Source organism: Hylobates moloch, unplaced genomic scaffold (assembly GCF_009828535.3).
Source record: "Hylobates moloch isolate HMO894 unplaced genomic scaffold, HMol_V3 SCAFFOLD_13, whole genome shotgun sequence".
Lineage (NCBI taxonomy): Eukaryota > Metazoa > Chordata > Mammalia > Primates > Hylobatidae > Hylobates > Hylobates moloch.
In genome coordinates, this window is record NW_026652288.1 from 64,381,799 (window position 1) to 64,453,887 (window position 72,089).

The following is a 72,089-nucleotide window of genomic DNA, read 5'->3' on the forward strand; positions in this document are numbered from 1 at the left end:
ATGAGTACACTGACTTGCCCTAGCACAGTGTGAGCATTGCTGATCCTATTCTCCCCTATCAGTCAGGTCATGAATGTTTAGGAAATGATCTCTCAGATAGGCCTTCAGTCATGCCACCATCCTCCTTTGGCTGCCTATTAATGGGTCATGGCCTTATTCATCAGCTCCTCGGATGTAAAATGGTCTCAGTCAAGGGAACAGAGAAAGCCCAGACTCTAACATACAGAAAGGCTTAACATACAGTAGTACTATGGGAAAGAGACTTTAAAAAAAAAGGCATAAGAATTTAACTGAATCCTTCATTCTTTTTTTTTCTTTTTTTATTATTATTATACTTTAAGTTTTAGGGTACATGTGCACAATGTGCAGATTTGTTACATATGTATCCATGTGCCATGTTGGTGTGCTGCACCCATTAACTCGTCATTTAGCATTAGGTATATCTCCTAATGCTGTCCCTTCCCCCTCCCCTGACCCCACAACACTCCCTGAAGTATGATCTTCATTCTTGTTCTCTCACTACCTTGACTGTTACAGAAATCAAAGCATGTGATTTATCAAAAATGAAATAGAACCACAATAATATAATTATAATTTTTTAAAAGATTAAAGAAAAACCCTTTTTAAAGGAATAACTTAATTCACTACTTTGACTACATAGAAATTTAATGCATGACTTTCTTGAAACACTCTCCTCTCATAACACCCCTGGCCCATTTTCTCTTGTTTTGACACCATGTGAGGGTTATATACACTGCATAGCTCTTAATGCTCTGATTTGTGTCCTGGTCTTAATTTACAAAAGGTGACTGAGTGACAATTCTGAGAGGACAATGCCATTGAGAGAAAAGTTTACTGCTACTCATGATGGCGCCCCTGGAAGCAGAAGACACAGCATGCTACAGAGGGCCATGTGGGAAAGCACCGGAGTAGCTCCAGGCCGGGCTTCCCAGTCTCTCTGCACTCTGGAAGGAGTTTGCCTGGGTTGGGGTTATCACTTGGTAGATTCCAAACCTTCATTTTGTCAGTTTACTTAAAGGTGACTGGGTTTTAAGGGGCTGATTGATTGTAAATAACTTGGAGAATAAATCAATATTCATTAATAAAGTTAAATAATTCATGTAAAATTAAAGTATAATAGGCATAATTTATATTATTGTTTTTTTTTCAATTTAGGGGCATTCCCTCCTTGTTTATAGATTCACTCAGAAAATTGTATTATGGAATACAGTTTACTTCATAAGTATAGAGTTTGAGCAAAAGGGTAGATATTCTTTTTTGTAAATTAATTTTAATTTGTACTTTAAGTTCTAGGGTACATGTGCAGGATGTGCAGGTTTGTTACATAGGTAAATGTGTGCCATGGTGGTTTGCTGCACCTATCAACCCATCATCTAGGTATTAAGCCCAGCATGCATTAGCTATCTTTCCCAATGCTCTCCCTCCCCCTCACCCCACCCCCCGACAGGCCCCAGTATGTGTTGTTCCCCTCCCTGTGCCCATGTGTTTTCATTGTTCAGCTCCCACTTGTAAGTGAGAGCATGCGGTGTTTGTTTTTCTACTCCTGCGTTAGTTTGCTGAGGATAATGGCTTCCAGTTCCATCCATGTCCCTGCAGAGGACATGATCTCATACGCAAAAGGGAAGATACTCTTAAAGCATGTTTCTTTTCTTTTTTCTTTGACATTTTAAAAATTAACATGATTTCTGTCTAAATACTGGATACTCATTATTAGAATAAGAGGACCTTCCAACAGCTGTGCAGGGGACATTCCATTGACACATTCTTAGTCTTTGACTCTCTTCTGTTAAGAATTCATACAGATTACTACCCTTCCATTCAAATCCATTTACTAAATCATACTTTGCCCACCTGATAAGTCAAAGTTTGGAACTGTGTTCTTAAATGAATGAATGAATTAATTAAACATTATTCTTGGTGAAATTTGGGCAATATCTTTTGCAGTTTATTAAAGAATGTTCTAGTTTTATCAGCACCTTTGAACGTCTCAGACTTGAATGTTTCTATGGAAGGGGTTAGTTAAACCCATATTTCAAAGTTCTTAATAGTTTTAATATCAAACAATGAGGTATTATTGCTAATGTTGTCTGATGTTATAATAGCATTATTACTATATTATTATTATTTTTTTTTTTTTGAGACAGAGTCTTGCTCTGTTGCCAGGCTGGAGTGCAGTGGTGTGATCTTAGTTCACTGCAGCCTCTGCCTCCTGGGTTCAAGTGATTCTCTTGCCTCAGCCTCCCGAGTAGCTGGGACTACAGCCATGCGCCACCATGCCTGGCTAAATTTTGTATTTTTAGTAGAGACGACGTTTCACCATGTTGGCCGGGATGATCTCCATCTCTTGACCTCGTGATCCACCTGCCTCAGCCTCCCAAAGTGCTGGGGTTACACCTGGCCACTATATTACTTTTTTAAAGTTTTCTTATGCTGGAGATACATATTGGAGTTAAATGATATAACGTCAGGAATTTACTTGATTATACTCCAGGTTTTCATGTACCGCCTACACAGCTAAGAAGCTAGAAAGTAAAAACATGAACTCTTTTGTTTAACCAAGCTCTGATTTCAAGTATTCTTACTTACCGTCTAAAGCAAAGGCTGTTAGCCAACCCACAAGACATTTCTAACCCAGTCTCCCTTGTTCCTTTCATGATAGAGGCTACAAAAGTTCTTTTCCAGTCTCCTTTGCAGTTAGGAGTAGCCAGATAATAATGGTTTTGACCAATAAGACAAAGGCAGAAATTGGCTGGTGTCTTCTCAGATGTGACTGATGCTCCCCCTTTTTCCATCTTCTCTGCCTTCAATGTGGATGTAATATGTGGAGCTGCAGCAACCATTTTGCAACCATGAGGCAGCAATTATGAGGAAAAGGCCAAGAGAATTAAAGACACTGGCCCTCATGTCATCAAATTGCTAAGCCAGGCTGGGTGCAGTGGCTCATGCCTGTAACCCCAGCACTTTGGGAGGCCAAGGTGGGTGGATCACTTGAGGCTAGGAGTTCAAGACCAGCCTGGCCAACAAGGTGAAACCCTGTCTCTACTAAAAATACAAAAATTAGCCAGGTGTGGTGGTGCAGGCCTATAGTTCCAGCTACTGGGGAAGCTAAGGCAGGAGAATTGCTTGAACCAGGGAGGTGGAGGTTACAGTGAGGCAAGATCGTGCCAATGCACTCCAGCCTGGGCAACAGAGTGAGATTCTGTCTTAAAAAATTGCTAAACCAATCCTAGCAGCCACTTATCTCCAAACTTTTTTTTTATTATATAAGACAAATAGCACTGATAATTCTCTCTTAGGTGGGTTTTCTGTTGCTTATAGAACACATCCTAACTGGTTAGTACTGCCAGATATGAGCTCAGAGCTTGAGTCCCCAGCTTTTTTTTTTCTTTTTTTGTTCTGGAAAACTGAAAATTATATATTCTGTAATCTATCATCTTCCAATCCTAAGGCATAATATAATATATAGATTTACATTTCAAAGATTGATTTAAATGGTTACCCATGCTATAAGAATTTCATTTTTTAAAGTTTTACAAATGTTGCAGTCTACGGTAAAGTCTTGGGTTGCATAAATTTAGTACTTTTTATAACTGAGCAAGACTTTGCTGTTGCACTCTTTGTCTCTCCTACCTACCCCCACTGCATTTGTTAAAAGCCTTATTACATTACTCATAGGCACAATACAGACACCACTTCAGGGTCAATTTATGAAAATAAGAAGCAGCTCTTACACAAAATTTACTAAGAAAACTTTTATTTCAAACCAGTTTTCCTGGTACATTGTCATGAAAGTCTTTAGCTGGTTCCTCCCAGACTCCTTGGTCCCTGGAGTTTTCCTTCTTTGGCAGCTTTACCTTGGTTTATAAGCTTGTCAATACTCATATCATATCAAATATTTATGCTGTAGAAAAGGAAGTTTCAAAAATAGGTGATATTATGTAATAGCATGCAGTTCTAAGTTAAAATACAAAGCTAAAATGATTACATACATTTAAGGAATAAATACAAAATTTATATTAGTCTTAGGAACATCCTTAAAATAACTACCATTGCTTTTGCCACAAAAAGTTTACTAAGTTAATAGCAACATCAGTATCACCCTTCTGTGGGAACAGATGACCTGTAAATCCAATCAAATTTGACTTTATATTCTTTGAAATGCAAAATCTACTTTCCCAAAGAAAGAATGATAGCAACGGGGGATTTATTTCATGGACAGCACACCAAAGTCTCTTTTACTAAGAATGTGCACAAACACTGATAGGAATAAGGGCAATGATTATTAGAATTGTATCAATAATGATATTATTGACATTAATAGGATGTTGTAGGTAAAAATTATATTGGTGGCTAATCAGTTTTTGGTTTTGTTGACAAACGTAGTCCTGATATTGAGAGAAGATTCTAAGAAACTGTTCATGCAGACTCTCCTTTCTCTGCTTCAGAGGTTCTGCTCCATCAGCCCTGCAAGGAGCCCCACAGAGAAAATATTCACACAACTTGAGAGCTGCATGGTATATTTTAAATAGTGTATGATATATATGTGTTCAATAGTTTTCCTAATTTTGAAAGTAATTTAAACTTTACAGAAACCTTGGAAGAAACATATTATTAGTGAGATGTATTATTTCTTAATAAATATCTTCTTATTTTCTTAATAAATCTCACTAATAATTTCACCACCTAGAGAGAGTCATCAGTAACATCTCATAAATTTCTATTCAGTCTTCATATATATATTTCAGATACTATTTTGTAGACTGCTTTTTTTGCCACCCAGTATGGTATTATAAGCATTTACTCATTAAAAATTTTAAGACATGATTTTTAAAGTTGGATATTTTAGATGACATGTTGCAGTTTTTTACACACATTACAGTATATCATTTGCTTGTTTTCAGTTTTCCATTAGCATAAAATAATGTGGTGATACATATTTTTCTGCCTTGTTGATAATTTTCTGAGATCAAATGCCAGGTGGAAATACTGAGTCAAAATATGAGGATCATGATTTAGGTTCCTGCAAGATCTGCAGAACCAATTTACACATCCACCAAAGTATATGCAATGCACCCTATCTCACCACACTGTTATTGATGCTATCATTAAAAATAGATAAATATTTGCCAAAATATACTCAAAAAGGTATTTTATTGTTGCTTAAATGTGATTTTGAAGTGATTTGATTATTGGCAAGTGTGGATATTTTTATAGGTTCAAAAGATATTTGTTTTTGATCTTCTATGAATTGTCTGTTTATACCTTATATGTATATCTTATGTGAATCTGGATATTACATTTAACTCTAGAGTATATTTTATCAGATCATGAAAAGTTATCTGAGTTTTACAAAGAAAATAAAACTAGAGTATCTCGGTCATCTCAAAATAGTAATCTTTGAATGAATGAATGGCACATCACATTATGTGAATGTACGATGCATTAAATATCCTTACATAAACACTGCATTTGTTTAAATATCACTTTTAATTAACTTAGCCAATGGATCTTACCTTTTCTTTCAAGTACAGTGTAAGTGCTTTCCATTCCAGCACCAATGTGCTCAAAAACATGGCAATGAAATAACCAGGTTCCAACACTTCTTGGATACATTTTTACAGTTCGATAGACCCCAGGAGGAAGGTCATAAACATCAGATCGATACACTCCCCAATCCTTAACAAGGAGATTAAACACCATTACATGGCTTATAAAAGATATCACCACTTGCTATAATTCCCAAATTCTAATACCTAATTAGGTGACAATTAGAAAGCATTAGGTGCTGGGCTGGGCACGGTGGCTTATGTCTGTAATCCGCTACTTGGGAGGTTGGGGCGGCTGGGGAGGATGACTTGAGCTCAGGAGTTCAAGACCAACCTGAGCAACATAGCAAGCTCCTCATCTCTAAAAATATATATATATATATTTTAAAGATGTACACTGGTTCAGTCTGGAAAGGTGGGACAACTGGAGGAGGTGAGGCTTCCAGATCATAGGTAGATTCAAAGATTTCCTGATTGGCAATTGATTGAAAGAGTTTATCTAAAGACCTATAATCAACAGAAGGGAATGTCTGGGTTAAGATAAGGGGTTGTGGAGACCAAGGTTTGTATAGTGCAGATGAAGCCTCCGGGTAGCAGGCTTCAGAGAGAATACATTGTAAATGTTTCTTATCAGATTTAAAAAGTGTCAGGCTGGGCATGGTGGCTCACACCTGTAATCCTAGCACTTTGGGAGGCTGAGGTGGGCAGATTATGAGGTCAGGAGATTAAGACCATCTTGGCTAACACGGTGAAACCCCGTCTCTACTAAAAATACAAAAAATTACCCAGGTATGGTGGCAGGCACCTGTAGTCCCAGCTACATGGGAGGCTGAGGCAGGAGAATGGCATGAACCCTGGAGGCGGAGCTTGCAGTGAGCTGAGATCGTGCCACTGCACTCCAGCCTGGGTGACAGAGCGAGGCTCTGTCTCAAAAAAAGAAAAAAAAAGTGCCAGACTCTTTTAAGTTCATTCTCTCCTGGATCAGGAAAAAGACCTGGAAAGGGAAGATTCTCTACAGAATGTAGATTTTCCCCATAAGGGTTAGATTTGCAGGGCCATTTCAAAAAATGTCAAAGAAATATATTTTGGGGTAAAATACTTTGATTTCCTTTAGGGCCTGCTATCTGTCATGTTGGTATCTTATTACTACAAAGAGCCTGTTCTATCAGTCTTAAGGTCTTCATTTTAATGTTAATGCTGGTCAGCTGTGCCTGAATTTCAAAGGGTGGAGAATATAATGAGGCATATCCAACCCTCACTTCCCATCATGGCCTGAATTAGTTTTTCAGGTTAACTTAGGAATGCACTTGGTCTAGAGGGGACTTAGAATTTTATTCAATTTTTCAATTGTTTGGGGGACTTAGAATTTTATTTTTGGTTTACAATGAGGATTGGTAACCAGAAAGACCAGGGCAGGATTAGCGGATTGGGACTTTCAGCCCCATCCCCTAACCTCTGGGGAGGAAAGAGAGGCTGAAGGCTAAGTTGATCACCAATGGCCAATCATCTAATCAATCATGCCTATGTAATGAAGCCTCCATAAAAACCCAAATGGACAGGATTCAGAGAGGCTCCAGATAGCCAAACATGGTTCCTGGAGGGTAGCTCACCTGGAGAGGGGATGGAAGCTCCATGTGATTCTCCTGTACCTTACCCTAGCATCTCTTCTTCTGATATTCATTAGTACACTTTCTAATATCCTTTTTGATAAACCAGTGAATGTAGGCAAGTGTTTCCCTTCATTCTATAAGTCATTCTAGGGAATTAATTGAATTCAAGGAGGGGGTCATAGGAATCCCAATTTATAGCCTGCTGCAGATTAGCATATGAAAACAACTTGGAGTTTGTGATTGGCATTGGAAGTGGGGGGAAGCCTTGTAGAACTGAGCTCTCAACCTGTGGGGTCTGACACTGTATCCAGGTAGATAGTGTTGAAATTGAATTGGAGGACAACTAGCTGGTGTCCAATGAAGAATTGATTGATTGGTTGCGGATGGAGGGAAATCTCCACACATTTATTTGTGACCAGAGGTCAAAGAAGTCTTCTGTGTAACTGATTGTGAGTGAGAGAACAGGAAAATCACTTTGATATTGTTTCTATTCCTATATTCTCAATCACCTTAATCAAGTTCTCAAACTTAGCCTCAGCAATATGAGGACCTATTGCCATCACGTACCTCTTGATGCAATGTGTGGGGAGCATTCAACATCACCTTTGTGGTGTTCTTGGCAAATTTGTTAAACATGGATCCAATCATGAGGAAACTATCAGGCCAATGCAGAATATGGAACATTCTATGAAACAACTGGCCTGGACCCTTCAAAAATGAAATGTTATGAGGGAGGAATTTTTTTTAAAGGCAAGGGGATCTCTTCAGATTTTAGGAAAGCTATGGCAATGGCAACCAAATGCTATGTATGCATCTTGATCAGATCCTAGATTAAAAAAAACAGCTATAGGGAGCATTTTAGGACAACTTGGGATATTTGAATGGATTGCACATTAGACTATATTATTGAATTAATGTTAATTTGGGGGTGTGATAATTTTATTGTAGTTGGGGTGGAGACTGTCCTTATTCTTAGGGATGATTCAGTATTTAGGGGTAAAGAGTCATAATGTTTGCAATGCACTTTGAATTGCATTCAGAAAAAAACGTAGAAGAGAAAGCTAATGTGGCAAAATGCATATGAGCATTCAGAGTATTTTTCTTTATGTTACTGAGGGCGTGAAAAAAGTTTTTTTAAGTTAGGATAGAAAGTACAAACCTAGAAATGACTATAAATGTCTTAGTTATCTATTAACTAACAATAGATTAGAGTGAGAAATGCACTTCATTCTTTGGTCAGCACTCATCAAATGTTCATGGGATATAAAGAGCTAAATTATAATTATTTACTTGAACCTGATATATTATAGATGATATGGATCAAATTTCTGACTTGGTCATTTTCTTTCCAGCCGTGTTATCTTGCCATGCTACCCGATAACTGGTTTACAAGACATCACAGGATATGGACCCACTGAAGGCTCTTACCTTGTATTCAAAGCTATGGCCATGAAAGTGAACTGTGTGCAGGTCAGCTTCATTCCCTATGCCAATCAGATACCAATTCACTACATCCCCAACATGAAATGTTAGACCTTGGTTATTTCCAAACAGTCTTCCGTTAATTGCTGTGGGAGGCAGGGAAAGGCACAGTTTATTATATTCAAAAAGGTTTTAAAATAATGTGGGCTTTTAAAAAATAACCACTTTAAAAAATTATTATCATCCTTATAGAAAATATCATGGATGTTTTAAGAAGCAGTGGGGATTTTAAAGCCAGACTGAGGAAGTTGTTAAATGTGACCAAGCCATCCATTCAAGGATGTGTCTAATTCTAAAGAGTTTTTCTTGCCCAAGGAAATGAGGCACTTTGTGTTAACACAATCAGGTTAGATTTGACTATTTCACAACTAAGCATACTTATATTGGTGAATTGTGTATTTAAAATTATCACAAGAGACTTAGAATATTAGGAATGGCCAGGCATGGTGGCTCATGATTGTAATCTTAGCACATTGGGAGGCTGAGGCGGGAGGATCACTTGAATTCAGGAGTTCGAGAACAGCCTGGGAAACATAGTGAGACCCTGTCTCCATAAAAGAAAAAGAAGAATATTAGGAGTGTGCATTCTTATTTAACTGCCCTAAGTCAAACCTTTGTGATCTGCCACTTGTATGTCTGGAATGGCCATTTGTGAGGTTCAGGCCCCCTCTTGTCCTCTACAGGTGTGGTCTCCAAAGGGTAATGTAAATAAAATATGAAGATTTTATATATATATATATATATACACACACACACACACACACACACATATCCTCTTCTTACTTTGCTGTTTTGTGTGCATCTTTAAAATGTATAAAGTGCATTGGTACAGTGGTGCAAGTATATAATCTGTAACTATATATCTATGGAGGCTGAGCTCTAATGCTTTCAGCTGATGGAGGGATGTAATAGAAGAAACTAGAAGACACTGCTCTAGACTAGTGCTTCTCACACTTTAATGTGAATATGGCCTGGGGATTTTGTTAAAATTCAGATTCTGACTTAGGTCTTTGAAGTCTGAAATTCTGCGTTTCTAACAAGCTCCCAAGTGATGCTGATGTTGCTGGTCCTTGGGCCACACTTGGAGTACAAGTGCCCATATGAGTGCCAGAGTTATTCCTAAAATCTATCTCACCACGCCCTAGCTCAGTGTACTTGGTGCTTTAGTACAGTGATTCTCTACAGAAGGTGATTTTTTTCCCTAGAGGACATTTGGCAATGCCTAGAAATATTTTTGGTTGTCATAACTTGTGGGGAGATGCTACCGGCATCTAGTAGGTGGAGGATATAGATGCTGATAAACATCTACAGTGCACTGGATAGCTCCATACAACAAAGAGTTATCTAACCTAAAAGGTCAGGAAGTTAAGAAACCCTGGTTTAGATCAAGTCTAAATTCTTAACAAGGTGTTTGAGGTCTTCCACAATTCTGTTGGCTCTTTCTTCCCAAGTGCTATGTGACTTAGATCACATTCTTCCATCTACTTGGAATGCCATTTCCCTCCTTTTCTAACTGGACAGACTCCTATGCAACCTTAAAAAATCAACTTGAATGTCTCTTCCCTATCATGAAGCCTTTCCAAATCTTGCAAATAAGAATTTAAAGCACTGCACTGTGTTTAAATTTCCGTGACAGCATCCCACCCCGCGTCATCCTGCTTGGATTGTAGCAATGCGCAAGTCTGGCGTCCCTTAGACTGTAAACAACATGAGGGCAGATGACCCATATTATGGGCCTTTGCATCTCTTTAGGGCCTCGCAAGGTGCTTTGTGCCCTCTATGACACTTATTAAAAAGACTATTGGTAAAATGGATGTCACCCTTGAATTAACTTTAAATTTACATATATTTCTAAAAAAGAAAAAAAACAACCTTAGAAGTGGGAGATTATTATATTTGAATTTGCCTTAGTTAAGGCTCTTTTACCCAGTCATATCTCTGACCCCCCTCAGCTGAGTGGCTTAAGATGAGAAGTTTCCCTGGCTAAGAAAGTAAGTGAGATTGTTCATGTGCTTTCTATTGGAATAATTGTCTTGTTACTGTGATTCCAGAGGTGGGGAGGTCATCTAGATGTACCTAGATGCATCTAGTCACAGTCAACCTATAAAATAATATTGGTTGATAAGCATGAAGTTTTCAAAAGTTCTGCCTGTGAAGGTAATGTGATGGGGAAAGGTGGGTGGGGCCATGTTCACTTTGGTTTGCCCCAAGCCCCACCTCTCTCTGGGTTCATCCAGGCAAAATACTTAGAAAATTATGGTAGTAAGGCCCTCCTGAAATGACAGCTGATGTTCCTGTTTTTACATTGTCTGCATAGCTCTAGAAAGCATGAGCATTTGCTGTGCTTGCTAAGTCAGTAGTCTGTGGCATATGGTCAAGGTCCAGCACACTGCCTCTGTTACCATAGCCCATGAGCTAAGAATGGTTTTAAAATTTCTAAACAGTTGAAAAAAAAGTTAAATAGTATTATTTCTTGACATGTTATATGAGATACAAATTTCAGCATCCATAAATGAAGTTTTTGGCTCTCAGCCACTTTCATTTGTTTTCCTATTGTCTATGACCACTTTCATTCTACAGTGGCAGAGTAGAGTATGGCTTATGACAGAGACCACGTGGCCTGCAAGCCTAACTTCTCTACTATTTGGCCCTTTGCAGAAAAAATTTGCTGACCCCTGGTCTACATGATCTATACCAGTTCTATGTAGTTGAATTCTATAAACTGTGTGGAGCGAGGCCCTTTCATCTGTTTCATTTGTGCAGAGCAACCTGTGGGTTACCATTGGTGAGTCAGTGAGAGAATGTTACCATGCATTTGGTTGCTGAGTTGAAAATTATCATCTTCCTTGTCCACTTGGTTTGGTTTTGAAGCATAGGTGTTGACATTGTCTTCAAAGTACCAGGATTCGTTCTCATCGAATATCATGAAGAGGAGAACACGGTGAACTATGTTGGGGTTGATGTCTTTGCGGCATACAATCAGAGGGCCTACCAGTCCACTGTAAAGATCCTGAGGAGGCAAAGCAAGATCATTCACTGTGGCCACAACTAACATTTTCCCCCGCAAAATAAAAGAGGTAGAATCAAGTTTTAGTTTTTAATGAGGTCAGATCCTGAGTTTTTAATTATCAGGATTCTGAGAGTGAGGAACAAAATGTTTGACATGCTCAATGCTTGACTGAAGAAAAATTGTAACCTCATTCATTAGAGTTGAAGTTTAAAGAGAACACCAAACCTCTGAAAGGGATTTTAGATACATTTTTCAGTGGATTTAGCTCTATTTTTGACATTTTAATAAAAAAATAATTTTGGTTTCAATTAAAATTCCTGGAATTGAAGTTGGTTGGCAGGAAGTCTAAAGGAGTTAGTCCCTTCACCTTTGTGCTTTTGCCCCTGCAGCAGCTTTTAGTTGAGAGTCTTGGTTTGTTTGTCTTCATTTTGTTTTTGAATTAAATCTCTGTGTAGATTCTTGCTCCAGGCAGAGTGGGCCAAGATAAGAGTTCAAATAGAATATTTGCACTGTTGTTTTTTTTTAGTGCAAATAAACTTGAACCCTATCGTTGAGGGTTTTAAATATAAGCACACACACATACAATCCCCTACATACACACACACACTCTCTCACACACACACACAATATGTATATATATATATACTTCTTATTAATCACAGAATTATATCATTCTTTATTTATTATTACTATTGTTACTATTATTATTATTTAGAGACTGAGTCTTGCTGTGTCACCTAGGCAATGGAGTGACCATAGCTCAGCATAATCTTGAACTCCTGGACTCAAGTGATCCTCCTACCTCAGCCTCCCATAGCTAGGACTACAGGCATGTGCCACTGTGCCTGGCTAATCCTAAAATTTTTTGTATAGACATCAGCCACCACATCCAACTGAATTTTAAAATTATTTAGTGTATGTTGTTTTCTGTAATTCGAATACTATTCAGTGGAACAAAGTGTAGTCTATTATTGTATAATTAGATATATTTTTCAATTCACAGTGAGACTATGTAAAGAATTATAAACCTAAGTAATCATAATGTAATAATTTATTTTGCTCTTGAAAAATGCAGACCAATGTAGGAATAAAAGCTGAACAGTAGTTAAGTTACTTAATAGAAAGTTTACATAGAACTAAGATTTTTAAGAGCAATGATAAATACCTTCTTCCTTCCATTATAATTTCTAGGAGGAGATAGGATGAGAACTGTTATTTGATTTAAAGTTTACCTTAGCTGCAGATACAGTTGAATAGTAAAACCAAGGTATGCATTCAAAGTCCAGTGAGGTAGGACCAGTTCTATCAGGTATCTGCCAAGTATATATTTGAATCTCTCCTGAAATAAACAAATGAAGTGTATTTAAATAGAGCTTTTAAAATCAGACTTCTTTATGGAGAACCAGACAACGAGCAAACACTAAAGCTATAAAAATAGTAGGCAGCATAGTCCTAGCTTTCACTTCTGGTTTCACTTCTTGCTTTGTGATCTTAGTCAATGTGGCAATTACTCAATGTGACAAAGCCTTGAATCCCTGCTCTGAACCTTCCAATGTGTGGATCACATGTACCTCTTCCCTGCTCTCAAGGCTGTGCATATTAGTCCCATTGGATCTTAATTCTATATTCTATATTGCAGTGAAGTTCTTTTGCTCCCTCCCCACCATAATCTTGTATCTCCCACTTCCAAAGCTCCATGGGAGTTATAGTCCTATGACATTAACCAACCCCACCCCCAGCTCCCAAATCTGTAACAATCTACCTAGCACTAACCCTTGCCTTCCAGTACCTCACACAATGCCTGGCATACAGCAGGTAGAGTACTCAGAAGTGTTTGCGGAATGCATGTAGTAGATCCTTTCCTAACTAATCAGAGCAGAGGACTGACTTGCAAACTCCCTTGATATGAGACTCAACAGACCATAGGACTGTTTTTAAAAACAAAAAGAAATATTTTGCCTACCATCAAAGTCTATTGTCAGTCCCTCTGCTTTACAAATCTTTTCTTTCTGAATTTGGCTTTCATTGATACTCTTAATTTCCAAAACTACTTGTTTTGGTGAGCAACTGTAGTGGACATTCTGATGCCACCCCTAGATCCCCAATCAAGAATGAAGAATATTTCACTCCAGCAGGTGTCAGCCTCCTTTAGAGAGAGCCTTGGCTGAAGAAAGCCACCTTGCTCAAGATTGCATCTAATGACTGCTGCAGGGACATAACAGCCCAGCTCTCTCACTCCAGCTTAGGACAGCTGAAGGTCACCCTATCTTCAGAACTGGGTTGGTTGTGACTTCTGTTGAGGCTGCATCTCTGCTCAACTTCACTCCCTGTCCAATCCTACTCATTTCTCATTCTTTCCATATTAGTTGATTCCAAAAGCACTATCTACACACAAATCCTCATATCAGAGTCTGCTCACTGGGCATTTTTAATTAAAATATATTAATGTTCTTCTGAGTTAATTATGTTGAATGGCATGCTGTGTAGCAGTGATTCCATTCCATGGAAATGTTATTACATGGGGTCCATCATTTCCTCTTATTGGCTCAATCCTCCTCTACTTTCTCACATATTGCATTTTGTACTCAACTCCTACTTTAGCACTTTAGTTGCAGAGATTGAATATAGTATAAGAATACCTGGCAGCTGGACAGGTACAGAAGTGGGAGGGAGGGTGGACCTAGAGGAGAAATTCATACACTGGGGAGGTGGACCTTGAAGACCAAACCTTCACTTCACAGTTTTACTCATGGTGCCCCAACCTGGAAGTAAACTTGACTTGCAGAAGGAACTCCCCCGCCAAATGCTTTCTTCAGGCCCATCTTACTAGTCCACTAGTCTCTCTCATCTGGAACTGCACCCATATATTTAAAAGAACATTAGCCTCATAGTCCTGCATAAAAGCTTTGGGGAGTTTTTTTCTCCCAAAGTAGTTACCTGGCTGAGTTGGAACAACAGTGGAATTATTTGTTTTCACTCCATGAGCATGAATAGAATATGGTCTTGAGGCTTTATTTTTAAAGATAATTTGAATTTTTTGACCAGGGTTGAGCAATATTAATGGACCTAGGGAATATAAAAAGAAATATGTCTGAGTAATTGTTATTTATTTTACATTATGAGTCATCAGTCTTCTTAAGTATTTACACAGTGACTTATTCTTATCCTTTTACTTAACATGCAGCCAAATGAAATAAAAACTTATAACAAGTAGATCATTGCTGATTTATGAAACATGATTTTTGCCTGAAATTTTTAAATCATTCAGAATTTTATAAGGTTTTTTTTTTTTGCCAGAAAACTTATTTTAATGAACATCGGTTTATGCCTAGGAAAACATACAATTTAAAAATGAAACCCTTTCTTTTCTTTCCTGACCAATCTCACCTTTCAAGCCTTTTATTCTCTTGCTCCTTAATCTATTGGAGGATTGCAAGGAGCTGCGAGGCCTGTTTATTGACCCAAAGTGATTTTCTCTCTTATAGACTAAAAATCTTCATTTTACTTTCTCTCCCTTTCATCCTAAGCCAAAAACTACAGGTATAAAATTCATTTTAAATCTTCTTTCTATTTGGAAGCAGATTGAATCAGTGGCTCTGAAAAATTCTGAAACACAGGTGGTTTTGAGATGAGATAAGCAGCAAGAACTTTCTGCAAACTTGTGCTACAGTTACTAAAATTAGAGCCCTGAAGATGCCTGCTGGAGGCTAAATGCTAGCTAAAGACAGGGTCTCTTTGCTCCATGTGACCTTTTCACCTCCCCAAAAAATATGCATGTTTTTTTCTTTTTAATAAAGTGTTTTCCTTTTTGCATAAATAATAATGGAAGCTTGAGGGTCAGATTACATTATTTATCTTCATGCATTCAGCCAGAATCCTAGAAAAAACAAACATCCTGTGGTTACTAAAGATAGGGGCCCACTCAAAAGCAGCAGCAACAGGATAGCACAGGCTTCCCTCCAGGGCTCACAAAGAGACAAGCTCTAGAGGCTGACAGAGAGCAAAGAAGAGCAAAAATTCCTCTCCATCAGCATGTAAATCCATCTCCTCAGGATCCCACATCATAAAATAACCTCTAATATACACATAGATATTAAGACTGAAACAGGAGTTGGGCATGTGGAAATGTCGCATGTGGGCACCTGGGGTGACTCAGAGGTTTCCTACTTGATCTATCAAGGGTGGAAGAAAGAGTTGTAATTTTCCTCACTCAGACAGAAGACACTTAAATTTACATAAAGAAGTTCCTTTCTTCACATATACTAGGGTCCCCTGGGCTTTGTTTTAATTGTATTGAAATGATCCCTACATGCTACTTCTAAACTCCTTTCTAGAATTTTTTAATTCTGAGAGCAAGAATCCAGGTCATCTGAAACTGAGCACATTACTTTTCTACATTCTCCTTATTTTTTAGGAAACAACACTTGAATCATTTTTTTTCCCTAATGAAAACGCCTATCAGCAAACAAATCCGAATTACAGGTACTTTCCTCTGTCGAAGTAGAGGTTGACAATGGCCTCCATGTGTACAACAATCTCTAATGGCTGAGGACAAGAAAAACTCGAAAACCAATCTTATGGCATATCAATACCTAGTATATCGAGATGTTTTTCATCTTCATTCCTTTTTGTTTGATTTGTGAACGTGTTATCATCATATTGACGATATAAGACTTTCTTGTATTTGGACCCAAGAAGTGTTCCACTTCTATCCACATACATGCTCGTTTGGCTTTAAGAAAATAGAAACAGAAACCAAAAAAACCCACAAAGTTAGTTAATTTAACCATTAATTTAGACAAATAACTCATATGGAAGAACTTCTTATATCTAGAAGCTGTTTTACCTAAAAATGTAAGTCATCTTTTTAAAAAAATATATATTAATTCTAGCAAGATAGTTAGATATTCATTCTACATTTTAAAGCTTATTTTCACGATAAAATTTAGTTTTTATAAATAAATATATAGTAAGAGAGAAAACCAGAGAGAGAAATCAAATTGTACAAAAAGAGAAAAACGGGTGTCTTTAATTTGAAGTTCTCAGAAGAATAGAGGTAGAAGAAAATGAAGACAAAAGAAACACCTGACTGACTGTAGACACTGAATGTAGCTGAAGTTATGTTACTATTCCTGTGGTGAGATCAGACAGTAACATATGTCCAGGAAGGATGCAAGAAGTGAAAAGACAGGCAGGAAGAAATAAAGCCCGTAAGTAAGTTATATAGATATTTAGAAAGATTTGAATCCCTTTGCAATTGAATATGTCACACACACACACACACACACACACACACACACACACACACACATTTTGAAGTGATTTATAATTGAGAATATCCTAAACACACAAATACCACATCCACATACCCATTATGCACACATACACCATAACAAACACAAATAAATATACCACACACACCCAACATACCAAACACAAATAAATACAACATACACACAGACACAGACACACACACAGAGACTGAAAGGAGAGAGGAAGACTCAGAAAGAACCATTAGAATCTTTCCCATTTAGAGACTGGAGTTATCATGGTACTTCTCTCTTTGTAAGTGGTGGAGTTCATTCTCCCACTTTCTGCTAGGAGAATAATCCCATTCCATTTCCTCGGCTGCAATGTAAATAATTTTCTCCTCCTGGTATTGTGTTTGATCAGGGTTTGGCTTCCCACATTGCCTCACGTGATATTTATGTTTCATGCCTCCTAGATTGTGCTTTATTGTTATGCAAACCAAATCAAAAGTTCCTGCAGACAAATACAAAAGGAATGGTTAAAGCTTTGCCTTCAGATTTCTTTCCTCTGTAAAATTATTAATAAGCTGCAACCCTCAAAAGAAATATAGTAAAATCATTCATTCATTCTTTCATTAACTCAACAAATATTTATTGATGAGCTTCTTTGTGTCAGACGTATTTCTAGGCATTCGGGAAACATCAGAGAACAAAATAGTTAAAAATTCTTGCTCTCAGAGTTCATACTGCAAGGTGTTGTGGAGACAGACAATAAACATGTTAAGCAACTTGTATGTATGCTGGAAGGTGATAAGAGCTATGATTAAAGAAAAAAAGTAAAACAGCGTAAGGAGGACTGAGAATTCTGGGTGTGTGTTGGGAAGGGCTCAAGAGAGCAGTGAGCAATATCATAGGGTAAGCAGGGTGGGCCTTGATGAGAGGGTGATACCTGGGCAAAAATTTATAAGAGATGAGGTGGGTCTGGAGGAAAAGTGTGTTCTCTCTAGGCAGAAGAAACAGGTGGCAAAGGCCCCAGGCCAGGAGTCTGTTTGGTGTGTGTGAAGACCACCCAAGAGGCCGGTGTGTCTGGAGGGAGGGAGCAAGGGTGAGAGTACCAGGGAGCAGAGGGCTAGGTCATGGAGCCCTTGTGGGCCACTGAATACATGATAGCATTCACTGAGTGAAATGGAGAGCCACTGTGGGATTTTAAGTCAATGAAGGGTATAAGGACACTCTAGCAGCTGTGCTGAGAATAGACTGGCATGTACAATGGTGAAAGAAACGGGATCTGCTGAGAGGCTATTAAAAATAATCGATGAGAGATAATGGCTTTGATCAGAGTGGTAGGTAGCAGAGGAGGGAGCGAAAAAAAGTTCAATACATTAAAAATGCAAAACAATGACAAAAACAAAAAAAACACCCACCATAACAAAAAAAACTCTAGCCTGATTCCGACCAGAACATTCCACCTGAATTCTAGTTTTCTTTCTTTTACCTTGCTAATTTTAGGCCCACCACATGCTGACACTGCTTCTTGACAATTGCTCTCTTTCAACTCTACATATTTCTGTTGTTGCTGTGACTTTTGTGGCGGGTAAGGTTTAAGAAGCTGTACAAGGAAGCAAAACCTTCAGACTCACAGAGTTTGAGAAAAAGAATTTGTTTAAAATGAAATAATCCCTGTATAAGCTCTAGCACCATGTTTAACACATAGTGTACCACTTGTTTGCTACAGTTGATATGCTTTGGAAAAGAGAATGAGACAAGGTAGTTTTTAAATCCAGAAAAACACCTGCAGGGGAAAGGAGAGGAAGGACTGGGGCAGGAAAAAGAAGTAACTTGTCCCTGAATGAGCATGCAGGTACATCCGCTAACAAAGAGGAGAAGAAAAAAGCACCAGAGAAAGATCTCTCTCTCTTTTTTTTTTTTTTTTTTTTTTTTTTTTTGTGAGACCGAGTCTCGCTCTGTCGCCCAGGCTGGAGTGCAGTGGCACGATCTCGGCTCACTGCAAGCTCCGCCTCCTGAGTTCATGCCATTCTCCAGCCTCAGCCTCCCGACTAGCTGGGACTACAGGCGCCTGCCACCATGCCCGGCTAATTTTTTTGTATTTTTAGTAGACACAAGGTTTCACCGTGTTAGCCAGGATGGTCTCAATCTCCTGACTTCATGATCCGCCCGTCTCAGCCTCCCAAAGTGCTGGGATTACAGGCGTGAGCCACTGTGCCGGGCCAAAGATCTCTTTCTTTTCCCCTCCAGTTACTCTGAATCACAACTTTTGTTTGTTTGAAAAGTAAAATTTTAAATTTTGAAATGAAGAAAATGTAGTCAAATGAATATTTGGCATCACAGAGTCAAGATACCAATTCTTAGTATTTACAGAGTAGTTTGTTTATCATATAGCCAGGTTTTGGTTGGTATCAGTCATTTTTGACCAAGATAGATGGATTTTGAAGGGGCAGGTATATGGGACAAGGGTGGATCTACCGGATTAAAGAAGGAACTAGCATTTATTGAAAGTCTAACATATGCCAGGCACTTTACTATACTTTACCTGTCTCATTGATCATTGTCTATTCATTTTTGCAAATTACAAGTTTTTACAATTCCTATTTTACAAATGAGGAAACGAGGTTCAGAAGGAAGGCTGGTTTCCTTTGATCCCCACACAGTTCTTTGATATGGGGTGCCTTCTTTAAAAAAAAATGTTGCCAGCAAGGATCAACTTCACTGAAGCTAAAACATTTATCTAGAGAGCAAAGCTAGTAAGGAGGATAGAAAAAGAAAGGCACAAGGCAGTAGGGTAAGGTCGAAGCAGGAGGAAGGCCTGGGAAACAAATGGACAGAAGAGTAAGAAATGCAGAAGACAACAGAATGAAAATGAGTTTAAAGGGTTTAAAACATCTTCATCATTTTTGAAGAGCATTGGGATGGTTTAAAGCCTAAAGGACTAAGAGGACCTGAAAAAACTTAGGGGATTTATGTGTATAGGAAAATGAGATACTAAGGCTCTTATAAATGAAGTGGAGCAGGGCAAAGGTTTCTCAAGCATTGTTTGTATCAGTTCAATTTTTTTTTTCCTGTACAGAATATTCAGTGCATATAAAGATAGTGCTTCCGTATACTTTAATGTTTCAGGCTGAATGAGAAGACCCACTGCTCACCTATAGAATCAGGTGTCATCGAAAGCGTCTGAGAAGTATGAGGAAACATAGGTATTGTGTCCTTTCTTGTTCCTAAAGAAGTGAAGGTATTTCCTGAAAAATATATCCCGTGTAAATCTTCCACTGATCCTACACTAAAAACGTGCCACAAAACGTTGTCTCCTAAGCACATATCCAATCCAGGCAGATTTCCATACGTGTATCCATTTATGGCTGCAAGGCATTTGTAACAAAGGAAAGAGTATTTAATATTGGTACTTGATATCTTTTGAAACCCAACAAAGCATTAATCATGAAGCAGCTCATTCATGTAAAAAAAGCAAAGCAATTTTTTCAACTTTCCTCTCCTCTATTGTTATTTAATCACTTCATGGGGGCTAAAAATGACATTATAGAATTAGAGAATGACAGAATTCCATGATACTCTCACTGGGTTATTCCAGTCAAGCTCTTTCTTTTAGAGTTGAGGAAACCAAGGCCAGAGAAGCAGGTACTTGTCCAATGTCATATGACTAATAAATGAAAATGTTAAGATCAAAGTCCAAGTCTCCAGATTCTGGATCAACCCTTTTCCCACTGCACCGTACAGTCTTCAAAAGCCAACAACCAACCAACCAGCCACCCACCAACCCACCCAACCAGCTCAACAAACACCCTACTCCATCCACTCTACGAATTTGGCAATAGAGAAGTACATGACTTTTCACATTTAGCTATAGATAAAATATGTTGCACCAAGAAGGTGTTGGTAAATATTTGGTAAGTTAAATTCAAAATAATCACCCTAGTAGACAGTATTCTTCTTGGGAAATGATATTTATTTATTATTTATATATTTATTTATTTTTTGATATGGAGTTTTGCTCTTGTTACCCAGGCTGGAGGACAATAGCGTGATCTCAGCTCACTGCAACCTCCACTTCCCAGGTTCAAGCGATTCTCCTTCCTCAGCCTCCCAAGTAGCTGAGATTACAGGCACCTGCCACCACTCCCAGCTAATTTTTGTATTTTTAGTAGAGATGGGGTTTCACCATGTTGGCCAGGCTTGTCTCAAACTCCTGACCTCTGATGATTCACCCACCTCGGCCTCCCAAAGTGCTGGGATTGCAGGCGTGAGCCACCGCACATGGTTGGGATATTTAAAGGAAACATAAGTGTATTAGCCAACCGTTGTGGGGAAAACCTAAGTCTCTTTTAATCCATAATTCTTTGGGCAAAATAAAATTAAGTGTTTAATGCATTTATCTTGTAAGTTAAATTGTTTCTTACAGTACATCTTATTTGAGGCTTGGAAGTCTGGATCCTCTTTATCTACATTTTCAGGCTCTGTTATAAAGGTTCTGATATTTTCATCCAAGAGATTACTTTCATTTTCATCAAATATTGTGGCAAGTAGGTAAAACTCTTTGTCTACTCTTTTCTGTGGATGAGAACAGAAAAAGGAATAGACATGAAGTATAGATGGTCCATATTCAAATCTAGCCAAATGGTTGATCTGCATGTAGGGTTTCCCACACAAGGAGATTGTGTACTTGTGAAAAATTTGATCAATTGACTTCCTGATTTTGGATAGTCCATAGAAAGGTACAAGTCCCAGTGAATGAATTATCACAGAACTAAGAAGTTGGGAGGAATCTCTATGGCTTTTTTCATATAAAGTGTTTACTCCAGGGATTCCTATATCTAAACTTCATAAACTAAACCGTAAGATGTTTATAGTGGCTTTTAACATAATGTACTCTATGGAAAGTAAGTTAAATAAATAGTTTTCAATTCTAGAAAGTCTGAATTTTTAGGGCTTTTGAACAAATTTAATATAAGCATATTACTAGATTAAATGTAAAAATTATACATATAAGGATTATGACACTATAAATATGACATTATATAGATAAATACAAATATATATTTATAATTTTGAATAAGGTATACATTGTTATATATGTATGGATTTATAAAGCTTTGTTACCTATACTTTTTTATATAAATGTAGAAAAGAACTAGATATTCACTTCTGAGTGAGAAAAAAGGGAAACTCATTTAGCTAACATTTATTGAGCACCTGTTATATGCCCAAGAGGAGCTGTGGTTATTATAAAAAGTTAATAAAATCTTGTGTACACTTTCTAGAAAATCTTGTGTATACTTCCACTAGAAACAGTCTAGTGGAAGAAGCAGGCCAATGAAAACAATTGCATGGATAAATATTCTAATAGAAATGTACCTAAGGGACTATGGTAAACTGCAGGAGCTTCAACTAACTTTAGTTAGGGAAGATTGTCCAAAGGAAGGTACTCTCAGTCTGAGTTTCAAAAATGTCTCCCACTTTTGGCAGATAAAACACTGAGGAAAGGCCATTCCAGATGGAGAGAAGAGGGGAAAATCAGAGATGTCAAATAGCCTTCCTTACTCAGGGCCTAGTGAGCTAATTCCATCATGATGTAGAATTCTACTTTGCCATTTAGAAGAAGCTAATTCTCAGTGTAGGGGTGGGAGGGGACATAAATATGAAGTAATTGTCAAGATCTGATGTGTTGGCTTCTGAGCCAACAAATTGTGGGGAGATCTTTATTGCAGGGAGTGCTATAACCAGATTTCTTAGGGAGGGATGTGGACTAGCTGTGTTAAAGCAAGATAAGAGTGAAGACAGAAGCTAAGAATGAGAGGAATTCAGAAAGAGATGATAGTGCCTAAAATAATGCAGAGGTATTGGAGACTTAATGATAAATGTGTAGGTGAGACAGAAGGAGTTGCTGATGAAAGTCCAAGGTTTGGTGATATTATTAACTAAGGGATAGAACAGAGGAAGAAGAGGCTGATTGAGGAAAGGGAGGGACAGTAAAGGTCTGCCCAAAAGGATGAGATGTCTGTGAGACATGCCAGGGTGCAAGTTTAATGGGCAGATACAGGTGTTTAGTTGAGGTAAGAATAGAATTGTGAGACATCAGTACACAGAAGTTGAAGCTGCTGATTCTTCTGGCGCTGAGACATTGTCATTTCTCTGCAGTTCTGTCTCAGGCACCTCTCACCAAGGGTTACCTGGCCATACACTTCAGGACTCACCTGTTTGCCATTGTCTCCAAGACTTCCATTTCTACATACAAGGAGAGGCCCCAGAAGGCCACTGTTGATGTCTCTTTTCCCATTTACTGAAGAGTAATAGAACCAGGTCAAGCAGCTGGGATCTGTGGAGGTGGGACTCACATCTTTTGGAACTTCCCATGTATAGACAAATGTTGTGCCAGGACTTACATGTGAAGAGGGTGGAGGGGTACCTAGCAAGAAATAAACATTTACAAAATAGAACCTAAGACCATAAGTACACTAGTCTAGACTGGGAGATCTCTGAGAGCAAGAACAGATCTTTCTCTTTGGGTGACAGCTGAATAGGAACTAAAGTAATAACTCTGCCACAATAAGTATACAGAGCTGTTACACTGTGACAGGTAGGCTGCACAAAAGGAGTTATATTTCTTGCTGGCATTATATGGAGGTATGGCTCACTTGGACCTCCCTTGAGCTCTACTTACTTCCTCCAGGTGTTTCATAGAATGAGCCCTCTTTGCTCTTGTTGTAATGCAGTCCATGAGGCTGAATGCTGAGTGGCAGGGAAGCATTGTTATAGAAAGTGATTTTGATGGTCTGTCCCACCTCTGCCTTAATAACAGGGCCTAGAAACCAACAGAGTTAGTAGTTATCTTTGGTTTTCATAAAGGTAATTGTCAGGTTGTGTTACTTGAGTAAAGTTCTTTTAGGAAGAAATTAAAGGGATGATGCCACGAACCCAGAAATGGGTGCAACTGCAAGAAGTCTAGATGATTCACGGTCTTATAAAGTCACTTTGGATCAAAAATATTAGATATTAGAGGAAGATTAGTCTCTTTGGATTTATAGGAATAAAGAATGTAGTTAAAATCACTGGGTGGGCTGGGCTCGGTGGCTCATGCCTGTAATCCCAGCACTTTGGGAGGCCGAGATGGACAGATGGCTTGAGCCCAGGAGTTCAAGACCAGCCTGGGCAACATGGTGAAACCTGGTCTCTACAAAAAAATACAAAAATTAGCCAGGTGTGTTGGTGTGTGTCTGTGGTCCCAGCTACTTGGGAGGCTGAGGTACGAGAATTGCTTGAATCTGAGAGGCAGAGGTTGCAGTGAGCTGAGATCATGCCATTGCACTCCAGCCTGGGCAAAAGAGTGAGACCCTGTCTCAAACAAAACAAAACAAAACAAAAAAACAAAAACATCACAAAAATTAGCTGAGTATGATGGTGCATTCCTGTAGTCCCAGCTATTCCAGAGGCTGAGATAAGAGGATCACTTGAGCCTGAGAGGTGAAGGTTGCAGTAAACAGAGGTCACACCACTACACTCCAGCCTGGGCAACAGAGCAAGACTGTCTCAAATAATAAAATAAAATAAAATAAAATAAAATAAAATAAGTAAAATAAAATAAAGTCATTGGGTAAATTGATGTATTATTTTCATAAAGCTATAATATTACAGCTAAAATCTCTAACCGGGTTGATGAATACGGGTTTGATTGCAGAATATTTATAAATAATGTTTACAACCCTACAGGCTATGAATAGAATTTTACCAAGGATTCCAAGGTGTTCTTCTCTTGCCTTCTGTGTTTGGAAGGAAGCATCTGTGTATTCACGGTAAACCAGTTTTTTGTAAGTTCCTCCAATTCTGGTTGGACTTTGTTCAAAAAATAACTGGGATTTACTGTGCAGAGAAGGTAATACACAAAGAACTTTTATATTCACAGTTATCATGTGAAAAGAAAGAATCCAAACACATCTGTTTAAAATATTTGTAATTTATTTCTGATTATAAATCTAAAATTTGGAAAAGAAAGAAAAATACAACAAAGAAAACGGAAATCTCCATAATCCCACCATCTATATATTACCATAGTCAGTATTTTCTGTAAATATCCTTTCAGTCTTTTGTCTATGCACATATATATAATTATCTATATGTATCTACCTAGTTATTTGTCTGCTAACTTTCTTTTGGAATAAAAATTAAAAGATATTATATCTGACTTTTTCAGGCAGGTAATAACAAATATTGCTATTAAAACAACTATTTGCAGAGATGCTATAATATTAAAAAGATAGATGTTTTTTTTTTTAATTGTTATAATAAAAGGGAGCCTCTGAGAAGAAGTATTTCCCAACAATGAAGTGGTAACTTGCTGTGCCAAAACATCATAGAATTTTACAGCCAGGAGGATCAAGCAAAATGAATCTATTAATTCATACTTATTTTAGTCAATACAAAATGAGAGTAAGCCCTAAATCTAAATCTAGTTTTTTGCTTTAAGCCCAGTTATCTTTCTGACATTTAATACAAATTTTCCATTACACAGATTGAGTAATTTATTGATGAGCTTAAAATGTAAGAAAAGGACTAAAGGCACCCAGCACTGACATTCACAAAGAAGGACCAAAACACTGAGTAGATAATCACAAGTTGGATAGAGCATCTAAGAGAGAACACTGGAATTCAGCAGGAAAGTGTCAAAGAACATCTGAGACACAGAAGGAAAGGGAAGCAAGGCAGCTGTCACTGCTCAGATTGGCTGGGAGCCAGGAGAGGCTCCCCAGTGTGGGAAAAAGGTGAGAGACCCTCAGCAGTCCATACTTCTATCATAGATTCCTGCCAATCCTAGCCACAGGAGAACCCCTCAGCCCTTGCAGGCCCTGAGACGAGTAGAGAGAGTGGCTTGGAGTTGATACAATGGCATCATTCCAGAGAGGGAGTTCATGCTGGGTCCCATAAAACCCCTGAGACCCAAGTAGCTATAGCATGGCACCATTTTGGGAGCCCAGCCCCAACCAGACTGTATTCTGCCCCAGGGCCCAACAGCCCTTGTATCTCCACATCCCTGGAACCCCACCGACATTCTCCTGTGTCCACTCAGAGGGCTGAAGCACTGTGACACTGAAGCTGGATCCAGTAGAGTGGCCGGGTCCCCAGCACTCTAGCCCATAGGATGTTCTACACTGTGGGGCATGGGCTGTGCCGTGCACCAGACAGGCTACCCCAGAACAAAGGGAGCTGTGCGTGCCCTCTCCAGAGCCTGAAAGCCACCTGCCTGGAGTGACTGCCACTGATAGCAAACACTGCCCTCTCAGCAGCAGGGCTACCACACACTTGAATGCACCTTTGGTGGACATGAGACCAGCCCATCTAGATGCTGTCCTGGAGTCTGAGGGCACACCTGCCCACTGCTGCTTCCACTCAAGTGTGCCATCTTGGGTTCTGGGGATCGACTTGCCCTGCCTGCCACAGCTGTTCCTCATGTGCACTATCAGGGGATCAGAAGACAGTCTTGCCCCACCTGCTGTTGCCACCCAGGCATGCCATCTAGGGGCCTGAGGGCGAGTCTGCCCACTCTGCTGGTGCCCACACACATTAACTGGGAACCTAGGGATTGACCCACCATATCCACCACAGTCTGCACTCATGCACACCATCGAGGGCCTGAGAACAGGTCCACTCTGCCTGATGCCACCTCTGCCATTGCCCACGTGTGCTGTCCAGGGACCTGGGGATCGATCTGCCCTGCCTGCCATCACCAGCATCTATGCACTCTGCCTCCCCAGGAGTCTCAGGGGGCCTGCCTGGCCTGCCAGAGCCCACAAGTGTTATCGAAGCCTGAGGATCAACCTGCTCCACCAACCACCGCTGAATTTGTACACTACTTCCAGGGTATGAGGACACATCTGCCCAACCTGCTGCCATCACCACTGCTGGCACCCACCTGCATGTACCACCTGGGGGTCTAGGGAATGGCCTACTCAGACTGTTGCTTCCACCACTGGCACTTATGCATGTCACTGGGGGCCTGAGGGTTGGTCTGCTACCACTCCTGCCTTCACCACCCTCCATGCCACCCAGGGACACAAAGATATGCCCAACTCACCATTGCCCCTGCTGACACCTGAGAAAGCCACTTGGAGGCCCAATAATTAGCCTGTGTGGATTCTCTAACACCAGTGCCCATGTATGCTGCTGGGCCCCAAGGATGGGAAGACTCAGCCTGCTGCCACCACCACTGGGGCCCAAGGACGGTCCCATCTGGCATCCCCATCCCCAGCAAAACCACAGCCTCCACTAACAACCACAGCATAAGCCACCAAGGAACTCACAAGCACCATTGATGCTGATTACAGCTGAAGAAATTGTACAGAAACCACATGACTGCACACAGCAAGAATCAAAGTTAAAGCATCCTACCCAATCCACACTATAAATACATCTACAGAAAATGTCTCTTTTGCTACAAAAGCCACCCCCCTACAAAAAATGGGAAGACGTGCAGATATCAATGTAAAACACAAGAAGCATGAAAAAGCAAGGAAACACAACACTTCCAAAACAACACAATGATTCTCCAGTGACAGATTCTAATGAAAAAGGAATGTATGAAATGCCAAAAAAAGTCAAAATAACAATATTGAAGCTCAGTGAGATACAACGGAACACAGATAAGCAACACAAAGAAATCAGAAAAAAATTCATGATCTGAATAAGAAATTCAACAGAGATACAACTTTTAAAACCCCAAAAAGACATCCTAGAACTGAAGAATTTTTAAAAAATTAAAAATATGACCTAGAGCTTCAACAACAGACTTGAAAAAATAATTTTTGAACTTGAGGTGTGGTATTTTGAAACAACCCAGTCAGACAAAAAAAAAAAAAAAAAAGAGAGAGAGAGAGAAAGAAATGAAGAATTAAAAAGAATGAAAAAAAGCATATGTCACATATGAGTGACACAAAGCTACCAAATATTCAAATGTTGGGTATTCCAGAAGGAGAAGAAATGGACAAAGACATAGAAAACCTATTCAACAAAATAACAGCTGAGGGCTGGGCATAGTAGCTCATGTCTATAATCCCAGCACTTTGGGAGGCTGGGAAAATTGATTGAGGCCAGGAGTTTGAGACTAGGCAAGGCAACGTAGTAAGACTCTATTTCTACAGAACATTTAAAAAATTAGCTGGGTGTGGTGGCACGTGCCTATAGACCTAGCTACTTGGGAGACTGAGGTGGAAGGATCACTTGAGCCAAAGAGTTTGAGGGAGCAGTGAGCTGTGATCATGCAACTGCCCTCCAACTTGGGTGACAGAGCAGGACTCTGTCTAAAAAAAAAAAAAAAAAAAAAAAAAAAAAAAAAAAAATTCAAAAAAAAAAAAAAAAAAACACTGTTAATGCAAAATAATAATAATAAACTGAAAAGTTCCAAAGTCTTACAAGAGATATAGACATTCAGATATAGGAAACTCAAGGATCCCCAAAGAGATCAACCTGAAAAGGCCTTCTCTAAGACACGTTAGAGTCAAGAGTCGAAAACAAAGAAAGAAAAAAGAGAATTCTAAAAACAGCAAGAGAAAAGCATCTAGTCTCATATAAAGAAATCCCCTTCAGACTAACAGCAGATTTCTCAGCAGAACTCTTACAGGCCAAAACAGCATGAGATGATACACTCAAAACACTGAAAGAAAAAAAAAAGAGTCAACCAAGAGTACTACACTCAGCAAAGCTATTTTTCAAAAATGAAGGAGAAATAAAATCTTTCCCAGACAAGCAAAAACTGAGGAAATTCATCACCATTAGATAGACCCTATAAGAAATGCTTAAGGGAGTCCTATATCTGGAAGCAATAGGATAATATCTACCATCCTGAAAACACATGAAAACATAAAACTCATTGGCATGGCAGACACACAAATGAGAAAGACAAAGGACTCAAGAACTATAGAAAACAACCAAACTGCAATTATAAACAATAAGAGAGAAACAGAAGGGAAAAGGAGATATGAAATAACCAGAAAACAATTACCAAAATGACAGGAATAAGTTCTTACCTATCAATAATAACCTTGAATATAAGTAAATTAGATTCTCCAATTAAAAGATATAGACTGGCTGAATGAATTTTTTAAAATGACCCAAATATATGCTACCTACAAGAAACTCACTTCACCTGTAAAGACACATAAAGACTAAACATGAAGGGATGAAAAAAGATATTCCACAGAAACAAAACCCAAAAGTTAGTAGGAGTAGCTATCCTTATATCAGATGAAACAGACTTTAAGTCAAAAATGTAAAAAGAGATAAGGTCATTTTATAATGATAAGGGGATCAATTCAGTGAGGGAATGTAACAATTCTAAATATATATGCCCAACACCAGAGCACCCAGATACATAAAGTAAATATTATTGAGCTAAAGGGAGAGATAGACTCTAACACAATAATAGTTGAGGACTTCAACACCCCACTCTCAGCATTGAACCAATCATCTAGACAGAAAATCAACAAAGAAACATTGGATTTAAACTATACTTTAGACCAAATGGACTCAACAGATATTTACAAAACATTTTAACCACTAGCTGCAGAACACACATTCTTTTCATCAGCACATGGAAAATTCTCCAGGATAGACCATATGTGAGGCCACAGAATATTTTGACAAATTTTAAAACATTGAAATCATATCATTGTATAATGGAATAAAGCTAGAATTCAAGAGGAACTTTAGAAACTGTACAAATACTTTAAAATTAAACAACATAATCCTGAGTGACCACTGGGTCAATGAAGAAATTAAGAAAGAAATTTAAAAATTTATTGAAACAAATGAAAATGGAAACCCAACATAACAAATCCTTTAAGATTCAGCAAAAGCAATGCTGAGAGAGTATTTTATAGCAATAAATACCTACATTAAAAAAGTTGGAAAAGGCCAGGTGTGGTGGCTCACACCTGTAATCCCAGTACTTTGCGAGACCAAGGTGGGAGGATCACTTGAGGTCAGGAGTTCGAGACCAGCCTGGCCAACATGGTGAAACCCTGTCTCTACTAAAAATACAAAAATTAGCTGAGTGTAGTGTTGTGTGCCTGTAATCCCAGATGCTTGGGAGGCTGAGGCAGGAGGATCACTTGAACCAGGGAGGTGAAGGTTAGAGTGAGCTGAGATCATGCCACTGCACTGTAGCCTGAATGACAGTGCGAGACTCTGTCTCAAAAAACAAACAAAAAAAAAGTAGAAAGATTTCAAGTAAACATCCTAATGATGCACCTCAAGGAATTAGAAAAGCAAGATAAACCAAACCCCAAATTAGCAGAAGGAAAGAAATAATGAAGGTCAGATCAGAATTCAGTTAAAAAGAGACTAAAAAAAAAATACGAAGGCTCAACTAAATGAAAAGTCAGTTTAAAAAAAAAATAAACAAAATAGATAAACCACTAGCTAGACTAACCAAGAGAAAAGAGAGAAGACACAAATAAACAGAATTAGAAATACAAAAGGAGACATTACAACTGATACCATAGAAATACAGAGAATCATTAGAGATTATTATGAACAACTGTACAATAACAAACAGAAAAACCTAGAGGAAATGGTTAAGTTCCTGGACACAGATAACCTACTAAGATTGAACCAGGAAGAAACAGAAAACCTGAAGCCTCCAATATTGAGTAATGAGATTGAATCAGTAAAAAAACATCCCCCAAGAAAGAAAAGCCCAGGACTGGATGGCTTTACTGACAAATTCCACCAAACTTACAAAAAAGAATTAATACCAATTCTTCTCAAACTATTCCAGAAAATTGAAGAGGAGGGAATTCTGCCTAACTCATTCTGCAAGGTCACCATTACCATAATACCAAAACTAGACAAGGACACAACATAAAAAGAAAATTACATATCTCTGATGAACATAGATGAAAAAATCCTCAACAAGATACTTGCAAACCAAATCCAACTAATATCAAAAAGATAATACACCATGATCAAGTGGGTTTTTTTCCCAGGGATGCAAGGATGTTTCAACATATGCCAATCAATCAATGTGATATATTACATTAACAGAATAAAGGACAAAAACCATATGATCATATCAGTAGGTACAGAAAAAGTGTTTGATACTATCAGACTATCAGAAAAACTTTTTGCCCACGTTTAAATGCTAATGCCAGAGTAATGTATTTTAGTGTTAGTTTTTGGTTATTAAGACAACAATTGCTAATATAGTCTTAGGTGTTATTGAGTACATAATATGTATAGAATATAGTTTAAGGATATCACATTCAATGACTTAATTATGCCTTCAGATCTTAGCAGGCGTGTATAAGTTACACACAAAAAATGTTTTAAAATTTTAATAAAATGTTATTGATGACATTGTCTGCTATGTTGTTAAATGTTTCATAAGTATAAAATAAATCCATTTTAAAGTTTTATGCTAGGAAAAAGATGAATAGTATATTTTCCTTTACATTGTCAGCCAGCGCATTTAGAGAAGAATTTTGTCTAGCAATGCTCCTTGGCTTCAAAATTTTCCAATTATTTTCTTATATTTATTTTATCAGTATATTTTAATTAGATGCCTAAATCTTTTTTAAAAGTAACTAGATTATGAAATTTTTCAATTATCTTAATTATTTAACTATAAATATTTTAACCAGTGAATCATTACCTTCCAGCTGCTGTTAAATTTTTTTTAGTGAAGAAATCTATACCAGATGGAGCATAGTTCCAAAGAATTTCCTTAGCAGCAATATAGTAACGTATAACATGTGTCCCAGTAACGAAGCCTTCTGTTGAAGGTTTCTGGCAATTACTTACTTTGAAAAATGCCTGCATACTCTCTGAAAAACAGTAAACCCAGATTGAGAGTGTTATTAAAACATTAAGACAATTTTCTTGGTCAATACATATTTTCAGTTTTAGCCAACAATATTGAGACTTTCTATTTCTTTGAGAAATATGATGTATGAAATCAATGGAAAAATTTAAGATGTATGAAATAAGTACAAAAGTCAGGATGCAAAAGTGAATATTAAAGGCATATATATTATTAGAGAATAATAACCAGCTTTGGACCAACTCTTATGTGAAGATGGTACCTACATACTGAGAAGAATTTGAGAGTCCAAGAACATCTTCCCTCATGAATATGAAATTACTACTACTAGTCATTAATGAGTTAGTTGGTTTATTCAATTAATCAGTTGAATGGAAGAAAGAAACTCAAGGCATGAGAAAGTCAGTCCTCCATTTTAATTTCAGAGCACTGTTGGTGGGAATGTAAATTAATATAGACTTTATGGAAGACAATTTGGCAAAATTTGTTAAAATCAAAAGCCCTGGCAGGCAGTGGGTCACATGTGTAATCTCAGTACTTTTGGAGGCCAAGGCAAGCGGCCTCACTTGAGCCTAGGAGTTTGAGACCAGCCTGGGCAACATGACAAAACCCCATCTCTACAAAAAACAAAACAAAAAAATCAGCTGGGTGTGATGGTGTATGCCTGTAACGCCAACTACTCCAGAGGCTAAGGTGGGAAGATTGCTTGAGCCCAGAAGATCGAGGTTGCAGTGAGCCATGACTGCACCACTGAACTCCAGCCTGAGCAACAGAGCATGACTCAAAAAAAAAAAAAAAAAAAGCTCTCTGCCATCATATAGTTTCACTTCTTGAGAGTCATCAGAAGTATTTTCACATAAATGAAGAGACATATAAAAAGGTATTAAATAAGGTCAGTCATGGTGGCTCATGACTGTAATCCCAGCACTTTGGGAGGCCGAGAAGGGCGGATCACCTGAGGTCGGGAGTTCAAGACCAGCGTGACCAATATGGAGAAACCCCGTCTCTACTAAAAGTACAAAATTATCTGGGCATGGTGGCACATGCCTGTAATCCCAGCTACTCAGGAGACTGAGGCAGGAGAATCACTTGAACTTGGGAGGCAGAGGTTGGGGTGAGCTGAGATTGCACCACTGCACTCCAGCCTGGGCAACAAGAGGGAAACTCCATCTCAAAAAAAAAAAAAAAGGGTATTAACTATAACTTTGTTAATAAACCAAAAAGGCAGTAGCAACTTAAACATCTGTCTGCAGGCAAATGGTTAAATAAATTACAGTACAACCAAAATATGGAAAACTATGCAACAGTTAAAAAGAATAAGTTAAATATATAGAGAATGCATGGAAAGAGACTTCAAGACTTTGATATGAGTGATGAAAACAACAGAATATTATATGCAGTGTGATCTACTTACATAAAACAAAACACAAAACATAGCTATGTATTTTTATTTCTACATGTTCATGTTTATGTTGTGTGAAAGTGCATAGTGAACAGGTTTTCAAATACTTGCACAAATTCATTACAGTGGCTACGATGGTGGTGGGGTGGAATTGGACTAATGGTGTGTCCTTAAAGCAGCTCTCCAAAACTAAACACAAACTCTGATTTATGTGCTAATTTTTTTGTGGTGTAAGCACTCCCATTGCGACCAATTTGAAGCTACCAATAATTTAACGGCTAGATTATTTAACTCTCAGCTCTTTTGAGCTGGAGGTTAGTGAATACTGCACTAGCCTTCTTTCACTTTTTCTGCCTGCTTTCCTCCACCTATTTTTCGGCCTCTTTTCCTCCTTCCCTCCTTCCATTTCTCCCACTTTTTTTCCTCCTTTCTTTCCTTCCTACCTTTCTTTCCAGCAAAGGTCTATTCATATATTCTTGTAATTACTTAAAAAAATGGAGTAAATTAAAGCACAGAAAAGCTTCAGAAGGACATAGAAAGAGAAGACACACAGGAGAAAGTGATGGGGTCCCATCAGCCAACTAGGCTTTGAGGCGTTTTTTCACTTGGTCTAGGGCTGACACTAGTCTTTCTGCAGGGTTGAGGTAGAAAGACTGGCTTGAGGGTATGATCTGAGAATAAGGTAGATAGGAGGTATTGGTGGAGCCGAGTGTATATTTTAATCTGAAAATTATCATCTTTTCTAAGTGAAAACTTTTTATCACTAAATTCAGTCCTTGAGCTATAATAGCCGTGAGTGGTTCTTCTTTTTCTCACACCCCTGGGAGGGATGCAGCACATAGAAAATCCTGATAAATACTTGTCATCTCGTTGTTGGAATAATTAATTGAAACACGATACTAACCAAAGTTCAGGACTTACAAAAAGAAAGGTTTTCATCAGAGAAGTAAACTCCATTTTTCTACCAAAAAAAAAAGTTAAATTCTGTAATTCTAATGAAAATTATGTTTTCTGATTGAAAAATAACACAGAACATTTACATGATCATATACAGAGTTTTGTCATATTCAAGAATAAAAAAGATAAATAACATCATAACTGACCATTCTGTTATTAAATGGCAAATGTGATTGGAGAGGGAAATAAACAAAAATAAGGAGGTTTACTTGAGTAATCAATTAGAATTATTGGGTTCTGCATAATTTCTTGCTCTGCTTCCCATAGGATTTTGATACTTGTTTCCTCAATTAAAGAAAAAGCTGTAATAATATCTGCTCTGTCTGACACTCAGGGTTTATATTCTCACAATGAATATAAAAGTTTTTGTAAAAACAGCAACCCAATCCTATCTACTTGAAAGGATTTAAAGTAATCGAATGAAAAGCTCTCAGGGACCTGGGCTCCATCACTGACTGTTTCCAAAAGGAATCATATCACCTTCTTGGATATCGGTTTCTTCATTTGTAAGGTAAGACATTTGTAATGGGCTATGACCTTGGATGTGTTCTCTGACTCTGTATTATGAAAAAGTAATAAATCCCTACCATATATCTGGCATCCCAGCATCCACACTCCGGGGGCCTTGGCCACCATGAAGGCATCTTCCAGTGAGGAGGGGAAGAGCATAATGGTGTCCTTTCTGTGATTCCGAGAGATCAGAGTTTGTCCACGGAGGTAGATGGGGTGTACGTCAGCCACGCCACCCATGCCAACAAAATACCACTTGACCCTATCTTCAGCACACATGGTGAGATTGGGCAGATTTCCATAGATGTACCCATTTATTGCTGAAAATAAATGTATATTAATCAATCAGGCATGATAGATCAGTGCCACCTGGTAAAAATTCTATGTATTTCCTCATCATATTAATATAAACCTCACAATGTCAACATTGTTCTCACACATAATCTATAACATCTGATTTGTGTTTCATGGGAAAGGAGTCCATATGCATTGTGTATGATGAGAAGTGAGGGGAGCACAAAGGTTTAAAGGCAAGAGGAGAAAAAGTTCCTGAAAGGCAGGAAGCAGTGAAAAGGGGAAAAAAATAGAAACTAAGTTCATGAGAGAAGAAAGCAAGGATAAGGGTGACGGACTATGATGACATCATTTCTGAAAAATTCTATGTTGGATAAAAACACATATTCATAAAATATTTGGTCAATTATGTCTTTGTTATTCCATATTTTATTACTTAAAGTTACATTTTTCTTAGGTGTTTACTGTCTATTTTAAATCAATATCAGACTTCAGAAAACAAATGTTGACCAAACTTTACTTGCTATCGAACTTAGGAAATGAGCAGGCTTTACTAGTGATTTGCATTTGCATGTCAACCCAGTATACTCTGAGTGAAATGCTGAAAAATATAAACTCAACTAAATAAACTTGAACAAAGGGAAATGACTGAATATGATCATAGAAGTTAGAATTATAAGATACTATGTATGAGAAAGTTCTTTTTAATCGTACATTGCATGCTCATGCTCTCCTCAAAATGGGGATCACTAGTATTAATTTTGCCAGATTCAGTAAATGCACGAATATTTTCATCACTATACCAGCTTCTGCTTTCATCAGTTGTAGAAAACATCAGAAAATAAGACCTGTCAATATCTTTTTCAGTGTCTCCTTTCAGTGTCCCTGAAACAAAAAACACATTTCTTACTTTTCATATAGACGTTAATTAGAACCATTGTTATAGATACAACTACTTTTACGATCTACAGTTTTGTTAATTGTTAGGGCACATGAAAAAGGTAAATGTTTGCGATGTGGGATGCCGGTTTTTGTGAAGTTTACAACAAACTTTAAAAAGCATATTCTCTATATGAAGCCATATTTAAAGAATCCATACTCATCTTTACATCAAATCAGTAACTTTCTGCAATGTCTGCATCTGATGACCATTATCGCGTGAGATTGTTCAAAGTCTAAAAATTTGTGCTTCCTGAAATGAAGGATAACTTTAGTTCATACCAATTTATTTATTCTTCTATGCTTATATTCAACAAATATTTATTGAATATTTGTAACGTGTTAGGTACTATGGCAAGTGTTGAGTTCATAAAAGTGAACAAGACAGTTATCTACCCTTGCAGGGCATACAATCAAGGGTGGACGCCATCAATTAATAACATACTATAGTGTGTAAAGTTCTATAGTAGGGAAGAGCTCAGTGTTTGGGAGCTGGTTAATTTAATCTTGGGTATGGAAATCTTTTCTGAAGGCAGTGACACCTCAGTTGATATTTAAAGGATGAGGAGTTTGCTGGGGTGTACCTGTAGAGAAGATTCCAGGCAGCGATTAAGATAAAGGAATTTGGACTTTATCGTCAGAACAATCAGCAGTCATTGAAGGATTTTAAGCGAAGGAGTGACAGAATCAGAATCATCCTCCCACCTTCACCCTCCAGACAGAAAGCTAAGTGGAGATGAATTGAAAGGGGAAGCACTAGAGACGGGTGGGGCAGCTAAGAGGCTGTTGTGGGTATCCTAGCAAAAAGATGGCAGTGGCCTGAGCTAGGTTAGAGTTCGTGGAGCTGAAGAGAAGTGAGCTGACCTTGTGATGTGTAGGAAGTAGAGCTGGAGGGACTTGACTGATGTATTTAGCAAGTGATGAGGGACAGGGCAGTATCAAGAATGATACCCAGAGTTTTGTCTCCAGTGACTAATTGGAGCATACTGGGGCCGTTCCCCAAGGCAGGGAACACGGAAGGGAGAGATTCAGGGCAGGAACAAATGACGGGTTTTGGAATATGACGTATTTAGGTACCAATGAAACACCCAAGTAGAGACGCCAAGTTGCCAGGCCTGACCATCAGTAAAGGAGTTTGAACCAAAGTTACAGATTTCAGACTCATTAACCCACAGATGGAAACAAATGACTCAAAATGGATAAGATCCCTCTGCGCGCTTAGATTGAACAAAAGAGAAAAGTGCTTAGGACAGTGGGAATAAAACAGTTATAATATAAAAAAGTATATAAAAATATAATATTCTATAAAATTATTATCAGTCCCAAATATTTTATATCAGCCTTATATTTAAAACCATATGGCATAAATCAACATAACTGTAAGTGAGAAATTATTTTTCTTTTTCTTTCTTTTTTTTTGTAGAGACACAGTTTCACTATGTTGCCCAGGCTGGTCTCGGACTCCTGGCCTTAAGTGATCCTCCCAGCCTGGCCTCCCAAAGTGCTGGGATTACAGGCATGAGCCACTGTATCCAACCAAGGAAGGCTTGATGGCAGTTTACATACTTGCCTTTGAGAATGCAAAGCATTAAGTTATCTTACTGTTTAAAAAGAAAAGGGAGAAAGTTTGGAATGTTCAGACTAGATAGCTAATGTTTAAGTTAAATATGATAAACACATATGCTTTATCTTGCCGTTATGCAGTTGAGTTCCTTGCAATTTTGAGAAGGGCAAAAAGCTCTTCCAAAGTTGGTTTAAAAAGTTATCTCCCGGCCGGGCACGGTGGCTCACACCTTTAATCCCAGCACTTTGGGAGGCCGAGATGGGCGGATCACAAGGTCAGGAGTTCAAGACCAGCCTGGCTAATATGGTGAAACCCTGCCTCTACTAAAAATAAAAAAAATAAAAAAAGTTATCTCCCAAGGAATGTAATTTGTATTCATGAGACTATGTGTGTTTGCCATAGGAAACTGCAATTATTAAAATATTTATTGTGGAGAGCTGTTTGTTCACCTAAAATTTAAACTTTGATTGTCATAGGAAGTTAAATTTGCTCATTAGCTTCATAATTAATCTAGTGCTGTCTCTTTGTTGATCTTGTTTTAAAGAACCAAATCAGAATTTTCAAAACTCTATATTCCTTTGCAAGTTAGAAACATATCAATAAAACTTCCTCCTTGCAAGAATTATTAATAAACTGGTGATTCTAACTGATTCACCTTAAAACATAAACACAAAAAGGTGGCAGTAATTTTGAATGAAGATGGCTGAAGTGAAGTTTATTGGGTTTGACTACCATCTAGTGACCAACCTGCATTATTGGTTGAACTGAGGGTTGGATTTGAGATCGCCATCTAGTGCTCAGCGTCCAAGATGGCAAGTTTCCTTCCTTGACTGGAAAACCAAGGTCAAGGCAGGAAAATGGAGTGCCTTGGATAGTAAAATTCCTCTAGGAGAGCAGAAGACAGCCTACCCATTCTGGTTTAGTCTTTTACTGCAATGAGATTTTTTTTTTAAGTTACCTCTTTTACAAGTCAGAATTGGTCCAACAAGTCCCGAAGCTACATCTCTTGCGGTGTCTACATGGGAATGGTAAATCCTTGTCACACAATTACTGTCATTGGGGCCAGGTCCCTGATGTTCTTCTACATACCACCTGTAGGTATATTGTTTCCCTGGCTCCAGATAGTCATCTTCCTTTTGCAGGCCTGTCGTATTATCAGGATAGATAGCACCTAGAAAACATATTCTGCACTGTGGTTACAGCAAATATTGGATAACACTATTTTGAATGTGACTCGGGCTTCCTCCATCAAGCTATTTTGTGTTTCTCAAAAAGTGTGCATTTCTCCCCACCATTTCCCAGATTCCTACCTCCCTTAATCCCTTTTAGTTGGCTTCTACCTGAATGCTCAGCTTGGCTGCAGTTTTTAGACTAAATTGGAATGGGGCAGGCAGTATATTAATAGACTATCATCACTCTTACTGATGGATTCAACAATATTTATTTTGCACCTACCATGTGCCTAGATCTCAGATGCAGAGGTAACCTCTGGACTCCCGAGTTGCCCTTCATATTTTCTTCATTGCCAGTCAGACTTGGGACCCAGGGCATCCAAGTGTGTCGCTGTTACTTCTAAGTAGCCCACCGCAGTCTGAAGGTGGCCCATGCCGTTACTCTGAACTATTACCTCAGTTCTGACTTTGGACCCTTGCTCTCCTTTCTTTCTTCTTCTCTGGCTAAAATGTTGCCTCAGATCCTTACCCCTCATGGCTGGGATCCTGCTAACTATGAATAAAATTCCCTTATTCAATAAAAGAGTTTTAAAGATGAGCAGCCTCTGATTCTCTATTCTTCTTTTGGGACCCTCCTGTTCCACACTGAACATGAAGAAATTATGACTGACTGTTCTGTGCTTTCTTCCTGCCCAGCGGCCCATCTGGAACTGGCTCCAGTCATGGTCCAGTTTCCTCAGTCTGTTTTCAGTCCAGAGGATTAATTCAAGGCCTGTTTCTAGTTCTTCTTCATGCTTCCCTGACGGAATCATCAAACCTCAGTCCAAGTTTTGAGAGTTGATTAAAAAATAAACAAATAAAGCAAACTCTTGTTAACATTTTTCACATTATATGTCTATAATATAGACTATTTTTCTTTTATTTTTTTTATAGAATATATTTAAAGGGCAATAATCATTGCAAGATGGTCATGTAACATGGCAAAATAATGATGACAGATGAAAGGAATGGCATATGGGATTTCCACTGCCCTGTATTATCATAGAGCCTCTGTTGGAAGGAGCACATATCCTATAGGTGGTACTCTTATCAAGTTGGCCTAAAGTTCCAGTTTTCTAAAGGTTTATGCCAGGCCTTTTAAAAACCATATTTCAAACACTGGGAAAAAATATCTGTGTTCTACTAAAGACAAGTCCAAACTCTCTTTTCCTAGCTTTCCTTGTTGTCTCCCAAAAACTCACAAAATCCTATTTGTTGGCTTTCTCTTCCCTTCCTTTTTTTTTTCAAAATCATGATGTATCTGTGACCGTAGTTGTGTAGGAGAGAAGATTCTGCGTGGAAAGTAGTGATTTCTCTTGATACTGATATCTTCCCAGAGAGTGATCCTCATCTACTAGGAAATGGAAATGAGGTGGGGGCAGAACAGTATTTCTGCCAACCTAACATTCAGCTCATGAGTGTTTCCTACAAAACAAAACAAAAAAACACCTTTTTTTTCTTTTCTGGTGAGTAAGGGAAAAGTGTTTTATTTCCTAGGAATTGCATAAGGGCTGTCACTCAATTAAGATGAGAAACTGAAAAGGGACTGTCTTGGGTATAAACGTTAAATACATCAGAAGTAGAGTCTGCATCCACTCTAAACTCCATGTAGCTGATAATGCTGACCAGTCCATGATTACCTGGCTTTTTCTAATGCAATGTGCTCATACTTTCCATAAGCAAAACTCAGGAATGTCAGGAAAGAGGATCCGCTTACCTTCATTTTCTTTGGAGTAGGTGAGCCCATGAGGATGATAACTATAAGCTCTTGAAGCATTATTTTTTACATGTACATAAATGAAGTCTCCAGTCTCTGCCTTAATCATTGGACCTAAAAATCCCAACCAGGATGGTTTTTCAATGATCGTTTGAAATGTATTATCAGTATATTGAAAATACAAAGCCTTTTTAAAAACAAAGCTCTTCCTCGCTTGACCTCCTTGTAGAAATTCTCTATAAACAAACAAAAAAGAGAGGACTTTAACAAATGTCGACTGGAAAGAAACAAAGTGTTAAATAAGCTAAAATGAAAAGTCAGAAGTTCTACAGCCTAATTTTGGCAAATAAAACCCAGAGGCTGGAGAAAATGTGATGGGAGTCAAAAACAGGTGTAATTGGTGAGAAGAATGTTGAAATACTGAATGAAGAAATCAAATACAAATGTAGTAAGTAAAACATGTGGCATTTTGGTTTAAAAGACATGCCAAATTCTTTAAACTGAACTGTGTCTATGTTTCTAACCCCACTTTAAGGTTACTTTAGCATTCAAGTAGTCGATCAGTTCCCATGATTTAGGACTGTTTACACATTTAAATGGATTTGTGGGTTTGTTGGTAGTATTAAGGTGTTTTGCTCTTAAACCGTGGTAAATCAGAACCCCACTCATGTCCTCTATATTTCCCTCTCTCAATTATCTGAAGACAAAAATCGAGAAAACAGCTACATACATATCAAAAGGAAAGTGTTGTTTTATACCTTATCACGTGAACAAAATTAATGATAAACAGAATTCGCTATGATCTGCAAAATAACGTGTCAGGAAGACAAGAGTGGCGATCGTTCCAGGAAAGAGCAATTTTGGATTTGTATTACTACCTCTTTTCCGTATCATGTTGGAGCTAAACAAACGAAGTGGTTCTAATGGCATATGTGCCCTGCAAGTGTCAATCATGAGAAAGTCTTCATCAGCATTTCATCAATGATCAACAATTATCAACTTTTGCTTCAGATAGTAACTTTTTAAATGCAGAGGATTACTTACAGGTCTTCAGAAAAAGGCTTTCCATTGAGCATATTTTTACCAGAAGGAGCATAATTCCAAATGCTTTCTTCAATGCCTATGTAGTAGTGCCTATCTATTGCCCAACCTGGAGAACTAATAAAAAACAGAAAGGTCAATGGCAAAAGCATCTTCATTTTCAAATTCTGAGCCTGGAGAAGTTAACTGAGTAGGGCTTCCCTACCTTTTATAATCCAGGCTTTCTTCTTTCATTTGTGTCTGTTTACGTACATTATCTGTCTTCATTAACATACATGTCATTTGCATTCCAAGTGATTTTGGATTTCATTGTCAGGTGAGGTGAAATGTTGCACAACACACTGAATCGTTAGGTTGCCCATCATCCACTGTCCCTTAATGATGATTATCTGTACCTAAATTATAGGAATATTCTCCTGTCTAGTCTCTGGCCTCCACTTTCTTACTATTTAGTCCATTCTACGTACCATTCCCGGAAAATTCTTGAAATGCTACCTTTATCAAGTTTTTCTACTAGATGATAATTTAAAATTTCTTGTCATTTAAGACTTTCATTAAGTTATTCTCAAATTTCTTAGCATTTAAGACTATCCATGTAATCTAGGCCCCAATCTGGTATCTCTGATATTCCAGATTTGTCCCCAAAATTCACTTATAGGATCCCTTCCCTTTGGGGAGTTTTCTTACTAGGAACACGGTGTGAGGTGGGAGAGAATGCAGAAAACATGGAATCAGACAGCCTGTGTTTGACTCTTAGTGCTGTCAGTTATCAGCAATGTGTAATTATGTAACTTCATTTCTTCATTTATAAAATGATAATATTACCTACCCAGTTAAGAAGTTGTGTAAATTCAATGACAGCCATCTTACAGAGGAGCTTGCGGACACACAAGGAAGCTGATGCATAGTCAACATTTAACAAGTGTTACTTACAGTACTTCCTGTTCCTTCATTGTTATAATGTGCTTTCTGAATTTATCTCATCTTATTTGTGCCCATTTCCCAGTCTGATTTTGTCTCCCTCAGCCTCTCTTTTTCTCGGCTAATCCAAATTTTTCCCACTCTTCAAGGCTCAACTGAAACTTCACCTTCTCAGTGAAGACTTCCCTGACCATTTCAGCTTAGAAACATGCCCCTCTCTGAATTTACCAGCTGTAACACAGACTGTCAACAAACTACATCTTGCTTCAGACTGTTGCTTAAATTTCCATGTGGTATTTACTTTACTCCAGTAGGTTATAACTTCTATAGATCAGGATAGGAAGATTAGATAGGAAGCATTTATTCTTTCTCTTTCCCGGAGATACCAAGAAATGTTAAATTTAAATGTCAAATTTATTGAACAAATAGAGTGCCTTGGCTGAGAATACAATAAGTAAGGAAAGGAGAAGGAATGTTTATAAGCCATTGATCTGATCTGGGTATCATCACGTATTGTAATATCTATTACTATTAGGTATTGTTTGAGATTTTAGAATTGGAAAGCCACAGTGTGTTTCAAAAGTTAGACTCTAATTTAGGTTTAGAAACCCATGGTTAGAAATATTAAGACAACACAATCGTATGATATATGAGTAAGACCTAGTATTTGATAACACAACAGGGTGACTATAGTCAATAATAACAAATATACATAAAATAACAAAGAATGTAATTGGATTGTTTGAAACTCAATGGATAAATGCTTGAGGGGATGGATACCCCGTTCTTCATAATATGCTTATTTCACATTGCATGCCTGTATCAAAACATCTCATGTACCCCATAAATACAGACACCTACTATATACCCACCAAAATTTTTAAAAAATTAAAAGAATATGGTGTGTATAATTTTGTAGCTTGCTTTTATTCCTCAACTATATATCTTAGATGTCTTTTATGTCAGTACCTAGAAGTCTAGTTCTTTCATTTTAACCTCAGCATAGCTTTTCCTATTTTGGATATACTATTAATATACAAATATACTATAATTTATTTTTTTCTTTTTTTTTCTTTTTTTTTTTTTGAGACAGAGTTTCACTCTGTCGCTCAGGCTGGAATGCAGTGGCCCAATCTCAGCTCACTGCAACCTCTGCCTCCTGGGTTCAAGTGATTCTTGCGCCTCAGACTCTGAGTAGCTGGGATTACAGGTGTGTGCAACCACACCAGGCTAATTTTTGTGTTTTTAGTAGAGATGGGGTTTCACCATGTTTGCTGGCTGGTCTCAAACTCCTGGCCTCAAGTGATCTGCCTGCCTAGGCCTTCCAAAGTGGCAGGATTACTGGCATGAGCCACGACACCCGGCCTATTTTTCAAAACACACAGAGTCAAAGTACATTTTTCCCATGTGTACATGTAGATATCAATACATATTTAAGAAAATGCCACATACTCCAAATGTCAATACTCCAAAAAGTGTTGGAGTTTTGGATGAAGAGATCAAATATAAATGTAGCAAGTAATATATGTGGCATTTTGGTTTGAAAGACATACCAAATTCTTTGGGCTGAACCATCTATATGTTTCTAGCCTCACTTTAAGGTTACTTTAGCTCTTAAGGAGTAGATCACATTCCATGGCTTAGGATTGTTTACGCAATCTTTGCCTGAGCCACTGAGTGCTTTGGCAGATTTAAAGTCACCAGCAGATCTTGGAAGGAATTCAGAAAAGCTGGGTATCCTGGAGGGACCTTGGCACAGGAGAACCAAGAGAAGAGATTCACATCCCACACCTTTTGGGAAACAGTTGAAAGGGCTGGCAAGAAGACCCCAGTCAAACACAACGTATCACAAAAGGATTATACATGGGCTCTCTGCCTCAAGGAAGAAACTCAACTGGATTCGAATAGTTGGAAGCTATAGGCCCACAAATTTAGCTCTGTATGTGGAAGAACCATAAAACCTACCCTGTCACTGTGGCCTGGACCAGCAGCTGTAAAAGGACCCCACCCGCCAGGTGGGAATGGGATTCTTTAAATGAGCTTTCAAAGGCCCCTTCTTCCCAACATTCTATGACTTCCTCCTCATTCTCATAGGAACATTAGTTTTACCCTGGAATATGAATAGCAAAGGATCGATTCAGCTGGCATTTTTTTTCTACACAAGGTACCCCAAAAAGTGCAAAAAAATCTCCTATATTCAAGCAGATCTACCTCCAGTTCAACTCCACCATTTACTACCTGTGTAATGTGGGACGAGCTGCATAATCATTCTGACCCAGAGTCCTGTTATTTGTAATATAAGGGTAATAATAATTAAAGTTCATGGCTCCTGTGAGGACCTGGCCTCTACTTTTACACAGAGCAGGCACATGGTGAAAGCTCTCAGCCTGCTGACAACGAAAATAGTAGAGCATGGTATTGGTAAATATTTGTTGTTTTGGTTCTTTTCAACAGGTTACTAGGAAAATTGGCTTCTATTTTTTTTTTCTTGTTGAAGGGTGAAGGGTCAAGCACTTTTTCTTAGGTTATGTTACATATTATTCTTTGTCAATATGAAAATAATTGTTCCAATCCTTTCTGTTCCTCCCTGAATAGCCCTCATTAGATCAGCCTTTTGGTACAGCAGTGTTTAAAGTTGATCACTATCATTTGATTGTATTGTTGGTTACAGCTCAAGAACATAACTCACTTTATTTAAGTTTACTTAGCCAAACTTTGTTGAATTTAGCCTGAAGGCGTGAGGCTAAATACCTTGGAGGAAATTTAGATTCCTTCCTGGTTTTTCCATTCCAGAACTGTAACTAAGTTTAATAAATAAGTAGAGCAAATAAAAATGTGCATAAGGGACTAGTGATAATAACATCTTATGTTTGTAAAAAACTCTGCTATATAGAAAATATTTTATAAATGAAAATTATTACCCTATGTAATTTTCCCAACAGTCTCTCCCTTACCCCTGCCCCTTCCTTACACCTGTTTTGTAGATAAGAGATCAAAAACTCAAAAGGTCAAGTAACTTGCTATAGAATGTACATTTCCAAATTGTAGTGCCAGTAGTCAGATATAGATTACTGGATTCCAAATAAAATTTTCTATTCTTTTCATACTACCTGTAATAGCAGTGGCTTTAATAGTTTAAGTGTGTAGACTTCTATATTATCTACAAATGCTCAGTTTTGCTCGGAGTATATGGCTCTAATTATATCTTCCAATAAAGCTGATAAATTAGATATAAAAGATGTTGGGGCAAGATGGGGAGTTTAAAGACACCATGGAGGATGTCAGGCACTGTTAGATCCATTTCTATTCTTTGTATTACTTCTACCAATAACCACCATTTGTTGAAAGTCAGCTCTTCCTTAGCCCTTTTGTAAATATTAGTTCTAATTGTGCCAGCAACTCTGAAAGGGAAGCTCATTAAGTTCTCTTTTACAGATAAGGAAATTGGAACTTGGAGATTTTAAACAACCAGCCAAAAGAACTAAATGTTATTGCCAGAATTTAAACCCAGGCCTTAAATCCTGGTGGATGCCCTACCATTAAACTCCTTGCTTTATAATCAAGGTTACTCTATGGAAAACTATCAACCAGATTAGAAAAATTTGAATAAGTAGAGCAGCTAGCAGCTGGGGCAGTGAGGTCCACTTGGGCTGGAGCTCTGAGTCCTTCGCAGTTTAAGGCTATGCAAATCACAAGCTTTCGCAGTATGGGGTAGACTACATAAGACACTGGAGGCCTACAAAGCAAGGCACAGAAGGGAATAGTGGGAAGAACAGTAAGAAACAGAAAAGCACCCCCCGACATTCCAGGAGCTGTCCTGGTACTAGTGGCTAAGCTTTGCCCAACTAGGAGCTGGCCTGGCACTCACAGCTAGGCCCTGGTGTCCTCCTCCTTGGCATAAACAATCTCCCAGAACACCAACATCAGACAGCACCACTCTGTGACCCTAATGGAGCCAGAAAAAAACAATGCCACTCCAGAAAATGTCTGAATATTGTCGATGAAAAGAGTCAAACTCTGTAAAATATTTGAAGACATTTATTCTGAACCAAGTATGAGTGACCATGGCCTGTGACACAGCCCTTAGGAGGTCCTGAGAACATGTGCCCAAGGTGGTTGGGGTGCAGCTTGGTTTTTATACCATTTTACGGAGGCATGGGACTTCAATCAAATACATTTAAGAAATACATTGGTTTGGTCAGAAAGGAGGGACAACTCCTCGTGGGGGCTTCCAGGCTATAAGTAAATTTAAACATTTCCTGGTTGACAATCGGTTGAGTTTGTCTAAAGACCGTGGATCAACAGAAAGGCATGTCTGGGTTAAGATAAAGAATTGTAGAGACCCAAGTTATTTACAGAGGAAGTTTTGGGTAGTAGGCTTCAGAAACAATAGGTTGTAAAAATGTTTCTTATCAGACTTAAAGTCTGTGTTGGTGTTAATGCTGAGAGGTGTAATGAGGCATGTCCAACCCCCGCTGCCCTTCAAGGCCTGAAACAGACTCCAGGTAAAATTTTAAAAGAGCCCTGGCTGAGGAGGAAGTCCCTTCAGATGGTTGGGGGGCCTTAGAATTTTATTTTTGGTTTACAGTATACATGAGAAACATCAACATTGTCCAAATCTCAAAAATAACCACGCATTCCCTGACTATATTTTATGGCTCTAGCTTTGTTTTACTCTTTACTAATTATAGCTTTAGCTTTATTTCATTCTTTTCTTATAGATTACATTTATTAAGATACCCAGTCATAAATTTCCCCCACTTTCTCACTGCCTCTGATCCAGAGCAAAGCCCTGCTTCCTTAAACATCCCCCACAAATCACCTAACACAAATCCCAATCACACAATAAGTTCTTTTTAACACTGTTTTTTTTTCTGAGATACTTCAAGGTTCTTTATCATGTATGTTCTCTCTCAATGCGTTAATCAAAAACACAACTTGTTCATCTACAGATGAGTTCCTGTGGTTTAGCTGGAGTGCACTGATACTAAAGTCCATGATGTAGGTCAGGGAATCTGTTTCATGGCTTAAAATAGTGCCAACACGACAAAAACTCAGAAATGTGTGTCTCTGGCTTGAACCTCTCTGCCTAACAGTATATACAATAATCTATGCCACATTTTCACTTAGATGGTTAATAAAGCAACTTCTTAAATGTTTATGCACAGAAAAATCATCTGGAGATTTTTTTAAAAGGAAAAATCTGTGTTCTATACGTCTGGGTGGGTCTGAAATTCTGCATTTCCTCACTGGCTCTCAGATGATGCCAGTGCTGCAGGTCCATGAACCACACTTTGAGAAGCAAGAGTCTAATGATCTCGTCAAACTCAACATGCCCAAATACGAACCCCTAAGACTTCCAGTTTCAGCTCCGGCATGTAAAGAGCATGGAAGTCATCATCCTTACAACAAGAGAAACTGGACAAAGAAAATCAACAGCTTTTCTTAAACCCATCAGATAATGGAGTTTGTAGGGCAAATCCCCATATCTGCAGAGACAGACAATCTAGAGTCACAGAAGAAATATGCTTACCTGGAGCAGAAGCCACTGGTACAATAAACTGGTAATTTCAACAATGGCTGGAGGCTGAGTTTGGACTGGTTAAAAGTCAGCTGAATTAAAAGGCTAACATCCAAGATGTGTGTGTGTGTGCATGTGTGCATGTTTATATTTGAAAGGCCTTCATGTTTTTGGTTTTGTTTGTTGGTTTGTTTTTCTCTTCTAAGACCTTGTCTTTTTGAGCAAAAGTTTATTTTTTTTCTCAGTTGACTGAATTCTGTTTTCACCTGATTTTTTTTTTTTGACTAAAATAGTTATTGCAACAGAGACTACTCTTGGGATTTTAAGGAAGAGTGTAGTTTAATTTTATGTTTAATTTGGCTCAAAGAAAAATAAAAGTGTCTCCTTCTAGCACTGTCAGATTTTTTCTCTTTCTATGTTATAATGTAAATTTTGCTATTTGATTTTTACCTGAGTTGTTTCCTTTAATGTGGAAATTTTAGACTATTTAGCTGACAACTGCCTAGGGTTGTGAAACAGATTATCGAGAATCCGAAAGTCTAAGATAGGAAAAAAAAAGGAGGGAGTCTTTGTAAATCTATAAAATGTACTGTAAACAACCAATGGGTTCACCTTGCCAAGACAGACTGATTTACCAAGATAGCAGAATTGCAATGGAGAAAGAGTAATTCACGCAGAGCCATTGTGCGGGAGACTGGAGTTTTATTATTTCTCAAATCAATCTCCCTGAGCCTCTGGGGATCAGAGTTTTAAAATATAATTTGGCAGGTAGGGGCTTGGAAAGTAGAGAGTGTTGACTGGTCAAGTTGGAGGTGGTGAGAGTGTGCTGGCAGTCTTTGCAGCCCTCGCTGGCTCTCGGCGCCTCCTCTGCCTGGGCTCCCACTTTGGCTGCACTTGAGAAGCCACTCAGCCCGCCGCTGCACTGTGGGAGCCCCTTTCTGGGCTGGCCAAGGCTGGAGCCAGCTCCCTCAGCTTGCTGGGAGGTGTGGAGGAAGAGGCGCGGGTGGGAACTGGGGCTGCCCATGGTGCTTGTGGGCCACCACGAGTTCCCGGTGGGCGTGGGCTCCGTGGGCCCCACTCTCGCAGCAGCCGGCAGGGCCTGCAGGTCCTGGGCAGTGAAGGGCTTAGCAACTGGGCCAGCAGCTGCTGTGCTCAATTTCTCCCCGGGCCTTAGCTGCCTTCCTGCAGGGCAGGGCTTGGGATCTGCAGCCAGCCTGCCATGCCTGAGCCTCCTCCTCCTCCCCGCCCACGTGGGATCCTGTGTGGCCCGAGCCTCCCCAATGAGTGCCGCCCCCTGCTCCACAGTGCCCAGTCCCATCAACCACCCAAGGGCTGAGGAGTGTGGGCACACCGCACGGGACTGGCAGGCAGCTCCACCTGCGGCCCCAATGCGGGATACACTAGGTGAAGCCAGCTGGGCTCCTGAGTCTGGTGGGGACTTAGAGAACGTTTATGTCTAGCTAGGGGATTGTAAATACACCAATCAGCACTCTGTATCTAGCTCAAGGTTTGTAAACACATCAATCAGCACCCTGTGTCTAGCTCAGGGTTTGTGAACGCGCCAATCGACACTCTGTGTCTAGCTACTCTGGTGGGGACTTGCAGAACCTTTGTGTCTAGCTCAGGGATTGTAAACACACCAATCAATGCCCTATCAAAACAGACCTCTCGGCTCTCTGTAAAATGGACCAATCAGCAGGATGTTGCTGGGGCCAGATAAGAGAATAAAAGCAGGCTGCCTGAGACAGCAGTGGCAACCTGCTCGGGTCCCCTTCCACACTGTGGAAGGTTTTTTCTTTTGCTCTTTGCAATAAATCTTGCTACTGCTCACTCTTTGGGTCCACACTGCCTTTATGAGCTGTTAACACTCACTGCGAAGGTCTGCAGCTTCACTCCTGAAGCCAGCGAGACCACGAACCCACCGGGAGGAACGAACAACTCCAGATGTGCCGCCTTAAGAGCTGTAACACTCACCATGAAAGTCCGCAGCTTCACTCCTGAGCCAGCGAGACCACAAACCCCACCAGAAGGAAGAAACTCCAAACACATCTGAACATCAGAAGGAAAAAACTCTGGACACACTGCCTTTAAGAACTGCAACACTCACTGCAAGTGTCCGCGGCTTCATTGTTGAAGTCAGTGAGACCAAGAACCCACCAATTCTGGACACATTTCGGCGACCCAGATGGGACAATTGCCTATTGCCGAGTTGTGAGAGCATCGCCTATGGCTGAGTGGTGAGACAATCACCTATCGCCAAGCAGTGAGTACCATTGGACCCCTTTCGCTTGCTATTCTGTCCTATCTTTCCTTAGAATTCGGGGGCTAAACACCAGGCACCTGTTGGCCAGTTAAAAGTGACTAGCATGGCTGCCAGACTAAAGACATGGGTGTCAGGCTTTCTGGGAAAGGGGTCTCTAACAACCCCCAACTCTTCGGAGTTGGGAGCGTTGGTTTGCCTAGAACCAGCTTCCGCTTTTCCTGTACTTCTGGGCTGAGCCGAGGGTCAACAGAGAGGAAAGCCATGCAGCTGCAGGGTCCCGACGACAAGTTGGTTGACCCTGTGGCCATGAGCGGAACTCTCAAAGGCATTTCTCCCAAGCGAGAATTGCCCATCTATCCTATCTATCCTGACCCTTGCCCCCTGGGTCCTAATGCCTGCCAGACAAACTTCCTCTCACCTCTCTTCTCTGAGGTTAGCCTCACTTCTAAAAATTGCTACCTGGAGGTGGAGCCAAGATGGCCGAATAGGAACAGCTCCCGTCTACAGCTCCCAGCCTGAGCGACACAGAAGACGGGTGATTTCTGCATTTTTGCTTGAGGTACCGGTTTCATCTCACTAGGGAGTGCCAAACAGTGGGTGCAGGACAGTCGGTGAAGCGCACTGTGCGCGAGCCCAAGCAGGGCGAGGCATTATCTCACTCAGGAAGTGCAAGGGGTCAGGGAGTTCCCTTTCCTGGTCAAAGAAAGGGGTAACAGACAGCACCTGGAATATCGGTTGAGTCCCACCCCAATACTGCGCTTTTCCAACTGGCCTGGAAAACAGCACACTAGGAGACTGTGTCCCGCACCTGGCTCGGAGGGTCCTGTGCCCACGGAGTCTCGCTGATTGCTAGCACAGCAGTCTGAGAGCAAGCTGCAAGGCGGCAGCGAGGCTGGTGGAGGGGCGCCCGCCATTGCCCAGGCTTGCTTAGGTAAACAAAGCAGCCAGGAAGCTCGAACTAGGTGGAGCCCACCGCAGCTCAAGGAGGCCTGCCTGCCTCTATAGGCTCCACCTCTGGGGGCAGGGCACAGACAAACAAAAAGCCAGCAGGAACCTCCTCAGAATTAAATGTCCCTGTCTGACTGACAGCTTTGAAGAGAGTAGTGGTTCTCCCAGCACGCAGCTGGAGATCTGAGAACGGACAGACTGCCTCCTAAAGTGGGTCCCTCACCCCTGAGCAGCCTAACTGGGAGGCACCCCCCGAGTAGGGACAGACTGACACCTCACTCGGCCGGGTACTCCTCTGAGACAAAACTTCCAGAGGAACTATCAGATAGCTGAATTTGTGGTCTCACGAAAATTGGCTGTTCTGCAGCCACCGCTGCTGACACCCAGCCAAACAGGGTCTGGAGTGGACCTCTGGTAAACTCCAACAGACCTGCAGCTGAGGGTCCTGTCTGGTAGAAGGAAAACTAACAAACAGAAAGGACATCCACACCAAAAACCCATCTGTGCATCACCATCATAGAAGACCAAAAGTAGATAAAACCACAAAGATGGGGAAAAAACAGAGCAGAAAAGCTGGAAACTCTAAAAAGCAGAGCACCTTTCCTCCTCCAAAGGAATGCAGTTCCTCACCAGAAACGGAACAAAGCTGGATGGAGGATGACTTTGACGAGTTGAGAGAAGAAGTCTTCAGACGATCAAACTACTCTGAGCTACGGCAGGAAATTCAAAACAATAGAAAAGAAGTTAAAAACTTTGAAAAAAAATTAGAAGAATGGATAACTAGAATAACCAATGGAGAGAAGGGCTTAAAGGAGCTGATGGAGCTGAAAGCCAAGTTTTGAGAACTACGCGAAGATTGCAGAAGCCTCAGTAGCAGATGCGATCAACTGGAAGAAAGGGTATCGCTGACGGAAGATGAAATGAATGAAATGAAGTGAGAAGGGAAGTTTAGAGAAAAAAGAATAAAAAGAACAAAGCCTCCAAGAAATTTGGGACTATGTGAAAAGACCAAACCTACGTCTGATTGGTGTACCTGAAAATGACGGGGAGAATGGAACCAAGTTGGAAAACACTCTGCAAGATATTATCCAGGAGAACTTCCCCAATCTAGCAAGGCAGGCCAACATTCAGATTCAGGAAATACAGAGAATGCCACAAAGATACTCCTCGAGAAGAGCAACTCCCAGACACATAATTGTCAGATTCACCAAAGTTGAAATGAAGGAAAAAATGTTAAGGGCAGCCAGAGAGAAAGGTCAGGTTACCCACAAAGGGAAGCCCATCAGACTAACAGCTGAACTCTCGGCAGAAACTCTACAAGCCAGAAGAGAGTGGGGGCCGATATTCAACATTCTTAAAGAAAAGAACTTTCAACCCAGAATTTCCTATCCAGCCAAACTAAGCTTCATAAGTGAAGGAGAAATAAAATACTTTACAGACAAGCAAATGCTGAGTGATTTTGTCACCACCAGGCCTGCCCTAAAAGAGCTCCTGAAGGAAGCACTAAACATGGAAAGGAACAACCGGTACCAGCCACTGCAAAAACATGCCAAATTGTAAAGACCATCGAGGCTAGGAAGAAACTGCATCAACTAACGAGCAAAATAACCAACTAACATCATAATGACAGGATCAGATTCACACATAACAATATTAACGTTAAATGTAAATGGGCTAAATGCTCCAATTAAAAGACATAGACTGGCAAAGTGGATAAGGAGTCAGGACCCATCAGTGTGCTGTATTCAGGAAACCCATCTCACGTGCAGAGACACACATAGACTCAAAATAAAGGGATGGAGGAAGATCTATCAAGCAAATGGAAAACAAAAAAAGGCAGGGGTTGCAATCCTAGTCTCTGATAAAATAGACTTTAAACCAACAAAGATCAAAAGAGACAAAGAAGGCCATTACATAATGGTAAAGGGATCAATTCAACAAGAAGAGCTAACTATCCTAAATATATATGCACCCAACACAGGAGCACCCAGATTCATAAAGCAAGTCCTCAGTGACCTACAAAGGGACTTAAACTCCCACACAATAATAATGGGAGATTTTAACACCCCACTGTCAACATTAGACAGATCAACGAGACAGAAAGTTAACAAGGATATCCAGGAATTGAACTCAGCTCTACACAAAGTGGACCTAATAGACATCTACAGAACTCTCCACCCCAAATCAACAGAATATACATTTTTTTCAGCACCACACCACACCTATTCCAAAATTGACCACATAGTTGGAAGTAAAGCTCTCCTCAGCAAATGCAAAAGAACAGAAATTATAACAAACTGTCTCTCAGACCACAGTGCAATCAAACTAGAACTCAGGATTAAGAAACTCACTCAAAACCGCTCAACTACATGGAAACTGAACAACCTGCTCCTGAATGACTATTGGGTACATAATGAAATGAAGGCAGAAATAAAGATGTTCTTTGAAACCAACGAGAACAAAGACCAACATACCAGAATCTCTGGGTCACGTTCAAAGCAGTGTGTAGAGGGAAATTTATAGGACTAAATGCCCACAAGAGAAAGCAGGAAAGATCCAAAATTGACACCCTAACATCACAATTAAAAGAACTAGAAAAGCAAGAGCAAACACATTCAAAAGCTAGCAGAAGGCTAGAAATAACTAAAAGCAGACCACAACTGAAGGAAATAGAGACACAAAAAACCCTTCAAAAAATTAATGAATCCAGGAGCTGGTTTTTTGAAAAGATCAACAAAATTGATAGACCGCTAGCAAGACTAATAAAGAAGAAAAGAGAGAAGAATCAAATAGATGCAATAAAAAATGAAAAAGGGGATATCACCACCGATCCCACAGAAATACAATCTACCATCAGAGAATACTACAAGCACTTCTACGCAAATAAACTAGAAAATCTAGAAGAAATGGATAAATTCCTCGACAAATACACCCTCCCAAGACTAAATCAGGAAGAAGTCGAATCTCTGAATAGACCAATAACAGGCTCTGAAATTGTGGCCATAATCAATAGCTTACCAACCAAAAAGAGTCCAGGACCTGATGGATTCACAGCCGAATTCTACCAGAGGTACAAGGAGGAACTGGTACCATTTCTTCTGAAACTATTCCAATCGATAGAAAAAGAGGGAATCCTCCCTAAAACATTTTATGAGGCCAGCATCGTCCTGATACCAAAGCCTGGCAGAGACATAACCAAAAAAGAGAATTTCAGACCAATATCCTTGATGAACATTGATGCAAAAATCCTCAATAAACTACTGGCAAACCGGATCCAGCAGTACATCAAAAAGCTTATCCACCATGATCAAGTGGGCTTCATCCCTGGGATGCAAGGCTGGTTCAACATACGCAAATCAACAAATGTAATCCAGCATATAAACAGAACCAAAGACAAAAACCACATGATTATCTCAATAGATGCAGAAAAGGCCTTTGACAAAATTCAACAGCCCTTCATGCTAAAAACTCTCAATAAATTAGGTATTGATGGGACGTATCTCAAAATAATAAGAGCTATCTACGACAAACCCACAGCCAATATCATACTGAATGGGCAAAAACTGGAAGCATTCCCTCTGAAAACTGGCACAAGACAGGGATGCCCTCTCTCACCGCTCCTATTCAACATAGTGCTGGAAATTCTGGCCAGGGCAATCAGGCAGGAGAAGGAAATAAAGGGTATTCAATTAGGAAAAGAGGAAGTCAAATTGTCCCTGTTTGCAGATGACATGATTGTATATCTAGAAAACCCCATCGTCTCAGCCCAAAATCTCCTTAAGCTGATTAGCAACTTCAGCAAAGTCTCAGGATACAAAATCAACATACAAAAATCACAAGCATTCCTGTACACCAATAACAGACAAACAGAGAGCCAAATCATGAGTGAACTCCCATTCACAATTGCTTCAAAGAGAATAAAATACCTAGGAATCCAACTTACAAGGGATGTGAAGGACCTCTTCAAGGAGAACTACAAACCACTGCTCAATGAAATCAAAGAGGATACAAACAAATGGAAGAACATTCCATGCTCATGGGTAGGAAGAATCAATATCATGAAAATGACCATACTGCCCAAGGTAATTTATAGATTCAATGCCATCCCCATCAAGCTACCAATGACTTTCTTCACAGAATTGGAAAAAACTACTTTAAAGTTCATATGGAACCAAAAAAGAGCCCGCATTGCCAAGTCAATCCTAAGCCAAAAGAACAAAGCTGGAGGCATCACGCTACCTGACTTCAAACTATACTACAAGGCTACAGTAACCAAAACAGCATGGTACTGGTACCACAACAGAGACATAGATCAATGGAACAGAACAGAGCCCTCAGAAATGATGCCGCATATCTACAACTATCTGATCTTTGACAAACCTGACAAAAACAAGCAATGGGGAAAGGATTCCCTATTTAATAAATGGTGCTGGGAAAACTGGCTAGCCATATGTAGAAAGCTGAAACTGGATCCCTTCCTTTCACCTTATACAAAAATTAATTCAAGATGGATTAAAGACTTAAATGTTAGACCTAAAACCATTAAAATCCTACAAGAAAACCTAGGCAATACCATTCAGGACATAGGCGTGGGCAAGGACTTCATGTCTAAAACACCAAAAGCAATGGCAAAAAAAGCCAAAATTGACAAATGGGATCTAATTAAACTAAAGAGCTTCTGCACAGCAAAAGAAACTACCATCAGAGTGAACAGGCAACCTACAGAATGGGAGAAAGTTTTTGCAACCTACTCATCTGACAAAGGGCTAATATCCAGAATCTACAATGAACTCAAACAAATTTACAAGAAAAAAACAAACAACCCCATCAAAAAGTGGGTGAAGGACATGAACAGACACTTCTCAAAAGAAGACATTTATGCAGCCAAAAAACACATGAAGAAATGCTCATCATCACTGGCCATCAGAGAAATGCAAATCAAAACCACAGTGAGATACCATCTCACACCAGTCAGAATGGCCATCATTAAAAAATCAGGAAACAACAGGTGCTGGAGAGGATGTGGAGAAATAGGAACACTTTTACACTGTTGGTGGGACTGTAAACTAGTTCAACCATTGTGGAAGTCAGTGTGGTGATTCCTCAGGGATCTAGAACTAGAAATACCATTTGATCCAGCCATCCCATTACTGGGTATATACCCAAAGGACTATAAATCATGCTGCTATAAAGACACATGCACACGTATGTTTATTGCGGCACTATTCACAATAGCAAAGAGTTGGAACCAACCCAAATGTCCAACAACGATAGACTGGATTAAGAAAATGTGGCACATATACACCATGGAATACTATGCAGCCATAAAAAAGGATGAGTTCATATCCTTTGTAGGGACATGGATGAAACTGGAAAACATCATTCTCAGTAAACTATCGCAAGGACAAAAAACCAAACACCGCATGTTCTCACTCATACGTGGGAATTGAACAATGAGAACTCATGGACACAGGAAGGGGAACATCACACTCCGGGGACTGTTGTGGGGTGGGGGGAGGGGGGAGGGACAGCATTAGGAGATATACCTAATGCTAAATGACGAGTTAATGGGTGCAGGAAATCAACGTGGCACGTGGATACATATGTAACAAACCTGCACATTGTGCACATGTACCCTAAAACCTAAAGTATAATAAAAAAAAAATAAATAAATAAATAAATAAAAATTGCTACCTGTCTCTGGTGCTTTTCTAGTTTCTCCTATAAGAATGATTTCTAGTATAAACTCCGGACACAATGCCTTTAAGAACTGTAACATTCACCGCGAGGGACCACGGCTTCATTCTTGAAGTCAGTGAGACCAAGAACCCACCAATTCTGGACACAATGGAATCATAGGGGGTCAAAGTTAGGTTTTCTTAATGTCTTCTGTTACGGGGTGCAATGGCAGAACTGGTTGGGCCAGATTACCGATCTGAGTGGTGTCCACTGATCCATCGAGTGGACTGATCTTAGGTTTTACATTAGTGTTGTTACCCCCAGGAGCAATTTGGTGAGGTTTAGACTCTTGGAGAGAGACGCTGCATTATCCCTAAACTGTTATTTCCAATCTTGTAGCTAATTGGTTAGTCCTAGAAAGGCAGACTGGACCCCAGGTAAGAAGGGGGGTCTTTTCGGGAAAGGGCTGTTACCAATTTTGTTTCAGAGTCAAACCTTGAGCTGAATTCCTTCCCAAATTAGCTCGGCCTACACCCAGGAGTGAACAAGGACAGCTTAGAGGTTATGAGCAAGATGGAGCCAGTTAGGTCAAATCTTTTTTCAATGTCTTAGTTATAATTTTGCAATGGTGGTTTCACAACTTTAAATCATGAATATCATAGTTTTCATAAATAATCTAGGTAAACAATTAAAATAAAATTATTAGGTAAATGTAATGGGATAAATACGTGTAGACAAACTGTTCATAATTTAGAATATAAAGTTATATTAAATTAAATAATAGATATTTTGCTATTTGGGCATTTTCCAATAAATGTATATTGTAGGAAAACATTCTTGCTAAAAAAAAAAAGTGTGTCTTTAAAAAAAAGGTGAACAAGTTTTGTCTAATTCAAAGCTTAAAGGTTATGTGTAAAACAAGGTAAAAGGAACCAGGAAATAAAAAAAGATGCATAGAAAGTTATAAAAATAAAAGAGTTTTTTCAGGTAAAAAATCTTAAAGAGAAGTAATTTTATGTAAGAAAGAATCTTGCATGGTAAATATAGTCCTAAAATAAAATAACTGGTTGTTTAAAAAGAATGTTCAGAACAAATTAGAAAGCCTGACCATGTCATGAGCAGTCAGTATAAGTCACAATAAGAGGAGATATATAATATATATATATATCTTTTATATAATCAAGTTGTCATATTATTATTGTTTTGGTTTGCTTAGAAATATATATATATATATATAAACCTTTTATATAATCAAGTTGTTATATTACTAAGTTCTCATTTGCTTAGAAAAAACTGAGATAAATTTTTTAATTAAGGTTATTATATTTATGTATCTTTCTTGTATATGCTTTTAAAATCTTTGTAACATTGAGTTACAGGGCTTTTTAACATCTGGGTCTATAAAGGACACAGTCCTGCTAAATTTTAAACACTGACAGCAGTTAAAGCCTCACCTTCAAGCCCCGTAGAAGATGCCAGTCAAAATAAACTGCATTCCTGAGACACAGGGCAAGAAATTAAAGCTATTCAACTCCTCAAGGCCCAAGGACTATTACGGAAGAGGTAGGCATGTAAGATTGTAAGAGCTGATTTTGAAAGATTAAGTAAGTTCAGTTTCTCTATAAATTAATTATTAATGGCAAAGGCACACTGATGCAAAACCAGTATATGGACTCCTGCCAGATTAACAGGATTTTCTTAAAGCATTAACTAACTCCTTAATAAAGATTATAAAGGTTATAAAAGGCTTATGAAAGTTATATTGTATAATCAAGATTAAATGTTATATATTGTTCACAGAATTTTGAAAAACAAATGTAATTGGCTTCCTGCTGTTTTTATTGGGGCTTCTTGTTTACAAAATTAAGTCTCCTCTCTCAAAGAATGAAGGTTTTAATGGTTTTTTGAAATCCTTGAATTATCACTTTGGTTAAATAAATGACTTTACAATGACCTGTAATCCTATTTTGCAATATCAAGTGTTTTAAACCTTTTATATTTGACAGGCTTTCCAAAATCAAATGTTAAATTTTGCCTTTTTCTAACCTAATTAATCCTTTAAGACATTAGGTTTAGGCTCCCTAAAGTCCAAACATGACATAATTTGGCTTATTTGGTATAAAAATTATAGAGGAAGCATTGTCAAATACGAAATGGTGTTTGGTTTTTGGGGGGCTGTATTTGCTGTATTTATATAAATATGTTATTGGTATGTGTTTCACAATTATGGGAACCTCCTGAAATTCTAATATAACTTAGTGTACGTTATCAGTAATAATTATATTGTTATGTTAAAATTACTGTGTGCCACAGAGGTCACAAATTTCCTTGTCAATTGTGTCATTTATGACTGCCTTGAAACTATGCTTTTCATCCACAGACAATTGTCTTGTTTTGTCTTGTTTTAAACCCTTTTTAAAACGTGGGTTTATAATCAGCTATAAGATTCTAACAGGTGTACATAAATGCAGGTTTTCTGTTAATTTTGGAAACTGTGACATTGGAATAAAGGAAAAGAATTTCAGAACTCTCATGGAGATCTGAAATGTTCATGACTACCAAACAGAACAGGAGTTAACTGAATTAACTGAATCAATAGAAAACTGAAGTAATATTTTTGACTTTTTGCTTAAAAGGTCACTGATACTTTGTTTTGTTTTTCAGAATTAGGAAAACTTTTCTTTTAAGCTATTTATAGCTTTTAACACTTCAGTAAAGTATACTCCTGTGAACAAAATTTGGAGCATATTTGTTTCTCTCACCTGATTTCTCCAGAATTTGGAAACTGTTTGTCAGTATTCTTAATTTATGGCAATATAATTATTTGCATAAGTACAATAAGAATCTGTTTTCTTTTGCAATAGGACACAATTGGAGAAATTGGTTATTTTACCAAGGCTTTGACTGGAATGGTGTGCTTTCCTTTAAGAAATCAAACTTGACTTATGGAGCCAATAAAGCCCCTGGAAAAACTGATCTCATATTTTGTGTACACAGTTCCTGTACAGGGTTTCTGACCTGTGGTAAGTAAAGAATGTAACCTTCTGACAGGCACAGAAGTCCCAGGTTTATCTTGGAACCTCAAGAGGAGAGGAAATTCACCCAACTCATAGGTATCTAATGGCACAAATCCATGGCTGAGTTCAGCTTTCAAAAAGTCTTATCTGAGATTCCTCCTGTGGAACAAAGTTCCATCAAAGTCAATTTAAAAGCCAATGTAAAAAATAATTATTCTTGCTGCACTGTTTACAAATAATTACAGCAAGTATAATAAAGCAAACCAGTCCTATCATGATTTGTATTTAGTAAAAATGAGAAAATGGAGAAAGAAAAATTATGTTTCAAAACTACAGTAGACCTGTTGTTATATTCTAGTCTTAACTAATGTTTTCTATTTTTTTATTATTTTCTACAGTTTGGACCAAATTCTAATTTTTCTTGGTTACAAGTCTTCAGAATAATGTTTTCATTTTTTTCCTCCTTTGTTCTTTTCCCATCTTAACTAATTTGGAGTCCTTGAAAACTAAGCTCTGGTTTCTTAAAACCCTGCAAACTGAAGCCAGACAACTTAAACTTCAGATGAAAATAGCACAAACCTGTTTATATACATAAGCCACTTTCATACCTGCTTACTCACGTATAGACTTTAGAGTACTGTGGCCTATATGGATTTTTCCAGGATTGTTCTTTTGTTTGTTGTTGTTTTTTCTTCCTTCCTCCCCCTTATTTTATCTTCACAGGACATGAGACTTCAAAACCTGCTAAAAATGAGCTTTTGGGACCCATCCATCTAGGAATAAACCATCCTAGATATCAGAGATCAGATGAAACCTGAGACCAGAGGCTCATTTTCTTGTAAAATGCTTTCTCCAAAAGATATTTAAAAAGAAAAGAGGGAAATGTGAAAGGAAAATATCTTGGGCCCCCAAAATCACTAGGAAAATTCAAGCTGGAAACTGCTTAAGGCAAACCTGCCTCCCATTCTATTCAAAGTCATCCCTCCACTGAGATAGATGCCTATCTGATTGCCTCATTTGGAAAGGCTTATCAGAAACTCAAAAGAATGTAACTGTTTTTATATCACCTATCTGTAACCTGGAAGCTCCCTCTCTGCTTCCAGTCTTCCTGTCTTTGCGTCAAGTTGTCCCGCCTTTCCAGATCAAACCATTGTACTTCTTACATATATTGATTGATGTCTCATGTCTCCCTAAAATGTACAAAACCAAGTTGTTCCCTGATTGTCTTGGGCACATGTCATCAGGACTTCCCGAGGCTGTGTCATGGGTGTGTCCTCAACAGTGGCAAAATAAACTTTCTAAATTAACTGAGACCTGTCTTCAGTTTTGGGAGTTCACAAGGGAAACAAGGGTAAGAATTATTAAACTTAACTAATATTTCTCACCCTCCAAAGTTACTTCAACTGCAGCCTTTCTCATTTCAGTTAATAGCAACTCCAATCTTCCAGCAGTTGAGGCTGCAAAACCTTAGCTCCTCTCTGTCTTACACTTCACATCCAATCTGTCACCTATTCAAAGTATCCCCCAAATCGAGCAATTTCTCACTATCTCTTACTAATACACCTCAGGTCCAAACCACCAGTATACCTCCCTAGAGTACTCCAGTAGTCTCCTAAATAGCTTTCTTGCTTCTATCTCCCTTCAGTTTATTCTTAACAAAGCAGCCTGAGTGGCCCTTTAAAAATATAAATCCAATCAGGTAATTCCTCTGCTCATTGCCTTATAATAGGCCATATTTTGATAAGGACAGGAGACAGGGAAATACTGGATAGAAGAGGGCAGTTCCCTGGCAAAGGCCCCACCCTCAAGCTTGGAGACCCATGGCCTTAAATGGGAACAGCCATTTCTGTTTTTGCACCCCAAAAATTGCCTTTTGTCCTGCCATGCTCCCCTGTCCGGTACCCATATAAACCCCAAACCTCAGGCTCCAGAAGCAGATGAGCAGATGAGGAGATGCGTCTATTCCCTGTCGTTTAGAATGAGCAAACAGCTGTCTTCACCATCCCAGACAAGCAGATGAATGGTGAAATGATACAGCAGAGAAAGAGAGAAGAGGAACATTTGAACGCCGAGAGGAGTTCAGCTGAGGGTGGTTGGAGAGGAGTTTGGCCATCCAGCAGGAAGATTATCTTCCCACTCCATCCCCCTTTCCAGCTCTGCATACATCCTTCGGAGAGCCACCTCCACCACTCAGTAAAACCCTGCATTCAACCTTCAAGCCCATGTGTGGCCTGATTCTTCCAGGATGCTGGGCAAGAGCTAGGGATACAAAAAGTGGTCACACTGGCCCTCTGCCCTTGTGAAAAGGCAGAGGGTCCATTGAGCCGATTAACAATCAAGCCATCCATGGACAGCAGGGCTAAAAGGGCACACTGTAACGCACGCCCACTTAGGCTCCTGCACCTGTCCATCTGCATGCTCCCCTCCCCTCAGGGGTTTGAGCGTGTAGCAACAGAACAGGCAAGCCACACCCTGTAAAGGCCTGGGGCAACTGAAGGTGTTTTTTGCTGGAAGGCCCCAGGACTGAAGCGTGTTGGCCCAAACCCCCAGATTTTGCTTGGTGTCTTCTCTTCTCTCGCAGTTTGAAATGGCTCTTATGTCTTCCTGTATAATGTTACGGGTTTTGGTTCAGGTTGCGCAATATTAAATAGAATGAGCATTTGGCTTAGCCATCAAAAGTGCAATTCAGGCGGGGTGTGGTGGCTCACACCTGTAATCCCAGCACTTTGGGAGGCCGAGGCAGGCAGATCGCGAGGTCAAGACATCAAGACCAGCCTGGCCAAACGCTGTCTCTTCTAAACCCTGTCTCTTCTAAAAGTACAAAAATTAGCCGGGCGTGGTGGTGCGCACTTGTAGTCCCAGCTACTCGGGAGGCTGAGGCAGGAGAATCACTTGAACCCGGGAGGTGGAGGTTGCAGTGAGCCGAGATTGCACCACTGCACTCCAACCTGGTGACACAATGAAACTCTATCTCAAAAAAAAAAAAAAAAAGAAAAGAAAAAAAGAAAAAAAAAGTGCAATTCAGAACGATGTGATTTCTGTTTATTCTTAGAGGTATCATCACCACCCCCACCCCAACAGTCTCAGGTGTACATGGCACCTCCTTTTCTTACCCCCTCCCCTCCTAGCCCGGGCACCTGGGCATGTCGACAGCATGCAAAAGCTCAAACCTCCACGAGGGGCAGGAGAAAACTGCAGCTGCCACCAGGACCCTGTATAGCCGGCTGGCTGGTGCTTCCCACCTGTGGCATCAGTGGAACTTTTCCTCTCCTGGCCAAGGAGTTCAGCTGAGTTCAAACTGGCGGAAGGACCCATTTGCGCGAGCAAGGGCTTCTTCCCTCAGGACCTCCCCGTTTTGATCCTTTACCTGTTTTCTCTTTTCTCCTTTTCTAAATTAGAGGGTTCCTATCCCCCTGATAACTGCAAATTCATCAGGGCTCATTTGAGGTTTAATCTAAACAGATACATGCAGCCCCCTAAAATACTTTTTAGTCCCAAACTTGACTCCAAGATTCAGGCTGAGGCCCTAGAAAGGAAAATCAAATCTGAGGGGTCCAAAGCCACGCAACAGGCACAATGTAAACGGGCAGGACCAATTCCTGCTGACTAAACCCCCCACCTCATGGAAGGAGGCCATGCTCCATGGCATAAGTGAAGCCCAGGGAACCCAAGGGTTGCTGGCAGTAGGAAAAATGGAGGCAAAGGTAAGGGCAAATAATTCCTATTCTCTAGGCCTTCCCTGCTTCATGGGTGCATGCCGGATCAGTGACCATGGGTGGCAACTGCCAAGGTTGCCGAGACTCGGGGACAAAAAGATGGAAGAAAAAGAAAGGACACTTGCTACATATGTATACATGTGCCATGTTGGTGCACATTGTGCACATGTACCCTAAAACTTCAAGTATAGTAATAATAAAAGAAAAGAAAAGAAAGGACACTTGCTTCCTCTCTCCATCACACCCCAAGTTTTCACTGCAATAAGGAAGGGAAATGAGGGACACCTCTATTCCCTGTCTTTCGTAATGGGCAACCAGTTCTCTTCACCACTGCCAGCCTATACTCCTCTGGAGTGTATCCTGAACCACTGGGACTGCTTTGACCCTCAGAATTCGGAGGAAAAATACCTCATAGCCCTGTGCGCAAAGGTTTGTCCAAATTATGAAGGACTATGATGGCCTCAGGAATGAACCATTCATTTTGATACCATCCCGCAGTTGGACCATTTCCGTAGACATGAGTACTGATGGTCTGAGACCCCATATATGCAGGCTTTCTCCACCTTGCAAGGCAATCCAGACTTTTGCTGACAGCATAAGATTGGTCCAGGCCTGCTGTTTGCCATCTCAGGAAAGGCTGCAAGGGGCAAGCCGAGGGAACTAAAGATACAAATCCTAGAGGCACTCCCAGCACGGGAGCCAGCTCCCTCCAGCCCTGCTCCTCTGGGTCCACCCGACCTCCTTATCCAGCTTCAGCTTCTCACTTGCTCCCTTCTAGAAATCCTCACCCTAGACAAGCCCCAGTCTCAATCTTGCCCCTCCAACAGATGCCTGTTGAATCTGACCTCAGTAAGGTTCAGGTCCCCTTCTCTCTACTGGACTTAGAGCAAATTAAGGGTGGATCTTGGCAAGTTTTCAGATAACCCTGGCAGATATATAGAGGCTTTCCAGAATTTCACCCAAGTATTTGAATTCTCCTGGAGAGACGTTATTTTACTTTTGAATCAGGCCCTAACGGACACTGAGAAGCAGCCCACTCTGCAAGCAGCAGAGAGATCTGGGGATGAGCTTTGTATCATATATAGTGTCAGAAAGGGGATGAACATTATCCAACTGGAAGAGAAGCAGTACCAATGGATGACCCTGGATGGGATCCCAATGACGAAATGGGAGACTAGAAGAAGAGGCACTTTCAGATGTGTATAATGGAGGGCTAGTAAGACTAGGAGCAAGCCTCTCAATTATACTAAGTAATCCATGATTGACCAGAGATTTCATGAAGATCCCACTGCCTTCCTGGAAAGGCTAAGAGAGGCCTTGGTAAAGCACACCTCTCTAGCTCCTGATTCTGTTGAGGGACAACTAATACTAAAGGATAAATTTATTATCCAGGCAGCTCCTGATATCAGGAGGAAGTTGCAGAAATGGGCCCTGGGACCAGATAGTATTTTGGAGACCCTTGATAGATAGTACTTTAGTAGCCACCCTGGTCTTTTATAATAGAGATAGGGAGGCCCAGGAGAGACAGAGGAATTACAGGAAAGATACAGAGGCTTCAATAGCCACCATGCAAGCCCCTCAAACCCCAGAATTCCCAGGGTGCACCTGTTAACTGCTACAGATGTGGCAAGCCAGGGCATTTCAAGAAGGATTACCCAGGCAGCATGAGGAAGCCACCTCAACCCTGTCCAATCTGCAATGGGGACCACTGGAGGGTGGACTGTCCCTGGGGGTGCTGGTAACCAGGTTCAGAACCAATCTCTACATGTTCCAGCAGCAGGACTGATGGGTCCTGGGTCTTCTCTCCCTGGCTCCAGTGGTCCAGACCATCATTACCATCCAGGAGCCCCGGGTAATTCTGGAAATTGAAGGGAGGAAGGTGGACCTCCTTTTGGACACCAGGACTGGTCTCTGAGTTCTCCCCTCCAGTCCTGGGCCCTTCTGCTCTCTTAGCACAATCATGAAGTGTGTCTCAGGGAGGACTTTAACCCGATATTATCCCCAACCCCTTAGTTGTAGCTGGGGAGACCTTTTGTTCACCCATGCTTTTCTAATTATGCCTGAAAGCCAAACTCCTCTGTTGGGCAGGAATATTCTGGCCTCTATAGGGACCACCATCCTGATGGCCCCTGGGCAAACTCATTGTCTCCCCCTGGTGGAGACCGATATTAACTCAGAAGTTTGGGCAACCTGAAGGAAGATTGGCTGAGGCACACCTGACATACTGGTCTGGGTTCATCTTAAAGATCCCACCTCCTTTCCTAACCAGAAACAATATTCCCTGAAACCAGAAGTTAGGAAAGGACTAGAAGCCATCATCGATAACTTGAAGATGTAGAGCCTCCTCAAACCTTGCAACAGCTCTTGTAATACCCCGATATTGGGGGTACAAAAACCCAACGAGGATGAAGACTAGTTCAGGACCTCCACCTTGTTAATGAGGCTGGTAAGAGATTTCACTCTAGTTTCACTCTTCTGCATATGCATATCCAGTTTTCCCAGCATCATTTATTGAAGAGACTGTCCTTTCCCCAATGTATGTTCTTGGTACTTTTGTTGAAACTGAGTTCACTGTAGATGTATCATTTTGTTTCTGGGTTCTCTGTTCTGTTCCATTGGTCTATGTGTCTGTTTTTATGCTAGTACCATGCTATTTTAGTTACTATAGCTCTGTAGCATAATTTGAAGTCAGGTAATGTGATTCCTCCAGTTTTGCTCTTTTTTGCTCAGGATAGCTCTGGCTATTCTGAGTCTTTTGTGATTTATAAATTTTAAGTTTTTTTTTTTTCTATGTCTGTGAAGAATGTCATTGGTATTTTGATAGAGATTACACTGAATCTGTAGATTGCTTTGGGCAGTATGAACATTTTAACAATATTAGTTTTCCAGTCCATGAATATGGAATATCTTTCCATTTTTTGGTATTCTCTTTAATTTCTTACATACATGTTTTATAGTTTTCATTGTACAGCTCTTTCATATCTTTGGTTAAATTAATTCCTAGGTATTTTATTTTATTTGTAGCTATTGTAAATGGCTTGATTTCTTTTTTAGATTGTTCATTGTTGGCATATAGAAATGTAACTTTACTGAATTTGCTTATCAGTTCTAATAGTTTTTTTGTGGAGTTTTTAGGTTTTTACAAATATAAAATTATATCATCTGAAAACAGAATAATTTGACTTCTTCCTTTCCAATTCATATGTCTTTTATTTCTTTTATTTCTTTCTCTTGTCTGATGGCTCTAGCTAGGATTTTCAGTACTATGCTGAATAACAGTGGTGAAAGTGGGCATACTTGTGTTTCAGGTCTTAGAGGAAAGGCTTTCAGTTTTCCCCCATTCAGTATAATACTAGCTGTAGGTCTGTTGTATATGGCTTTTATTATGTTGAGGTATGTTCCTGCTATACCCATTTTTTTTTATATTGGATTGGTGCAAAAATAATTGAGGTTTCACAATTAAAAGTAATGGCAAAAACTGCAATTACTTTTGCACCAACCTAATATCATGAAGGGATGTTGAATTTTATCAAATGCTTTTTCATTGTCAATTAAAATGATCATTTGGTTTTTGTCCTTCTTTCTGTTGATATTGTGTATTACATTGATTGATTTGCATGTGTTGAACCATCCTTCCATCCCGGGATATCCACTTGGTCATGGTGAATGATCTTGTTATAATAATGTGCTGTTGAATTTGGTTTGCTAGCATTTTGTTGGGGATTTTTGCATCAGTATTCATCAGGGATATTGGCCTGTAGTTTTATTTTTATGATGTGTCTTTCTCTAGTTTGGGCATCAGGGTCTTGTAAAATGAGTTTGGAAGTGTTCTCTCCTCCTCTATTTTTTTGGAATAGTTTGAGTAGGATTGGTATTAATTTTTCTTTAAATGTTTGATAGAATTCAGCAGTGAAGTCATCAGGTCCCAGGCTTCTCTTTGCTGGGAAACTTTTTATTATGGCTTTGGTCTTATTATTTGTTGTTGGTCTGTTCAGGTTTTGGATTTCTTCATGATTCAATCTTGGGGGCAATTGTATGTGTCTAGAAATGTATCCATTTCTTCCAGATTTTCCAATTTATTGGCTTATAGTTGCTCACAGTGGCCACTAATGATCTTTTGAGTTTCTGTGGTATTGGTTTTAATGTCTCCTTTTTCATCTCTGATTTTATTTATTTGGGGCTTCTCTCTTTTTTCATAGTTTCGCTAAACGTTTGTCAATTTTGTTTATCTTTTCAAAAAACCAACTTTTTGTTTTGTTGATTTTTTGTACTGTTTTCTTCATTTCAATTTCTTTTATTTCTGCTCTGATCTTATTTCTTTGATTCTACTAATTTTGGATTTGGTTTGCTCTTGTTTTTCTAGTTAAGAAGCATCATTGTTATTTACTCGAAGTTTTTCTTCTTTTTTGATGTAGACTCTTATGGCTATGAACTTCCTTCTTAGTACTGCTTTTGCTGTATCCAGTAGGTTTTGGTATGTTCTGTTTCCTTTATCATTTGTTTCAAGAAACTTTTTAATTTTCTTCTTAATTTCTTTATTGACTCACTGGTCATTCAGGAGCATATTATTTAATTTCTATGTATTTGTATAGTTTCCAACATTCTTCTTGTTGTTGATTTCTAGTTTTATTCCATTGTGGTCAGAGAAGATGCCTTATATTATTTCAATTTTTTGAATGTTTTACAACTTGTTTTGTGGCCTAACATATGATCTATCCCTGAAAATGGTCCATTTGCTGAGAAGAATGTATATTCTGTAGCTCTTGGATGAAATGTTCTATAAATGTCTGTTGGATCCATTTGGTCTATAGTGCAGATTAAGCCCAATGTTTCTTGGTTGATTTTTTTCCCTAGAAGACGTGTCCAAAGCTGAAAGTGGGGTGCTGAAATCCCTAGCTATTATTTTATTGGGGCCTATCTCTCTCTTTAGCTTTATATGTTGCTTTATATATCTGGGTGTATAAATATATCTGGGTATATAAATACTCCAAAGTTGGGTGTCTATATATTTACAATTGTTATATCATCTTGCTCAATTGACCTTCTTATTATTATATAATGACCTTCTTTGTCTCTTATAGTTTTTGACTTGAAATCTATTTTGTCCAATGTAAGTATAGCTACTCCTCTTCTTTTTTGGTTTCATTGGCATGGAATATCTTTCCATCTCTTTATTTTCAATCCATGTGTGCCTTTATAGGTGAAGTGTGTTTCTTACAGAAAACAGATCATGGGGTCTTGTTTTTGTATCCATTCAGCCACTCTATGTCTTTTGATTGGAGAGTTTAGTCCATTTATATTCAATTTTATTTGATAAGTAAGGACTTACTCCTGCCACTTTGTTATTTGTTTTCTGGTTGTTTTGTGGTATTCTTTCATTTCTTTCCTTCCTTGCTTGCTTCCTGTCTTCCTTTTAGTGAAGGTGATTTTCTCTGATGGTGTGATTTGATTTTTTGCTTTTTATTTTGTGTATCTGTCGTATTTTTTTTGATTTGAGGTTACCACAAGGCCTGCAAATACTATCTTATAACCCATTATTTTAAACTGACAACAACTTAACACTGATTGCATAAACAAACAAACAAAGAGAAAAATAATAAAAACTCTATTGCTTTAAGTTCATCTCCCCACTTTTTCACTTTTTATTGTTTATCTTTCTGTCTTATTGTGCTGTTTATGTCTTGAAAGTTTGCAGTCATTATTATTCTTGAGTGGTTCATCTTTTAGTCATTCTACTTAAGAGTAGTTTATGCACTACAATTACAGTGTTATAATATTCTGTGTCTTTCTGTGTACTTACTATTACCTATGAGTTTTGTACCTTCAGACTATTGCTTATTGCTGTTAATGTTCCTTTCTTTCAGATTGAAGAACTCCCTTTAGTATTTCTTGTAGGAAAGGGTGTAGCGTTGATGAACTCACTCAAGTTTTGTTTGTCCGGGAAAGTCTATTTCTAATTCATGTTTGAAGGATATTTTCACCAGATTTGCTATTCTAGGGTAAAAGTCTTTTCTTCGGTACTTTAAGTATGTCATGCCACTCTCTCTGACTGATAACATTTCCACTGAAAAGTCTGCTGCCAGATGTATTGGAGCTCCATAGTATGTTATTTGTTTCTTTTCTCTTGCTGCTTTTAGGATGCTTTCTTTATCCTTGACCTTTGGGAGTTTGATTACTGAATGCACTGAGACAGTCTTCTATGGATTAAATCTGCTTAGTGTTCTATAACCTTCTTGTACTTAAATGTTGATATCTTTCTCGAAGTGTGGGAGGGTCTCTGTTACTATCCTTTCAAATAAACTTTCTACCCCATCTCTTTCTCTTTATTGGCCTTTCAGGCCAATAACTCTCGGATTGGTTCTTTTGAAGCTATATCCTAGATCTTATAGATGTGCTTTATTCTTTTTTATTCTTTTTTCGTTTGCCTCCCCTGACCATGTATTTTCAAATAGCCCACCATCAAGCTGACTAATTCTCTCTTCTGCTTGATGAATTCTGCTGGTGAGAGACTCTGATGCATCCTTCAGTATGTCAATTTCATTTTTCAACTCCAGAATTTCTGCTTGATTCTTTTAAGTTGTTTCAATCTCTTTGTTGGCCAGGTGCAGTGGCTCGTGCCTGTAATTCCAGCACTTTGGGAGGCCCAGGAGGGCAGATCACTTGAGGTCAGAAGTTCAAGACCAGCCTGGTCAACATGATGAAACTCGGTCTCTACCAAAAAAATACAAAAATTAGCTAGACATGGTGGTGCATTCCTGTAGTCTCAGCTACTTGGGAAGCTGAGGCACAAGAATTGCTTGAACCCTGCAGGCCGAGGCTTCAGGGAACTGAGATCATGCCACTGCACTTCAGCCTGGGTGACAGAGTAAGACCCTGTCTCAAAAAATTTATTTCAATTTCTTTATTAAATTTATCTGATATAATTCTGAATTTATTCTCTATGTTATCTTGAATTTTTTTGAGTTTCCCCAACCCAGCTATTTTGAATTTTCTGTCTGAAAGCTCACATATCTCTGTCTCTCCAGAAATGGTCCCTGGTGCTTTATTAAGATCATGTGGTTAGGTCATGTTTTCCTGAATAGACTTGATGTTTGTGGATGTTTTTCAGTGTCTGGGCTCTGAAGAGTTAGATATTTATTGTAGTCTTTTGCAGTCTGAGCTTGTTTGTACCTGTCCTTAGGAAGGCTTTTCAAGTATTTGAAGGGATTGGGTGTTGTGATCTAAACTGTATCAGCATTAGGGAGCACCCCAAGCTTAGTAATGCTGTAGTTCTTGGAAACTTGTAGAGGACCTGCCTTAGTGGTCTTGAATAAGATCTGGAAAAATTCTCTTGATTACAAAGCAGAGACTCTTGGCCTCTTCCCTTACTTTCTCCCAAACACATGGAATGTCTCCCTGTACTCAGCTCCCTAGAGCTAGGGTTAGGGTGACACAAGGACCCCTGTGGCCACCAATACTCGGACTGTGCTGAGTCAGACCTGAAACCAGCACAGCACTGGGCCTCGCCCCAGGCCCACTTAAGACCTTTAGGGCTACTGCCTATGTTCACTTAAGACACTTAGGGCTCTACAGTCAGCAGGTGGTGAAGCCAGCCAGGCTTATGTCCTTCCCTTCAGAGTGGCAAGTTCCCCCAGGCCCTTGGTTGGGCCAGAGATCCCTTCTGAGAGGCAGGAACTCAAGTTAAAAACCTTAGAAATCTACTTGGTGCTTTTTCTGTTGCAGCTAAGCTGGCACTCAAACACTGAGACAAAGTCCTTTCCACTCTTCCTTCCTCTTTCCACAGGCAGAGCAGCCTCTCCCGATGGCCGCCACCATCACAAGCCCTTGGGAACTACTGCCAGGGTACTAATGATGTTCACTTAAGGCCCAAGGGCTCTTCTGTCAACTTATAGTGAACACCGCCAGGCCTGGCTCTCACCTTTCAACACAGTGGGCTCCTCTCTGGCCCAGGGCAGGTCCAGAAATGCCATCCAAATGTCAAGGCCTAGAATTGGGGACCCCAAGAGGCTGCTTGGTGCTCTACATTACTGTCATTGAGCTGGTACCTAAGATGCAAGACAAAGTTCTCTCTAGTTTTCTCTCTGCTTTTCTCAAGCAGAATGAATCTTTCCTCTTAGCCACCATAGCTGGGAATGCGCTGGGTCTCACCTGAAGCCAGCACATCTCAGAGTCTCACCCAAGGCCCATGGTGTCTTGCTGATGGTTACTTAGGGCCTGAGGGCTCTTTAGTCAGCAGGTGATGAATCCTGGCAGGACTGGGTCCTTACCTTCAAGGCAATGGGTTCCCTTTTTGCCCAAGGTGTGTCAAGAGACATCATCCTGGAGCTGGGGCCTGGAATGGGAGCCTTATGACTCTGCCCGGTGCCCTATCCTACTGTGGCTGAGCTGGTATCCAAAATGCAAGACAAAGTCCTCTTTACTCCTCTCTTCTCCTCAAGTAGAAGGAAAGAGTCACTTTCATTGCTACAAGCTGTGCTGCCTGGTTTGGGGGAGGGGTGGCACCATCATTCTCTTAGCCACCCTTACTGGTGTCTCACTAGATTATGTGCTGCCCAAGTTCACTGGCTCCCAGCTCAGCACAGCACTAGTACTTGCCTAGGAGTTGCAATCTTTGTGGCCTAGACTGCCTTTCATT

The 72,089-nt window shown here is 39.4% G+C and overlaps 1 protein-coding gene across 1 annotated transcript; it reads right to left on the reverse strand.

Annotated features, from left to right (window-relative positions):
• Nucleotides 1–4,225: 4,225 nt before the first annotated feature.
• LOC116480088 (ceruloplasmin-like) lies at nucleotides 4,226–41,547 on the reverse strand. The gene is made up of 19 exons (XM_032172033.1): nucleotides 41,393–41,547; nucleotides 40,349–40,584; nucleotides 38,379–38,591; nucleotides 35,632–35,802; nucleotides 34,701–34,943; nucleotides 31,587–31,758; nucleotides 24,675–24,805; nucleotides 23,610–23,750; nucleotides 23,143–23,354; nucleotides 21,349–21,499; nucleotides 20,080–20,292; nucleotides 17,225–17,432; nucleotides 16,262–16,401; nucleotides 14,607–14,735; nucleotides 12,902–13,008; nucleotides 11,468–11,669; nucleotides 8,606–8,745; nucleotides 5,535–5,697; nucleotides 4,226–4,278 (listed from the first exon to the last, which is right to left on the reverse strand). Exons 1-19 carry the CDS (start codon nucleotides 41,545–41,547, stop codon nucleotides 4,226–4,228), a joined length of 3,180 nt encoding a protein of 1,059 aa, XP_032027924.1.
• Between the last annotated feature and the right edge of the window lie 30,542 nt (nucleotides 41,548–72,089).

Excerpts from the sequence above, each read along its gene's own strand:
- LOC116480088 (XM_032172033.1), bottom strand. The coding sequence starts at position 41,547 with ATGAAGATGCTTTTGCCATTGACCTTTCTGTTTTTTATTAGTTCTCCA. Across the intron at positions 16,402-17,224 it reads CACCACTTACAAAGAGAGAA|CCAAACGAGCATGTATGTGG; the intron begins GTACCATGATAA and ends ATTTTCTTAAAG. Across the intron at positions 14,736-16,261 it reads AAAACATCTCGATATACTAG|GTCCATTAATATTGCTCAAC; the intron begins GTATTGATATGC and ends TATATTCCCTAG.